Genomic DNA, 72,089 nt, shown 5'->3' with positions numbered 1-72,089 from the left:
GTCAACAAGAGCAAAACTCCAACTCAAAAAAAAAAAGAAAGAAAGAAAGATTATTCATCAAGACCAAGTGGAATTTATCCCTGGGATGCAAGGAGGGTGGTTCAACATGCTGAAATCAATCAATGTGATATATTATATCAAGAAAATGAAGGCTAAAAACCATGTGATGATTTCAATTGATGCTGAAAAGGCATTTGATAAAAATTCAACATCCCTTCCTGATAAAAACCCTCAAAAAACTGGGGATAGAAGAAACATACCTCAACATAATCAAAGCCGTATATGACAGACCTCACAGCTGGTATCATACTGAATGGGCAAAAACTGAAAGTCTCCTCTAAGATCTGGAGTGTGGCAAGGATGGCCACTGCCACCACTGTTAATCAACATAGTACTGATAGTCTGAGCTAGAGCAATCAGACAAGAGAAGGGCATCAAGGGCATCCAAACCGGAAAGGAAGAAGTAAAATGACCCATGTTTGTAGATGATATAATCCTCTATTTGGAAAAAACTAAAGACACCACAGAAAATCTATTAGAACTGTTAAACACATTTAGTAAAGTTGCAGGATACAAAGTCAACCTACAAAAATTCAGTAGCGTTTGTATATACCAGCAGTGAACAATGTGAAGAAGAAATTTAAAAAGTAATCCCATTTACAATAGCCACACATAAAAGTAAATACCTAGAGATTAACCAAAGTAAAAGGTCTCTGTAGTGAAAACCACACTGATGAAAGAATTGAAGAGGACACTAAAAACTGAAAAAAAAATTCCAAGTTAATGGATTGGAAGAATCAATAGACAAGATTTGAAAGCAACCTAAGTATTCATCAACAGATAGGTGGATAAACAAAACATGGTACATCTGCATAATAGTACATCTACTATTCAGCCATAAAAAGAATGAGATCTAGTCATGTGCAACAACATGGATGGAAATGGAGATCATTATATTAAGTGAAGTAAGCCAGGCACAGAAAAACAAACATTGTATGTTATTTATTTATTTGTGGGACCTAAAATCAAAACAACTGAACTCACGGACATGAAGAACAGAAGGATGGTTGTTACCAGAGGCTGGGAAGGGTAGTGCAAGGCTGGAGCAAGAGGTGGGGATGGTTAATGGGTGAAAAAAAAAAAAAGAAAAAAATAGTATTTGATGGTACAATAGGCTGACTATAGTCAATAATAATTTAATCGGTCAGGAACGGTTGCTCATACCTGTAATCCCAGCACTTTGGGAGACCAAGGCAGGCAGATCTCTTGAGCCTAGGAGTTCAAGACCAACCTGGCCAACATGGAGAAACCTCATCTCTTCAAAAACTACAAAAAGTAATAGGGTGTGGTTGCATGTGCCTGTGGTCTCAGCTCCATGAGAAGCTGAGGTGGGAGAATCACTTGAGCCTGGGTGAAAGAGGTTACAGTGAACCAAAATTTACCACTACCCTTCAGTTTGCATGACAGAGCAAAACCTTGCCTCATAATAATAAAATAATAACTTAATTGTATATTTTTTAAATAACTTAAAGAATTTAATTGAATTGTTTGTAACTCAAAGGATAAATGCTTGGAAGGATGCATACCCCATCTTCCATGATGTGCTTATTTCATTTTGCATGCCTGTATCAAAACATTTCATGTACCCATAAACATCTACTATGTACACACAAAAATTTTAAAAATAAAAAAATCAATTTTGGCAAGTTTTCAGTCATGACTCATTCAAATATGTCTTCTAACCCCTTCTCTATATTCTTTATTTTTGGACTTTCATTAATTTCATTCTAAATATATGTCAGCATATTTAATGTTCCATGTTCTCTGAGGCTCTGTTCATATTTTCTTTATTCTTGTTTTCTCTCATTAGATAATTTTTATTGATCTACTTTTAAGTTCACTGATCCTTTCTTCTGACATCTTGAATCTGCTGTTGAGCCCCTCCAATGAATTATTCATTTTATTTAGTACATTCAACATGAGAATTTTCATGTGGCTCTTTTTGGTAATTTCTATCCCATGATTGAGACTCCCTATTTGTGGATTCATTGATGTCATATTTTCCTTTAATTCTTTAAACATGGTCTCCTTTAGTTCTCTGAATGTATTTATAATGGCTTCTTTGAAATTTTTGTGTGCTAAAACTAACCTCTGGGAACATTGAGAGACAGTTTTCTATTAACTGTGTTTCCTTCCAAAAATATTTTCCTGTTTCTTCGCATGTCCCATATTTTGTTAAAAGGTGACCATTTTAGATAACAGGTGGTAACAACTCTGGATTCTGATTTTTCCCTCTCTGATGGAGTACAGTGGTGCAAGCTCAGCTCACTGCAACCTCTGCCTCCGAGGTTCAAACAATTCTCCTGCCTCAGCCTCCTAAGTATCTGGGAATACAGATGAGCACCAACATGCCCAGCTAAATTTTGTATTTTTTTTTTTTAGTAGAGACAGGGTTTCACCATGTTAACCAGATGGTCTCAACCTCCTAACCTCATGACCCACCCGCCTCAGCCTCCCAAAGTGCTGGGATTACAGGCATGAGCCACCTCACCCAGCCTATTGTTGCTGTTTGGTCTATTTTAGTTACTTAAAAACTTTCCTTGGATAAATCTGTGGATCTGTCTCCTGAGCGCAGTGTATAGTCACAGATGTCTTTGCTCAGGTTTCTGAGTTGCTCCTATATGAGCATAGCTTAGTAGTCAGCTAATAATTGGAAAGAGATTATGCTCAAATGTCTGAAACAATACATCTACTATCATCTGATTATGGTAGAGAGTAAGAGTCGACATTCAAAGTTTAGGCTATTCTCAAATCTGTTTCTACTTTTGCTTCCTGCTAGGCCTTTTTGAGTCTATGGATATGGGCAAAGTTTCAGGGTTGGCAAGGAGTCCATGAATAGCTTAGGCTCTCTCCTGTTTCTGCTGTGAATGTGCACAGCCTCAGCCATGAACTCTTACCCTGAATATGAATGAAAACTCAGGCTGGTAGAGCTATTGGCCCTCTCCCACTTGCTGCCCACCAAGTCGTCACTTTTACAAATAACGCCACTGCATCATTCAGTGTTCCACATCAAGCAGGCCTCTGTGATGGCCAGTTTTATGTGTCAATTTGACTTGGTCATGGGATGCCCAGATTTCTGGTAAAATATACTTCAAGGTATGTCTATGAGGGTCTTTCTGGGAAAGATTAGCATCTGAATTGGTGAAGTGAGTAGAGGAAATAACTCTCCCCAAAGTAGTGGGTGTCATCCAATCCACCAAGGGCCTGAATAGAACAAAAAGGCAAAAGAAGATTGAATTTTACTCTATCTGACAGCTTGAGCTGAGACATCATTATCTCCTGCCCACAGTGCTCCTGGTTCTCAGACCTTCAGATGCTAACCGGTATCTACATCATTCAGCCATGGCTCTCAGGACTTCAAGTTGTATCACTGACTTCCCTGGGTCTGGAGCTTGCAGATAGCAAATTATAAAACTTCCTAACCTCTATACTTGTGTAAGCCAGCTCCTTATCATAAATCTCATTCTAGATATATACTGATAACCAAATATACAAAAATAACCAATAGAATATGGCTGCGTGTGTGTGTGTGTGTGTCTGTTCCTCTGAAATGCTAACTTATACAGCCTCCCTTTGACTGTAGCAGCACATGCCAACCCAACTGAGCAGAGAAGGGGAACAACTCTAGTCCAGACCGGAACACCACAGACTTCCACTGTTCCTACCTGAATTTCTGCAGTTGTCTAAGCATGAATGCTTCTCAGATTGTTGTATTCCATTCATTAACTTCCAGAACACTGAAGAGGTTGTTTTTGTCAATTTTTCCTAGCTTTATAGATGTTTTTTGGAGGAAAGAATTAACTGACTTCCTGAAAGTCCTGCCAATAATTCAATTTTAAAATTGCACCATTATAATTTCCACACAGAGCACAGCAATGGAATATTTGCAAAGCCATGAATGCCTAGTGGGAGAGGTCTTGATAGAGTGATCCATCAACTAGGATGGAATGGGAGAGGTCAAAATGGCTGATCACATTTGCTTTACTATCAGTCCCACACATAATTTATAAGTCAAAAGAGTTGCTGTAAGTCATTTATATGTCTTGGCAGGTGACAACTGTTTTAAAGCACTGAACTGTAATTCTGCCTATAAATGTGTGTATGTGTTTATATCAAGGCATATACACATATATCATATTATATATGCACATATACACATTTCACATAATTGGAGTGTATACCTGTGTATATATATAGATTGATATACAAACACGCATGCTAAGACAGCTTTCCTCATCTTTTTATTCCCATCATTGTGATTGGTATAAAGTTACATAAATTCCAGATATACTGTTAATCTAATAGAGAGCAAATCCCAGGAACTCTGGGAACACTCTTTTTCAAAGGCAGGGAAAACACTCCAGGTACACGATCTTTTACTTACAGGCAGAACATTTCGATCACAAGAATCAAATGCTAATGTGAACCCAGTTTCATGAAAATTAAGCATAAAACCCTATTATGAAGTCTAAAGGTAATTTCCAAAATGGCGTCAATAGTACTTAATTAGCCAAAACAACTCGATTGGCTGTGATGACTGCCTTGGGGGTGAAAGAGGCTTAGCACATAGTTTAACAACATCCACAAAGTGGTTCAGAATCTTAAACTTGAGAAAGAAAGTAAAAAGTGCAAATTAATTTCAAAACGCAAAGTAGCTTCAGTACCAATTTTTCACACTAGATCGTGAATAGTGTCAGTTGGCTGAAACTCTCTGATGACGTGTGGCTCCAGGGAAATGTGTAAAGCACACGTCAATCTTCATCTTCTACCCAAGAGTTTTTCTTCACAGTCATTTGCCACCTGTCACCATCCTCCCCATGACAGGGTGAGCTTGGTCACTGCAGTTGCCATGAGCAAGAGCAAAAACGATGGTGGTGACAAGGAGGTGGATCTGAGTCTTGATGCCAATGTCCTTTGACAAGGCTACTCAAGATGGCAGTGGGGGCTGCTGTTCCTTTTCTATCACCCTGGGAAGCTGAGAACACACTTGCATTTTCCCTGGTGCCTCAGGTTAAGGCAAGCATAGAAGCATATTCATAAACCAATATGAATGCATATTATCATAGCAGCCACTATTTATTCTGTACTTACCCACTGCCTGGACTTGTATTATAGCTATCTGACATTAATTTGAGCTTTTTATTTACAGTATAACACATGCCACTGAAAAAGTCCATTGCTCTGAGGGTCATTTTTACAGTCACTTTTGTCTGTTTTATTAATGCTTCATTCAAATAGATAGCATTGATTCTTCACACCAACTCTTTGAAGTAGATACTATTAATATTCCCATTTTACAGATGAGGAACCAAGAATTCAAGTAAGTCGCTTGGCCAGTGGCTAGTTAGGATTTGAATAACTGTATTCTACTCTCAGTATTCCTACCTCAGCCACTGAATTAATTGGTTGGAGTCTTTCTATTAGAAAATGGCTCCTGCTGTACTATTTTTATTAGGCCAGTTGTAATGTAAAATAGGAAGAAAGATACCGCTGTAAAGGGACTGCCTTGAGCAAGGGAAATGATGTGAAACTCAAGCTAATATTTGATTTTTGATGTATCTTTAACAAGGGTGTGTCTTGGGTGAAGTTGAGGAAATATGGCAAGGGACTGGGGAAAATATTGACTTTTAATGATTTTGAATTCAAAATCGAGCCCATATGCTAACACTTGCTTTATTCATTTATCACTTCATTCATTTATTTAAACATTGCTGAACATTGATAAGGTATAGGGATTTTTCTAGACACAGAGGATACAGCTGTGAACATGCTGGCTTGCTCTCAACCTCAGTAGAGTGAAGGGCAAACTAACAAGAAATCAAGTGAATACTATCTGTCGCAACAAGTGCCCAGACGGAAGAATTACAGAGTCTTTTACAAGCATATGTACATGGAAGAGGCCCCAGTGTCATCTTGCATTTTCAGACAGAGCTTCCCAGAAGTTGTCCATCAACTTAGACCAGAAAGAGCAGTCCTGGTGAATTGGGGGTGGTGATCAAGTGTTTCAGGTAGAAGAGAATTTTCGGAAATAGCACCTCAGGAGCAATGAAGGGACAAGGGTAGGAATCAGGGTTATTCAAGAAACGAGCAGAAACAAAGACTATTCAAGAAACAAAAAGAACTTTGCTATAGTTTATGCTTAGCACGCCACTAAGCAGCAAGAGATAAGATTAGACTGGATAAAAGTGGAGCTGTTTTTAGAGAACGAAAGTAGAACTGCAAACTTGCATAACCAAAAAAGAGTCCTTGGCTTGGAGCAACAAGCAAGTGAGATGCAGTATGCTAAGAAAACCATCCCTCACTGGTCAAGGAGCATGAACACATGAACAGTGATTTTTTTTCTTGCAAAGCCAATAAACACATATATTAATACTCCCCATCATAATTCAGGCCTGGCTTCTGACACACTCTTCTCTACAAGGTACACTGTGGTAAACTATGGAGTAGACCCCTCTTTCAAAATGAGCCAAAAATATACTATAAAGGGAAATGCCATCTAATATAACAGTTAATCCGGTCTTACTGATCCCATCAAATAAGACTCTCAGGAGAAAAATAAAAACAGTAGTCACAGAACACAATTAATTCTCAGGTTAAGAACAAGGAAATGTCTTCAGGAAATGAGGAAAAGGTGAATAATAGGCCAGTGGCGATGGAGGAATTGAGGACTTGGAATCAAGGCTTATTTCTGGAAACACACATATCCACAAAACTCATAAGGCTGCCAGACAATTTGGAAAAGGAATGCCTCGGTTGTGATGTAAAACAGGAAGAAAGATCGCCACAGTAAAAAGGACTGCCTGAGACCTGGGGACAGATGAGGCGCTTTGGTGGATGCCAAAAACCAATCTTGCTTATGGGATGAGTTGATCTGCTCTGAGCATGGCGGTCAGTGCGAAATTCCTGAATAGAAGTCAGAGTAGGCTCATTGTCTAGAATATCATTTCTCCACTCCCCTCTTTACCTGGGAAACATCCAGACACTTTTCAGGTCTTAATTTAGACATTTCTTGATGGTGTTGTCCTAGGAAATCCTTTTGATTCTCCAGGAAATGTGAGGTCTGCTTATCAAAGCCACCCATAGTGCCAACCCTTCTCGCTACGCCGGCTGCTCACCACCCTGACACCAGGCATGTTTGTAAAATGTGTTTTGACTGTCTCTCAGCATCAAACCTTCATAAGCACAGGGTCCTGCCTGTCTTGTTCACCATGGATTACTTAGTCATTTGTTCATTTTTTAAAATGGTTCGTTCTTAATTCAATAAAATCTTGCACTTCCAACTTAAAAACAAACACTTGTTTTACACCAACTACTTGCCAGACAGCACACCAGGAATTTTCTCAAGTGTTTTCTCATTGCATCTGTACAGCTGCCAGTGTTTATCAGCACTTGGTGGGAGAGGAAACCAAGGTTCAGCAAGAAGACAGACTTGCCCAAGGCCGTGTGCACGAGAAGTAGCAAAGCCTGGATTCAAACAGGTCTGACTCTAATCCCCCATCCCGCCCCTTGGCCCCTTGTCCTTGTAAATGACCTCAGCCTACCTACCATAGTCTCTGCTGACACACACCTTAGCAGGACATCCAAGCCTTAGTCAGTGCCACGAGCTACATTATTTTTACCATATCTAGGCACCATTCACCCTGTATGTTTATGTTATATTACATGTAACATTTAAAAAAAAAAAAAAAAAAAAAAAAAAAGCTACTTAGATTTTAAAAAGAAACTAAATCAATTCCTATAAGTAGAAGATAACCTTAAAATATGATATTAAGCCGGGCGCGGTGGCTCAAGCCTGTAATCCCAGCACTTTGGGAGGCCGAGGCAGGTGGATCACGAGGTCAAGAGATCGAGACCATCCTGGTCAACATGGTGAAACCCCGTCTCTACTAAAAATACAAAAAATTAGCTGGGCATGGTGGCACGTGCCTGTAATCCCAGCTACTCAGGAGGCTGAGGCAGGAGAATTTCCTGAACCCAGGAGGCGGAGGTTGCAGTGAGCCGAGATCGTGCCATTGCACTCCAGCCTGGGTAACAAGAGCGAAACTCTGTCTCAAAAAAAAAAAAAAGATATTAAAATAAAACCAAAAAGTTCTATAGTTCTAGCTAAATGTCAAAGTTTCTGAGCCTATAGCCTGCTCACTGTGGATTAACAGAAGGAAATAATCAAGCCATGTCAGCACCTAGCTCAGATTTCTCTCCTTGATGCAATTAAGACTATCGATTTATAATTGGTGCTTAGAACAGAGTCTGGAACAACATAACAAGTAGCATAAAAATGCTTGTTAACATGAATATATATATCTGATGGGTGTCAGGTATTACCATCTGGTGAGTATGAAAGAGGGGAAGGAAGGAAGGGAGAGAGGGAGGGAGGGAAGGAGGGAAGGAAGGAAATGAATAATAGTGAAATAAGAAATGAAAGCAATTATAGACATGAGGATGGGCATGGTGGCTCACACACATAATCCCAGCACTTTGGGAGGCCGAGGCAGGTGGATCACTTGAAGCTAGGAGTTCAAGACCAGCCTGGGCAACATGGTGAAACCATATCTCTACTAAAAATACAAAAATTAGTCAGATACGTTGTCACATGCCTGTAATCCCAGCTATTTGGGAGGCTAGGGCATAAGAATTGCTTGAACCCAGGAGGCGGAGGTTGCAGTGAGCCAAAATCACACCACTGCACTTCAACCTGGGTGACAGAGTAAGACTCTGCCAAAATAAAAATTATAGACATGATATATATATATATAAAGAGAAGAAAATATCTACATTGCTAGGTGATGTGTTAGTTAATATTCTCCCAGGACCCACATAAACACGTCTTTGACACCCCCACATTGGACATCCCATACTTTGAAAAGGAAGAAAAAATCTTTGAGACAATGTTTCGGGAAGGAAAAACTGCAACTTAAAATACAAACCTATCCCAGGTGTTTTCCCATAGGGGAAGAATAGGCTATTCATACAAGAGGTGACAGTACTTTTTTAGGGAACTATCTTGATGGAGTCTTTGTGTAGTCAAGGTGAGAGTCCCAAACCTGGGACAGATCTGGAATGAGGCTGTCAAAACAAAAAGAGACTAAAGAAAGAATGAATGACTAAAGAGGGAGGGATTTGCAGTTTCCTAGGTGACTTAGGAAAAGAGGGAGGTATGCAGGAATAGGGGGAAGCAGGGAAGCCGTTAATCTTGCTCACGGTACCCGGTTCTCTACATCCTTGTCATTATTACCATATATCGCAGTGAGTACGTGTGCACACACGTGTGCTGCACCATGGACCTCTCCTCCCCTCTTCACTCCTCCACCGAAGACTGAAAGCTCCATGGCGTCAGGCTTATATCTGTTTTGCATTTACTGTGCTATATCCAAGCATTTTATCCAAAGTGGGAAGTGTTATCTTCCTTCCTCTTTATATTACAAGTAGCCTAATAAAAAATAGTACAGCAGGAGCTATGTTCTAATAAAAAGACTCCAAATGATTCATTCAGTGGCTGAGGTAGGCATATTGAGAGTAGAGTAAAATTATCCGAATCCTAAGTAGCCACTGGTCAAGTGACTTATTACCTCTTGAATTCTTGGTTCCTTATCTGTAAAACGGGAATATTAATAGTACCTATTTCACAGAGTTGGTGTGAAGAATCAATGCTAAATATTAGCCCAGCTCCTGGCACATAGTAGATAATCAATGTCTATTTGTTGAATGAATGAATAAGGAGAAGTGGGGGCCATGCAATGGCAGGAATCCAGAACCTGAGGAGCAAAGGCCACTAGCGAGGGCTCCCCATGGTAAGGGAAATCAAGGCACAGTTCAGAAAAGTGATGTCCAGTGTTCAGGTGTAACATGTTCTCTAGCTCTTCTCCCTCCCTTATTCTCAGATTTAGTCAAATGCTGTCCTACATTCCATTCGTGTGTTAGTGGGACTTCAGGAAGGGAGGTAAGCGAAAGGAATCAATTCCCACAGAAATGGTAAGAAGACAGTCATTACCAGACTTCTACCAGCCTTGCAAAAGTCAGCTGAAGTGTGGGGTGGCCAGAACACAGGCCCCTGTGACTTCTAAGAAGTCTAGGGAGGCAGCAGGGTGTGGGCTCCAGGAAATTTAGAAGGCTGGCAGGCGTGGACACACTCTTCACTCTGCTCCTCCCCTGCCAGCTGACTCTTGGAACAAACTAGAAGTTCAGCAAATCAAGTGGAAGAGCCACTGAAGTTCCAACCCCCCCACCAGGTTCCGGCAGACAGGAAGGGCATTGCATGGGTAAACGTCACACCCAACATAGATTCAAACAAAGGCAATCTAGAAAGCAGCCCTTAGCAACTTCTATAGAATAAAGCACAAGCTATAAATGCCTCTTTCCCTGTGGAACCATCCAGGAAGTGGATGGGCCTATATTCCAATATCAGCAAAAGCTATTGATTGGTACTTATTAAGTACCCACATGCTCCTGGTGCTGAACAAAAGATTCAGTTTCACTTATAAAAGCACTCACTCACTGAGAGTATCAACACTAATATAAATACCGAATGACAGTCCCAAGATGACCCTTAGAGGCCACGTCAGAGGAGACCCTGATGATTCAGAAAACAAGCTCTTGTTGGCATAATCCTCTCCCATATGACAGGCAAGAGCTTCAATATGCTGGTGACAAAGGATATTGAAAACAAATGCTGAGATACCTATTGAAATAAAATGTTAATTCTTTAAGATATATACAATAGTGAGCAGTGGTTTGTTTCTGTATTACAGTGTAAGGGTTACATCTCCATGGTTTATCCGAAAGGTGACAAGGAGATTTACAAATTTCAAATTCTCCTGTAAAGGATTTCCAAAAGGGAGAAGCATTCTTCCAAAAGGGAGTGATAATTTAGCATTTCTTTTTTTTTTTTTCCCACATCGTACGATTTTATTGTTTTAACCTACAGAAAAAAAGCTAAACAATTTATTTTAAATCTTAGCCAACTTGTTTATACCCACAGAATGTTTTTTTTTTTACCTATGCAACAATCTTGCATGTTCTTCACATGTACCCCAAAACCTAAAATGAGATAATTTAGCATTTCTAAAGCTATAAATGTTTGGTCACAGGAAGGGGGAATGTGGTGGGGGACAGGGATGGGTAAATGGAAAGCCTTTGCCATCTATGCTCCACTGCTTATCAAGACATCTGGAGGAAAAACAAACAATACCTCAATTCAAAGGTCGGTTCCTGAACTGTAAGTCATTTCTAGGAATAAGTTCCCATTAATCCCAGGAAACATTTATATCTGTGAAGTTTGAACAGCTCTTCCATCAATTTATTGGGGATTTATAATAAGGGAGCTGTCATTTTCCAACAAGGAGATGATAGGCCCGTTGATTCCATTTCTCTTTCTGGCACATGAGAAAATGGTGAGTAATGCTTCTCACCCCGTGGGGAATGAATCGAGGGTGGCATAAACACACCCAGAGCCTTACAATGGAGAACTCTGTGTTCTGCTTGTCATTCCTTCTCCGGCAGCTGATCAATGACAATATGGAAATGCGCATCCAAGACAACCAACCCCCCCCCACCCCGCCCCGCATTCCAAGAGCCCCTCCCTCCAGGGTTCCTTTGTGCATCTGTGACAGAGAGGGTTGATGAATGGTCTCCCTGATGCTGTCTGTCTCATTAGAGGACAATCCTTTGCTCGATTCTTAATGGACTTTACAAATTGGTCACCCTCCCTCTGGTGTGAGATTATTATAATTTTATTATTCATTCCGGGAATTAGTTGCCAAAAATGACAACGTGATCAGTACCACTGACAGATACAAGGAACATCTCCCATGGCATCTTAGGAAAAGGACCACCTGAAATCATGTTTGATCGTTAATTAGGAAGAAATGATTGGCTACCTTTCAGCAGGAGACGTGGGAAGCTGCAGCAGATGCACCCTCTGCTCTGAGAAGCCTGCAGGCTCCACGGCGCCAAAGGCAAAAATTAAGCAAACTAACACATGCTGAACAAAGCCCTCACTATGCCAGCTGTAATATACAAGTCAAATGTTAGTCAGCCTCAACCTCAGTTCTATGTCATGAGTCAAAAGATGTAGACATGTAGACTCAGGCTTTGGATTTGACACCAAGCTGTGTGGGCAGGTCATTGATTCTCTTCTGGTGCCAGTTTTTCATAAGTAAGACTACAGGGGAAAGCAGTGGCCATTAAGTTTTTTGAGTTCCAAAACTCTAGCTACGGCTGACACTGTTTGTTACCAACACAGGAGCCTGGCATTTCTCCCTTCTGCCCTAGAGACAGCATCTGCCTCCCACAGCAGAAATGGAAGATGCTAGATATTCACTCCCCCAATCTTCCTTGCAACTAGGGATGGCCGTTTGATTCAGTTCCACCAATGAAACAGGCGTGGACATGTGCAGTGGTGGGGAAGTATCTGGGATTTAAAAACGAGAGGGAGCAAGAGGCAGGGGGGAGACAGAGAGGAAAGAGATGGGGGGGGTGGGGCGGGGAGATGGGGGGGAGAGAGGGGGAGGAGGAGAAAGAGAGAGGGAGTGGGCAGGGGAGGGAGGGGGAGAGGGAAAGTTGGGGAGGGAGGGAGAGAGGGAGAGAAAAGGAGACGGAGAAGGAGGCAGAAGGAGAGAGACAGGGAGAGAGGAAGAGAGAGGGGAGAGAGAAGGAGAGAGGAAGAGAAAGAGGGGGAGAGGGGAGAGGAAGAGAAAGAGAGAGGAACAATGGAGGGGAGAGAGAGAGAGAAGGAGGAGAGAGAGAAAGGGGAGGGAGGGAGGGAGAGGGAGAGAGGGAAAGAGAAGGAGAGAAGGGGGGAGAAGGAAAAAGAGAGAGAGAAAGAGAGCGAGAGAGAGATGAACAAGCAGAGCACGTTTTTCCGCTCCTTCTTCCTTCCGACTTTGGACATTGCTGACTTAGGATATGAGCTTGGAGCTGCAGGAGCCATGTTTAAACCAGAGGTGAAGGGTGGAAAACTGCAAAGACAATGCCCCAGGACCATGGTGTTAAGGGCCTGCCGAACCAGCCCTGTAATTCCCTCCTTTCCTTCTTGTTAGAAGAAACAGAAATGCAAGCCAATGAAGCCACTTTCAGATGCTATTTTCTTTCTGGCAGTCAAAAGTATCCCAAAAAATTCATTGTCCAGAGTCATCTCTGCCCCTTTTTTTTTTTTTTTTTTCATATTTTATGTCACAGATGACAGCTGCCTATCCCATTATGATAGAAGTTAGACCAGCTCCAGTGGGAGGCCCACATAACCCCCAGGAAAGCCTTGAGGGAAATACCCAGTCGACAGCCACACTCCCGGCCTGAATTGGGGTCAGGACATGACTTTTCTTTCCCTCCCCTTTAATTACTTCACCTCTGTGGTCTCAGTCTCTCAGTAACTTAGAACCTTCAACTGCCAAGATGCTCCTGAAGTCTTTGCCCCTGGATTCTAGTTAAATGTTTGTGTTAAAATTTAACGAAAAGGAAAAAAAAAAAAAAACATCTTACGGCAATATCTTTAGAGATGATGCTGGATCTTAATATATACAAAAGTTTTGCAAAATAATATTACCATATTAGCAAATGTTACAAAAGATGAAAGTTTGAAGTCAACTTGAAGAAATGTTTTTAAATTGCTTTTTTAACCATCTCACAACATTTTAAAAAATAATTTTACCTTTTATTTTAGATTTGGGGTTGCTTGCACAGGCTTGTTACCTAGGTATATTGCACGAAGCTGGGGTTTGGGTTATAATTAATCCTGTCAAGTGGGTACTGAGCATAGTACCCAATAGGTTTTTAACCCCTACTCCCTTCTCCCCTCTAGCAGTCCCCAGTGTCTGTTGCTGCCCTCTTTACGTCCATGAGTACCCACTTTTAACTCCCACTTACAAGTAAGAACATGCAGTATTTGGCTTCCTGTTACTACATCAGTTCACTTAGGATAATGGCCTCCAGCTGTATCTATGTTGCTGCAAAGAACACAGTTTCATTACTTTTGTGGCTGCACAGTATACCATGGTGTGTATGTACCATATTTTCTTTATCCAATCTACGTTGTTAGGTACCTAGGTTGATTCCATGTCTTTGCTATTGTGAGTAGTACTGTAGTAGACATACGAGTGCATGTGTCTTTTTGGTAGAATGATTTGTTTTCTTTTGGATATATACATAGTAATGGGATTGCTGGGTTGAATGGCAGTTCTGTTTTAAGTTCTTTGCATCTCACAACTTTTAAGAATCTATTCTACACCCAAGACATTCAGAGATTTTTAGAAGGAATTAAATGTCCACTTTCCGGCTAGACCCCAGAAATCATGACGTTTACTGGCTAAGTTCTTACTGAAATGCCAAACTAATATACTTTTCTCCAAAAATAAACAATAGCATCCTGAGTAACTCAGACAAAGAGTCCATTTTTTTGCCTAATTTTGATGTAATTTCCACTCATTCAGGGATAGCGGAAGCAGCCCAAAGCTGACCTCATATCTGATTAGTTTTGGGGAGTGAAGGGGACAGTTAAGAACTGGATTTATGGTCAGTGGATACTCTGCAAGCTCTCTGCTCCGTACCAAAGCTAAGGAGGCTGGAAGGAAATGTCACTATGACAACCATTTATGTGGCTAAAATGGAAAAGCAAGATTTGATGGGAGGAAAGAAATGCATGCACCTATAACTCTAGAATATATGGCAAGTTTTATGTTTGTTTTTTTTTTTTTTTAAGACGAAATCCAGCACCTGCCCGCTCCCCTAGATGTGTGTGTGAATAAAAGGAACCATAATGAAACCATGAATAATAAGTAAAGGACTTCAGAAAGAATAGCACAGGGTCTCCAAATACTCGAATTCAACGTACACACAACATACGCACGTGCCCTAACTAGTGAGTGGTCAAAGCAAATTCATCTGCCCTTGCCCACTGTTTGTTATTTTCTTTCCCCCATTTGAAATATGTTCTGCCAAAACCCCCACAGTAAAGTATTCAAAGCGTCTCAATGCTGCCTTTTTAAAACAACAGGTAGAACAAGTAATGAGTTATTTCAACACATGCTTGGCCAAGTCTGCTAATGACAAACCCCAAACTGCCTTTGGGGGAGTTGACAGTCTCGGAAGCCCTTCACCAGTCAACGTCATTCTCCTGGAAACCTTGAAAAGGTGTCACTGAAGCAGACAGTTCTGCGTGTAAGTGAAAACCAGGGATTAACAGCCAGGCTTTGTGGTGGTGTTGCTATTTTGGTTGGCCTGAGTTTTAAATGTCTGAGCCTTCAGGAAGAGGAGAGACTTCCATAGGTGAATGATATGGAATAACTAAGCTGTTCCCATTAAAAAATAATAATAATAACAATTTTCAAACAAGTTGTTGGGCAGGTTTGAATGTAATCTGAGCAACCCCAAACCTCACCAGTGTAAAAAGTACAAGTGAAATTACATTTCTGTCTCAATTGCACTGGCTCTGCAGCCCCACTCCAAAAGCTTCCATTATTGAGGGGAGTTTCTTCAATGTGTCTTTCTTCTCTGGCATCCTGGCTGGCACCTGCTGGGTGGAACAGCCCCAACATCGTCTCCCTCCCCCATTGCCACTGCAGCCCAGCCCTGCAGAGAACACTGTCTCTCTGTCCAGAATGCAGTCTCCCTAGTGCTCCCAAAGAAGAAAACCCCGCATGGCACTGAGCTCGCCTCAGTCCTTGCTGCACTAAAGCCATGCTTGATCTCCATGCAGGAAAAAAAAAAAAAAAAAAAGTTTGCCCCTTTTTCAGACTCTGAGTCCTGCTCTGTTACCATGATGCAGGGCAGCCAAGCTTGTGTCTTGAATCTCAAAAGTCCCTCAGGAAAACAATTTCTCTAGATATCAGCCTCAGGCCCTCTGGGTTTAAAGGTCAGACTTTGTCCGAGAGACTGAGCTTGAGAATTCCTCTTGTCTCCTCCCAACCTCAAAATGACCAGACATTAGTCTTCCTCCTCTGGGCTGCTGTCTCTACTCCCACATGTACTGGGGAGACAACTGTGAGGATGTGGGCTCTGCCCCCATCTATGGGAAGTGGCTGCCCACGGCTGGCAGCCATGTTTCCACCGACTGGCATTTCCTGCCTGGCCATAGCTAATTGGACCAGGAAAGAGTTTTGAGCCAAGCTGAGTTTATTCAGATTTCCTCTCTCTCAAACCAGGGAGATTCTGTAATGATGATGGCAGCCATCTCCACCATCCTCATCACAGTCACCAACTGTGACTTTGGTAAGAAAGTTTTTTCTTTTTTTTTCCCCCAAGACAGAGTCTCACTCTGTCACCCAGGCTGGAGTGCAGTGGTATAATCTGTGCTCACTGCAACTTCCACTTTCGAAATTCAAGCCGTTCTCCTGCCTCAGCCTCCCGAGTAGCTGGGACTCCAGGCATGTGCCACCACGCCCAGCTAATTTTTATATTTTTAGGAGAGATAGGGTTTCACCATGTTGGCCAGGATGGTCTCAAACTCATGACCTTGTGATCCACTCGCCTCAGCCTCCCAGAGTGCTGGGATTACAGGTGTGAGCCACCGCACCCAGCCAACAAAGTATTTTAAGGTTACCAGAGAAGCTCTCTGGATCTCTGTGGACTCGAGCTGAGCATTGGAATGTCTGAGCTTATCCCTCCCTTTCGGTAACAGTGAGTACACTCAGGAGAACCTGCCTCACACCACAGGCCTAAGAGTCATCATTACTGCTGCAGTGGTCAAGGGCAGCAAGCAGCCACTTGGTCCCCCAAGTCCCTGGCGTCAGTAGGTACTTCCTCACAATCACCCAAATCTGACTGATCTTGATGCCATCGCATGCCGGATTACCAGCATTGCATTTCCCATGGGCAAGAGCTCAGTGCCATACTTGAGCCTAAAGAACCATAGGAAACAAAGCCCTAAATCTACCTGTTTCCTGGGATTGCCCCTGGTACCAACTTCCATATCATCCAGGGTTCAGATAGGAGATAGAAATCCCAAGTTTGGGGGCTTTTTTTTTTTTATAACAGAGAGAATGTAATCAAAAATAAGTGTCATTTAGGATAAGGATGTTAACTTTGTATAGGGCAAAAAGAGAACGTGAATGTACCACACAGACAGCAACTGCAAGAAGTCGCTCCCACTCTTAGGGATGCAGGAAACAGAGGAAGACGTTGGAATTCTCAGTTTAGAGAAGGTTCTCTCAAAGCAGACCTCTGAAGAAGGGGCACTGCCCAGATGATGCTATTAACCCTGAGGTTAGAGGAGGGGTTCCCATGGGGCTGGGACCGAAACCTCTAAAAGGGGGTCACTGACCAGCTGCCACTGGTATCGCTGGGCAGGCACACTGTGGCAGATCCTGGCAGCACTGGGAAAACTGCAGATGAATCCCCGTGTTGCTATAAGAAGGAGCTGCTGCTGCCAGGGTGAAGATGGATTATGGAGCAAACATTTCAGGAATAGAATATCTTCCCGTAGCCTCTAGTTCTCCATATGGGCAGAGCCTTACACGAAGCAGTTGGCAAATGCAGAAATGTGGTTTGTACAGTCCAGTCACAGCATCACAAAGCAGAGTATAGAAGGGTAGACTTGAAACTGAGAGACCATGGCTTAATAACTGTCACAGAAAGTGTGAGATGATAGTATTTATCCAAACAGCACAAGGGTTCTAAATGGTAGAGGCGAGAAAAGAAGAATGGTTCTGGCTGAGAGAATGGCATAAGCAAAAACAGAGACCCAGCAAATGGTGGTTGTTATGCACAGCTGAGAGATGGAATTCCTGAGAGCAGAGAGCAGAAGAGAGGGAAAGCAGCAAAGAGGTGGAAAAGTCAATTGCAGCCATATTGCAGAGCCTTGAGTGGCAAACCGTGAGGTTGAGACATTTTCCTGTAGTCATTTGGAACCCGCCAAATGTTTTTAATCAGGAAGGTAAAATGATCAAAGACAGATTTTACAGAGATGGCAGAATAGAGAAAGGAATTGTCACTGTTTTCACTATTTTCATTTTTTAAAACTGTCACTGAAACAGCCAAAAGATAGTTTTATTTTAGCCACATCAACCATTCTGCTTAAGTTTTCTAGGACAAACCATATTTTTCAAATGAATGCCTTTTAAATGGGGGTTGGGAAGAAGAGGAAAGTTTCTCCTTCTGGACAAAATTTTATTTCCCTCATTGCCATGCTACCAAGTTTAAAATCACAGATTAGGTTTTCAACTACAAAGGGAAATATAGTGACTTGAAAAGGAAGAAATTTGGCAACCAGCAACTTAGCCAAGTGATCAAGGAATACACCCCCTGTAGTAAGACATATTAACATCACATACCCTTCAGATGATTCACTGAGGACACTATATTTTTGTGGAATTCTTGCCAAAAATGCATAGCATCAGTCCAATTATGAAAAAAAAAAACATTGGATAAACCGAAACTAAGGACTATTCTATAAAATAACTGACCAGTACTCTTCACAAGTGTGAATGCAGGTCATGAAAGACAAGCAAAGATTGATATACAGTCCTAGATTGGAGGAAATTAAAGAGAAATGGCCACTAAATGCAACATGGGAGGCTGGATGAGGTTCTGGGGCAGAAAATGGGGCTCGGAAGAAAAATTGGTGAATTTTGAATAAGAGCTACAGTTCAGTTACTAGTACTGTGCCGATGTTAATTTCTTGTTCCTGATAATTATACCACGATTATAAAAGTTTTGTTTTTGTTTTCTTTTGAGACAGAGTCTTGCTCTGTCACCCAGGCTGGAGGGTAGTGGCACAATCTCGGCTCACTGCAATCTCGGCCTCCCGGGCTCAAGCGATTCTTGAGCTTCAGTCTCCCAAGGAACTGGGATTACAGGTGTGCGCCACCATGTCCAGCTAATTTTTGTATTTTTAGTAGAGATAGGGTTTCACCATGTTGGCCAGGCTGGTCTCAAACTCCTGTTCTCGTGATCTACCCACCTTGGCCTCCCAAAGTGCTGGGATTATAGGCATGAGCCACAGCACACAGCAAAATTTTGGGGGTTTGTTTTTATTTGAGACAGGATTTCAGTGTGTCACCTAGTTCAGAGTGCAGTGGAGTCATCTCAGCTCACTGCAACCTCAACCTTCCAGGCTCAAGGGATCCTCCCATCTCAGCCTCCTGAGTAGCTGGGACTACAGGCACACGCCACCGTGCCCAGCTCATTTTCATGGGTATTTTTATAGAGTTGGTGTCTCACTGCGTTTCCCAGGTTGGTCTCAAACTCTGAGGCTCAAGCAATCCTCCTGCCTTAGCCTCGTAAAGTGTTGGGATTATAGGCGTAAGCCACCAGGCCCAGCCTAAGATCTTACCATTAAGGGCTGAGCCTGGTGGCTCATGCCTATAATCCCAGCACTTTGGGATGCCAAGATGGGTAGATCACCAGAGGGCAGGAGTTCGAGACCAGCCTGGCCAACATGGCAAAAATCAGTCTCTATTAAAAGTAGAAAAATTAGTCAGGCATGGTGGTGGGTGCCTATAATCCCAGCTACTTGGGAGGCTAAGGCAGGAGAATCACTTGAACCTGGGAGATGGAGCTTGCAGTAAGCCAAGATCATGCCACTTCATTCCAGCCTGGGTGACAAAGCGAGATTCCATCTCAAAAAAAATTAAAAAAATAAAAAAATCTTATCATTAGGGATGTGAAATTAGATACATAAGAAAACTCCCTGTGCTCATTTTGTAAACCTAAAATGAAACTTTAGATTTATAGTAAATCTTTTCAGTAAATCTAAAATGAGTTCAAAATGTAAAGCTTTTTTAAAAATCACGTATTTCTTTACATGGATTGGAGCCCCATAAGATTTCCAGCCCTTATCATCCAATTTAACTTGGGTAAGTAAACAACTCCAAAGTGCTTTTTCCAGACAACAAAGACTTGAGGGCAATAGCCTTAGCACACCACACAGGTAGGATGTTACTTAGGACAGAGGCATAGGTGAGGAAGATTAGGCAATGGGGCCCAGTGAAGGAGAGATGAGAGGTGAGCAAAGACCAACATTGTCTGCTTCCGAATGGAGCCAGGGACCAGCCCAGTTTACAAGACAGAATAATAAGCCTACTTCAACCAAACCACACCTCGAAACCTGCTCCCAGGACCCACACCTCCGTCATCTTTGCCTCCATCCCCATAAATCAGTCATCAGGTTCTGCTGACTCCATCTCAATATTCTTCAACCCACCACTGCCTCTTCTTTTCATTCCCCCTTAACCACTGTCTGTTGCTTTCTTGTTGTAATATGACCAAAGCCAAATGGCCACGGCCAGGTTGTCAATCTCTTTTTGGTGAGTATGGGGGAACTCCAATATTTGGAGGTGATTGAGAGTTACAGGCTCCTCAACCCCTCCTCCTACCCCCTAGGTGGTATGTCACAATGCAAGCAAGCCTCAGATCAAATCCTACCATACCTTCAATCATTTATGGTTAACCGGGTCCCCAGAGAATCAAACCACCTGGGCCTAAGCAGGGCAAAGTCTCTGTTCTCAGAGTCTTGAGGTACTTTGTAAAGCACAATTAATAGTGTTCTAAGAACATATTCAATTCCCAGCTAATTAAATTAGGCAACAGAATTCACCCGTAATGGGGGACTTGGACCTTTCAGTGTTCCAGACCTTTTTTAGCCTGATTTTTGAACCCCATTGGTGTAAGAGCAAATTTCTAACCACATGGATATCTTGAACATTATTTATTTTTACCAATAAAACTATTTCTAACATCCTTTATGTTAATTAGCAGACCAGATAGTGCGTATTCAGACAGGAATATCAGATGGCAGACCTGGAATGTGAATTCCTGACTATATTAATCCAAATGTTAAACTACTTCTAAATTGTAATTTAAGTTAACTTATACCTACATGGAGAAATATATCAAACTGTCTATATTAATTGTTTAGTAATTTTTTACAGGAAATATAACAATTTCCATATTCTGGTAGGTGCTAAGGATAACTGCTGAACCGGAACTGACATGGACCCTGTCCACAAGGTGTCTATAGTCCAGCAGGAACACAGACACCACTCACACAACCCCACCAATCAGTATAGAATTAGCCAGGGGTGTTAATTAACCTCAGAAGAAACTGAACATTATTCTAGAAGAACCAATAACAAACAATATGGCCTTTCAGGAAGAATCAAGGAACATCACATCACAATTTTTATTTATTTATTTTTTTGAGACAGAGTCTTACTCTGTCACCCAGGCAGGAGTGTAGTGGCATGACCTCAGCTCACTGCAACCTCTACCTTCTGGGTTCAAGCAATTCTCCTGCCTTAGCTTCCTGAGTAGCTTGGATTATAGTTGCACACCACCATGCCCAACTAATTTTTGTATTTTTAGTAGAGACAAGGTTTCACCATGTTGGCCAGGCTGGTCTTGAAGTCCTGACCTCAAATGTTCTGCCCACTTTGGCCTCCCACAATGCTGGGATTACAGGTGTGAGCCACCATGCCCAGCCACAATTGAGCAGAAATCTTAATAATAAAAAAACTCGGTAAAGGGGAGTAGAAATGGGGACAAGAACTACAGGTGAAGAGGACAACTTGGCGGGACAGAAGGACAGAAGGAAGTCCAGTATGGCATGAACAGACAGAACCCTCTCCTAACCTGCTCCTGACTGGCTGCCCTATCCCTGTGGTCTGTCTCCATCGACTCCATTGCATGCACCAGACCACTAGCAATTTGCAGGCTGCATTTCAAAGTCATGACAGTATGCTATTCCACTATGTATTTAGAATTTTTTCTTTAAATAGACTCACTTTTCATATTTACACAAAAATGAGAAAGGAAGCTTTGTACCCTCTCTCTCTGTATAAAATGAGTATCACACACCATAAAAGCAGGTAATTTTAAATGCAATGGTGATGACATTATTAATTTCAGGCTATAAACAGTCTCAACAGAAAGCTCCGAGCCTTGGGTCTGTTCTCTTAGCTAATAAAGCGGAGCGTTAGAAAGTTGTTAGAGAAAAGAACTCTAAATTAAGACTGTGTCCTTGCATTACCAGAAGGATTCTAAGAAAAACAAAAGAAGACCATTTTATTTAATGGCTTGTCTGTAAAACTCCTAAAACCATCTAAACCTTCCAACAGTGGCATATGTGTCACATATTGAGAAACAATCCTGTAAGTAATATTTCTAGAGTCCCCAAATGATAAGCATGAGGAAGGAGGCATTCTACTTCCATGCTGCTGATAAGGAAGCTGAAGTTTAAAGAGTTTCACTGTCCTGCAAAAGGTGCACACTAATAGGACATGATAGAACCAGAATTGATACAGGAAGTCCAACTTTAGAATGTGCTTTTTGTAACTATGAACTCTGTCATGTTGTACTATTTGGCAGAGAAGGGGGAAGTATAAAGATACAAGGAGGAGGCGGGGGAAAGAAAGAGACAAAGAGAAGATGGAAGGGAAGAAAGGAAAAAAGGTAGGTAGGAAGAGAGAGAGCAGGGAGGGAAGGAAGGAAGAAAGTAGGAAGGAAAAGAAAGGGAGGGAGGGGGAAAGAAAGGGAAGGGAAGAAGAAAAGGAAAAAAGGAAGGAAGGAAGGAAAGATGGGTGGGTGGGTGGGTGTGAGGGAAGGAGAGGAAGGGGAGGAGGGAGTCAGCCTTAATTAAAGTCCATCAGATATGCTTAATCACTATGTTTTCTGGCCTCAATCATATGAAAGTACTCAATTATATGATTGAGGCCAGAAAACATAGTGATTTCCAAAATCTGGTTCCAATATTAGTCTACAAATTCAGAGCTGCTCCTCCTACCTGGGCTCTCAACAGATAACTAATTGCCTATGGCATTCTTCCCACCAAGCCCAACTGTAACTTCAGAATTCTTCTCAACATTGCACTCCAAGAAACCTCGAAGAAGAATGAGGGTAGGTGCTTAAGATAAAGCCTTTTGCCAGTCCCTCTCCTAGCTTATCCTCCATCCTAATCCACCTATAGTTCTTGACTTTCATCTGCTTAGTTAAAAGAGGAAAGAAAGTAATAAACAGGTGATGAAAGGCTTTTTTATATTTTTCAATATTAATAGTCTGATATTAAGTTTCTAACATTCAACCTACAAAAATTATTCAAATCCCCCATATAATCTTCCTAAGTAGCCGCTCTCCCTCCTTAGGTCTGTATTATAGAAGAACAATGTCAGGTACAATGCCTTCCCAATTAAGAACAAAACAATTAATTTGCTGCTCCTTCCAGCCAGGACTTTCAAAGAGAAGATAAGAGGAGGGGATCACAATGAAACAAATAAGGGCCAGGTTTTGTCCTGAGATCATCAGAAATGCCACCTGCTGGCTTATACTTTCTGCATCTGTGGTCCAGTGGGTTAAAGACCCACAAAGAAGCTCCTGGACTTTCCACATCATACTTAGTTACACTGGCAAGGCATGCTTTGCAGATTTTCCACAAGTGAGTTAATGAATTTTTGAACACCTTGGTACTTTTGTTGAAAATCTTCCTGTCATCCATGCTCTCCTTCCAGATGTCCAAACCCTTACTTGGCTTTATTTTTATTGCACTTTGCACAACCTGAAATTACATTACACTTATTTGCTTCCTTGTTTATTGTATGTGTCCTCCCGGAGACTCTCTGCTCCTTTAAGACAAGCATCCTATCTGCCGTAAACACGCCTGCTCCTGAGTGCCTATGGCAGAGCACAGCATGCGGGGTGTCTACATGAGCACCTGAGGGAAAGAGGGAGTGAATCCATGTGATTTTCAATGCACTAGAAGGACAGACAGAAGGTGGTGAAAACAAGGAGAGTGATGAAGAATGTGGACTCTCTAGGTTGGCTGCCAAGATCTTACTCCCAGCTCTATCACTGGCCCCTGTTTTGCCTTCTATAAATGGAGATAATGTGGTCTACTTTAAATGAGTTTCAAAAGAAAGAAAATGAACTCATGGATGTAAGACATTCAATGCCTGGGACAGAGTAAGAATTCAATAATAATTAAGTTATTAAGCAAGGCCTTTCCAAGCCTCTTTTTTCAAATAAAAAAAAAAATCTAATCCAGGGAGAATCATAACAAGATCTCAGCAAACAATGAATTTGTTCTTCCTCCTACAGACATCTAGAAAAACAGTGTCTAACTAAGCTGATGCCACTGATGTCGGTTTATAAGCTTGGAAGCCTTCTTGTGATTCTAATGCCTTCTTAAAAGAATTCCTGGGAATATGAGGTAGTGTGGGAAGTAAAATCCATTTGGATGCCTGGGAATTTTTGTCTTCCAGTCCTCTATTGAAAGTGTTCATTTCTCATCCACAGAGATTTGCTCTGGATCTTCTTCAACATGCATCGAGTCACGTTAAATGTTCTCATCAGTTAGGTGTTTATAAATCACACCTCAGTTTGCTGATTTGGAATCTATTTGATTTTATCACCTTTTCTATAATTATATACTCCCCCTGCTATGAGTGGATCTCATTCCACTTGTAACAACAAGTTCAAGGGCAGGTATTACCCTTCAGACTCTCTGTAACAAAATTTCAATAGCAATGGCAATGAGCAGCTCGGACGTTCATTTCTAATTTTTTAAATTTTAGCAACTGTTATAAATTATGAGCATCAGAAGAAATAAGTGCCCAAGAAGAAAAATAATAAACTGGTACACTGCCTATGATGCTTAGATTTGCAAAGAAGGAAGCAAAAATATTCTGATGTACAAAATAATAGATAATAAAGCCTTTTTATAAAACCTGGTATAAAATTTGATTTCAATAACCTTCTTGGCAAAGAGATTTCCTGTTGCTATTTAAATGTAAATGAGTCATGAAGGTTGTGTCAGAAATATTTAACTCAAAACCAGATGCAATACAGCAAAAGAAGCAGAGAACGAAGCCCAACCAACCAAGTGGAAATAAAATGTTTGAGTTTCCAGATTTTGATAACTTCATATATCTAGAAACAGAGGGAAGTGATAAATGGGTACAATTAAGATACTCTACATGTCATTTATTAAATATTGTGTGACATGCAACTGTATAGATTTCTAGCCTAACCAATCACAAATCTAATCAGAACATTTAACACTTTGTCTTGATGGTGCTTTGGAGAATTCAACTATTGATTAAAACATATTTATGTATCTTTTCACAACAATCCATTTTAAGCATCTTCGATTTTTTCAAAGAGGAAAAAAAAAAAAAGACTTTTAATTGTGGCCTTAATGTCCTAACAAGAAACATAAGCTTGAAGTCATATCTCTGTTTCAATCCAGTGAAGCAGACATGCCATTTAAAAGAATTTAAAAGAATTAATCACAGCTGCAAAAATGTGGTCTACAGAGACATTTGCTTAACCAACTATTAATGCGATTCACCCAGCTAATTCTCCTTCTTTGGAGGGAAAATATCCATGTAGACTTTCAATAGAAGATAAACACAGGAATTCGTTCAAGAATAAGAACAACAATAATAACAGCAACAATTTATCAAACATTGACCACATGCCAGACACTCTGCTAAAATTTTATATGCAAAATCTAATTTACTGACGACAACCTTGTGATGTGTAGATATTGTGGTCAGTTGAATACTGTCACCCTCTCCTATTTCCACATGATTTTCAATGCCTCCCATTACAGTAGATAGTGTATGTTTCTGCCTATCAGACTTGGCCAGGTGACTTGCTTTGGTCAATGAAATCCAGCAGACATAATGCCATAAGAAACTTCGAGTGGGTTCGCAGCATTTTCTTGACCTCTTGTTCTTCTGCCTATTCCATGAGAAGAAAATACCCCAGGTAGCTGCCAAGTACCAGAATGATAAAGGCAAAAGGAGTAGATCTGAATCCAATTGGCCTGGAGTCTACAAACCACAGCCAACTCACAGGCCATGAGCAGGCAAAATAAATGTTTTCTGCTGTAAGTCACTGAGATGTTTAGATTAATACATAGCATCATTATATATGAAGTTGGCTCATTCAGGAGATTTGTTTGCTAGGGCTGCCATAATAAAGCACCACAAACTGGGTGGCTTACACAAGAGAAATGTATTATCTCACAGTTCTGGAGCCTAGAACCCCAAAGTCAAAGTGTCAGCAGGGTTGGTTTCGTCTGAGAGCTGTGGGGGAATGATCTGTTCTGGGCCTCTCTCCTTGGTTTGTAGACACTTGTCTTCTCCCTGCATCTCTTCCACCGTCTTCCTTTCATACATGTCTCTGTGTCCGAATTTCCCCTTTTTATAAGGGCACCATTGTTGGATCAGGGCCCACCCTAATGAGCTCCCTTTAACTTGATTGTTTCTGTAAAGACTTCATTTTCAAATAAGGTCATATTCTGAAGTACTAAGAGTTGGGACTTCAACATATATATTTTGAAGGGACATACTTCAGCCCATAGCATTCGGGTACTATTTTTAATATCCAGTTTACAGCTGTAGAAATTGAGTTTCAGATAAAGTCACTTTTTCAAGCTAACAGAGCAGACATGTGAAGCACTGAGCTTGAAGTCAGACATCTGACAGAGTCTTTGTTCTTAAAACATCCGCTATCCTGTCTACTCACTACTTTGCACAAAATACCCACAGTGAATTTTTGGAAGCTGATGGGTTTATCTGTTATCTATTATTCTCATCAGACATATATAGACACTGCTTATGAACATGGCATTCTATTTTACTATTTTATCAGAAATAGGGATTCTCACTAAAGCCTTAAAACGTAAGGACTGGTATTGTGTTAAGACTTAATTTATTAAATATTTCTGGAGCAGCAACTGTGAATTGGGTCCCCCAGAGGGCAATGATGAGCAAAAACATTCTCATTGCCTGCCCATACTGAGCCCACAGTCAAATGAGGGTGACAGATGGATCAGACCATCACACAGCTTCCTCTGAAATCACAGCTGTGATCCATATTACAAAAGGAAGTTATATGGTTTTATCAGAGAGTAAAAGACTCAACAGTTGTAACCTAGTCAGAGATGCCAAGGGCAGCTAAGAAATCAAGACACTAGCTAAGATCTTAAATGTGAGGAAGAAACAAGCAGGCAAAGGCATAGGAGAAGAACATTCTGGAAAGTAGGGAAACAGCATATGCAGAGACTTAATAGCAGAAGAGAGCTGATATGGTTTGGCTGTGTCTCCACCCACATCTCTTGAATTATAGTTCCCATAATCCCCATGTGTCATGGGAGGGACCTGATGACAGGTGATTGAATCATGGGGTGGTTACCTCTGCAGTGTTCACATGATAGTGAGTTCTCAAGAGATCTGATGGTTTTATAGGAGGATTTTTTTTCCTTTTCCTCAGTACTTCTCCTACTTGCCACCATGTGGAAGAAGGACATGTTTGCTTCCCCTTCTGCCATAATTGCAAGTTTTCTGAGGCCTCCCCAGCCATTCTAAACTGTGAGTCAGTTAAACCTATTTCCTTTAGAAATTACCCAGTCTTGGGTATGTCTTTATTAGCAGCATGAGAATGGACTAATACAGGAGCCCACCGTACCCAATGAAGTGAAAAGAAGTCCGGAAATGAAACAAACAAAAACAGAAGAAGTCCAGATTATGTAGAGCATGAAAAGTCCAAGGGGACATGGAGGGAGACACATCTGGCAAGGGAGGTGTTATTAAATGTGATCTGCTCAGTGATCCTAGGCAGTAAGTACTATCACTAGTCTCACTTTCTGCTGAAAAAACAAGCTTAAAACCTTTCCCTAGGCCAACCAGCTGGTACACAGGACAGCAGGGCTCAAACTCAAGCACGACAGGCTAGGGAGCCAGGCACTAGCCACCAAAATGTGTTGTCACACAAAGCAAAAGAAAAAAAAGGACCACTACTTAGTGGAATAACTGTTAGAATCACCACACACACTGTGGGTGGCAACATCATCATGATGCCTCTTTTGGGCCAGTATATGTGTGTGTGTGTGTGTGTGTGTGTGTGTGTGTGTGTGTGTGTACATATACATATATAGACATATATATAGGCATACACATATATATATCTATATATATGTATATGTCTGTATATGTATATACATATATAGATATGTATATATGTATGTATATATATACATATCTATGCATAGATAGATAGATATCTTTTGACCACTGATATATTTGATGGTATTTTCACAACCTTTCTTATCATTTCCTGTGTAAAATATATCATACTAAATTCTACACAACTGCCATTTTTATATGTTGAAAATGGCCCACTATTAGCAATTTCATGTTTTAACCTAATTAATATAGCAATGTAAATATGACAAGTGAACTGTTGAACAAATCATCATGAAATGAACACGTGTGGCACTCCCATCTGGATAAACAGGCAGAATGTCAACAGTGCCCCAGGAGACCTCCGCGTCCCCTTCCCAAGGACATGTATCCAGGGATCTGCCAAGGGCCGAGGAGACAGCAGTGTCCACTCTTAGAGCAGATAAGAAGGAAGAAGGATCTTTCCATGAAAACCGATCCCCTTTTGATGTCAGATATTCCAGGCATGTGTCTGCTCTGGTATCTTGATTCTCAACCCAAAGGCAAGAGGAGAGCCAGACGGAACGTTTCTTCAGCGACTGCAACAGTGCTTAGCGTCCAGGTCATTTAGAGCAATTCATCACAGCTCTTCCACAGACAATTCTGAGTCTTAATGAACTGCTTCTGTCCAGCAGCACTGCCTTCTTGAAGAAAACCCAACTTCCAGCCCCCATAGTAGAATGAATCACCTCATTGACCATTGTCTGGGAGACAAAGACAGTCAAAAAGCAAGGCCCTGAGTTGGCCTCTTCCATAGTCACCAGTCTTTCGCGGACTGCACATCCTCTGTGTCAGGTAAATCCTCTGCCCTGGGCCCAGCCTGACAGCCGGGGCACCAGCATATTTAACTTGGCTCTCAGCAAAGGCACACTGGAGGCTGGTTTCCAACGCAGCTTAAACACAATTAACTTTTCATTTGAGGCAGCCTGCCTCTCTCTGCTCCTAATGTTCCCTCAGGACCCGGGATCCAATAAAGTCCAGCATGTGACTGAGAAAGCCAGGCAGAGAAACTGACCAAATATTGTTCAACGTGATATTACAAACCTATGGGAAAGGAGTTTAATTAAAGACCACAACAATTCTTTTGGGAAATGTTTCTTTTATTAACCATTCCTGCCAAACAAAGCGACTTTAAACAAACCCTGACTGCTTGGAAATTGTGTATGCCCGAGATTTATTTTTTCTTCTTAATCTGTTCTGCTTTTTGGTTATTTGGTCATTAGAAAAATCAGAAGTGTCTTGGACCCAAGAAATCCAATTTAAGTAAGCTCATTCTACATTTATAAATATGAGCAGATGACATTTAAAACAGACAAACCAACAGGGACAGTTCTAAGTGTGAAATTGTAGTTCAGCATAAAGTATTACCATAAATACATAGAGGAGCTATTTGTGAATCAACTAACAAGTTCAGGGCATTTCCGTGAAATGTATGCACAGCCTGAATGTAGATAAGACATTTAAAAATGTAGAGAAAATGCAATTCTTTTACACTGTAGTATAATAAAACCACTACTTAGTGTCACTGATGTGATAGCGCCAATTGCAAAAAAGTGAAAAAGCAGAAATCAAGATGGAAGACCCACATCTGATAGAGCAAAGAAATTGGATTTTTCGGTATTGTTGGAAAAGAGGAAATACCACTGAAGAGCTAAGACAAGAGTGTATGAATTTTTAAAAACTCAAGAAAAGTCAGAGAATATATAAATCTAAAATTGACTCATGAGTACATGCAAACATTCCAAGGCTATGCAATAAGTTGGAGGCACTGATTATTGAAGTCTCATTCATGAAGAAAGTGTATAGGACAAATGAAACAATGTAAAAATGTGCATGTGATATGAGTTTGCTTTCCTCAAAGATGACAAGAAAATATGCAAAGAAACAGAGTTAACTCTTGTAAAGATGGAAATGCTATACTATTCTAACACCCACATTTTCATTACTAATAAATGTATTTGTTTCTAAATGGCACATATGACCCTCATATGTAGGTATACATAGGATACTGCTTCTCTGCCTAATCTTGAGTGAGTGACATGTGGCAGATTGTATTTTCCAAAGATGATTTGACAATATCCCCCATCCCACATACTCTTTTTGAAATGAGACCTTACAACACATCATCAAGTGGTGGAGTGTATTTCTATGGCCCTTTGAATATAAGAAGGCACAATGACTCCTTTGACAAATGTCATACAGCAGAAGTAACATCATCCCAGTTATACATGTCACCCTTAACTGGCCTGGCAGCTTCCAGGTCCTGCTTCTTGAAAGTCAGTCACCATGCAAAAAGTACCACTGCCCTGAAACTATCTTGCTCTGAGAAGCTGAGCCACATGGACAAGCTTTAGAGAAAATTCAATAGATGATGGATGGATGGATGGATGGATGGATGGATGGATGGATGGATGGATGGACAGATAGAGAAATAGATAGATAATGTCAAGAAACTGTGGTGCCAGGCATGTGACTGCAAAGGCTATCATGGAAGTGGATTATCCTGCCCCATATGCCCAGCTGATGGCCTGCAGATCAGACTCAAACTGCCTCACCAAGCTCTTCCCAAATTCCTGACCCACAAAATCCAAAGCAAAACAAAATGGTTATCTTAAGCTACAAACTAGGAGTTAGCTATGTAGCAACAGGTAACTGCAACATTGTCTTCCATATTGGACTTCACTAGAATACATGTGCATTCTACCCAAGTTGGAAATTCTAAGGTTTTTACCCTTTCTTGAAATTTTGAGCCATGTAACCTTTTAACACTTCTTTAGAAATCTCAATGCTACCAACAACTCTAACGTTTGGTTTTCTTTGGTTAATGAATTAAGAAGAAATATCAGGGTTTTGTAAACTTCTTTCTGAGGACCCCCTTCATCTGCACACCTGGGGCTGTTTGTGAAATATGCAGATTCCTGGGCCTCATCTCAACCCACTGAATACTCTTTGAGGTTAGAGCTTAGAAATCTGTAATCTTTTTTTTTTTTTTTTTTTTTTTTGAGACAGAGTCTCGCTCTGTCGCCAGGTGCCAGGCTAGATAGAGTGCAGTGGCGTGATCTCGGCTCTGTGTAACCGCCGCCTCCCAGGTTCAAGCAATGCTCCTGCCTCAGCCTCCCAAGTAGCTGGGACTACAGGTGCACACCACCATGCCCAGCTAATTTTTTTTCTTTTTTAGTAAAGACAGGGTTTCACCATGTTGGCCAGGATGGTCTCGATCTCTTGACAGCGTGAGCTGCCCGCCTCAGCCTCCCAAAGTGCTGGGATTATAGGCGTGAGCCACCGCGTCCGGCCAGAAACCTGTATTTTTTTAAACATTTCCCTCATACCCAACACACATGCATTCTGCTTTCATTACCCTTCTAAATTCTGAGCTTGCTTATTTTCAAGGCAATTTCCAAAATAATCCTAGGCATTTTGGCAGCTGCAGTAGTTAAGACATTTGGACCTGTCAATACCATGATTTCACCCACTTCAACATACTATTTGGTACAATTGTACATGGCATAAGATGAGTCTGTTGTACTCACTCTCTCTTTACTTAAGCAACCAATTTATCTGCAAAATAAACCTGGTATGTGAATACCAACAGCTCATCACAAATCTACCAGCCACTTTTTCTGGTGAAGGCAAATTAGTAGTAAAATTCAATTCAAACAAGCTTTCCTAGGTAATTACAATATAATACCGTGCAAGGTGGCATTGATAATGGTATAAAGAAAAGAGGGGCCCCTGACCTCTGGCAACTCAATTTGGTAGGGAAAGCAGTCAGTTACATAAATAACACTTCCCATTATGCAGATGGCAACAGACAGTTACAAAAGAAGCATTCTGCTGTACTTGGCACCTAAGACCTACTGATCTTGAGCAAGAGACAGGGCTATGTTTGCAAAGCAGATCTGAGAGGAGCTTTTTATTTTCAATAAGGGGAACTTCTTCCTCCAGGATAGAACTGCCATAGAGCACAGTCAAACCCTTTCACAACAGATGAGGGTGAAACAATGGTTAATTGAGAAGCCCAACGCCACATAGGAACAAAGCAATGAGTTTGGTAACAAACTATTAATGACACAGATTAATCATTCACTGAATTCTGTCAACATGATGACACCCCAAACTCTTCATGTAGGAGAAGTAAAATTCCATTGAGGAAAGAGATAGTCCCAGGTCACAAGAAACTAATAAGCAAATAAATGACTTCAGTGTCCATGCAGTGATATCATGGCTCTGTTTGTGGATAAGAACTGGAAGAGGTGAAGAATATGATCACCCAAGGACTGAACCAAGTAAAGGCAGACCAGAGCAATGAGAAGAGTTATGTTATCTGTGTGGTGCCTATAACTCACTAAAGGCTTCTAGTATTTTTATCTCATTCTAACCATCTGAGTGAGGTTGGTCAAGCCAGTGTTTTAGATTTTAATAGTTGGAGATCAAAGGAGCTCAAGTGATTTGGCCAAGGTCACACAACCATGGCAGCATGAAAGCTCGAATTCCACGTTTTCTGATACTAGTTCCACAGCTCTGAACAGAGGGCATTCTGAAGTGCATCCTGTGTATGGTGAATCAAGTTGGCTTCTACTGATGGAGAGGTACACAGACAGGCTGGGCTTTATGTGGGAGAGCCTAGGCCTCACCCAGCCTCCAGCATTGTACTTTTGCCCAAATCCCTTCCTCTCCACAGGCCTCAGTTTTCTCATCTGTAAAATCAGCATAGTGCACCAGACTCAGAGAAATAAGAGGAAAAGGCAGAAGCAGGCTGATGACACCCCCTGCCCTGTGTTTTTTAAGAGTCTAAGGCCATGAAAGCCGTAATGCAAGAAGAGCTGAGGAAGAAGAGAAGAGAGAAAGACAGTTTTGGGAAAAGAGCAGAGAAGGGAGGAGGAATTCCTTCAGACTAGGAAGAGGACAGAGGTCTCTGTGTCCTTGGAATGGCTGCAACACAGAACCTGCCTACTGCCTAATCCCTGGCAGGTGGCCAGATCTCAGGAAGCATGGCTGTGTAGAGTAGGGGAAGGAAGACAAGAGGCCCAGGTCTCAGGTTTCCTAGCTTGGCCAAAGAACCCCATCTCCTCACATGTGCAGAGCCACCAGAACCAAGGGTTCTATGCAATGGACACTTGCAAATAGCAAGTAATCAGTGTGGACCCATGCCTTAACACCCGAGATGTTTTATGCTTACTGCAGATGTGGTGGGAGGGGACGCAACCTAAGAACAATTGAGGTATCACATTGCTACTAAACTGTCTCGCTCATTAATTCCTCTGCAACTAGTTTTTCCTCCAGCATATAACACATCACTCTGTCTTCTACTGAGCCCCAGAAGAACTAGCTCACTTGCCTTAAGGGACAATGTTTTATGAAACGAAAAAAGCAAAATATTAGACTCACTGAGGGAAAAGTGGATCTGCGACTCTCATCTCCTGCTCGCTTGAGGGCATCTGCTTGTTGACTGAAATGACAAAGCCAGCGAAGACCACCATTAAAACACTTCTCTGCTGTTTCTTCAATTCCTAAAGATAACTGAATTGAGTTGCATTGATCTGGTTGCCTTTTGGATTTCAAACTGCAGTCAGTGTTAGCCACCAAAAATTCTAATGCAGCTTCCCTGCTTGCCTAACAAGGAGGGTGAACAGGGCATACAGGGCTGTTTCGCTAGGACCACCAAATAATTTTTATTAGCTGCTCCATCACATTTAACTAGCTCCTTTAGCAACATTAAAGAAAATCTATGTCAGAGGTTTGTCAGCCTTTGATGGATGTTTTCATTCTTGGAGCATTGTTATTGCTCTCCTTATGTGGCCAGGCTGCGCTGATTAGACGCTGTACCGCATCTGCCACCATGCCCTGGGGCTGGGATGTTGTCGCAGGAGCCCAACACCAATCTTGACAATTACATAATCCTGCTGAACAGATAGGACAGACAATTGTTTCATGGAGGTTTCTCTACTTCTTTCACCTAGAAAATCCTCAGCCTTTCACTGGTGCTGGTCTGAACTATCAAGGCAAATTGAGAAGGAATCAGTTTGTAATTTGGCCAATCAGGCTACCAATGGATTGTTCTCTGTTGGGTAGGCTTAATGCAGTCATAATCAGTGTTCAGAGTGGCTAGATTAGAGCAAAACCACACACTGTATACTGGCCAGGGCTTTGTTCTAAGATCCTATACCAAGCATTGTTGTTGCTGTTTTAATCAAAGTCTCTTTATTGTAATTTTTCTGGTTTTTAAAGAAATATGCTCTCTTTGCAAATCAGAAAGTTATATATTTTTAAAAGGTTATAAATGTCATCTTTAGTGTTTGTGGCAGTTTGTATTTTCTCAAAGATGGCTACATACATATATCCCTACCCCAATCCTCAAGTTCTTATAGTAGGATATTAACACTTCTCTACACCGAGTCTATGTTTCTTCCCTTGAAACTATGTGGGTCTTTGTAACTTCACTGACCAATTAAAATTCAGTGGAGATAATGCTATGTAACTTCCATGGTTAGGTCACAAAAGGTGATGTGGCTTCAGCTGGACACTGGCCCACTCTCTTTTTTCCTCCTCCTCCTCCTGTTCATCCTTCCCTCTCTCTCTCACTCTCTCACTTTCTCAATATGCCTTGGGGAGCCTTGAGCTGACATGTATGCAGCCTCCATTCTGGAGAGATGACATGGAGAGCTTAGATAGAGAAAGATGCCCAAGAGCCCTAGCCATTCCAGCCTCCAGCTGTTTCAGCCTCCCCAGCTCAGGCATCAGACACATGTGTGAGCCTTCAGATGATTCCAGCCTTCTACCTATCCCAAATGACGCCAAGGAAAACAGAGATAAGCGGCCCTGCCAACTCCTAGACTGCACTCAGACTGCATACTCAAGAATCAATTAAGTTTTGGAGGGTGGTTTGTCATACAGCATTAAATAACTAGAACAACCTCATCAACTGCAGATAGACCACTGTTACCACATTGGTGTCTATTACTATCAAATGATAAATGAATTTCTTGTTCATTCCAAAGCAAAGAAAATCTTGCTCAACCAAGCAGTTTTTGTTCCAGATGACTGTTTTTATAAATTATCAGTTTGAAATGTAGAACCAGTTCTCTCTGACAAAGCAAGTTATCTTTGTGGGCCAGACCACAGAAGCCTGCTCAAACCCTACTCCAACAGGATGGTCCTCCAACATGAAAAATAACGTTTCTTCCTTTATTTTAGCTTTCTAAGGATGTATTTAACCTCAAGGATGCTTTCATGCCTGGATATGTTACCACCATAAACAGTTGACCAATTTCATACAGTAAATGTTAAGAAGTTCAATGAGGGATACATTACTATGGATTGTAGCTACTGGGGGAAGTTTCATGGAAAATTTAGAAGCTGTGTTCACGGAGACAAAGAGGTGAAAAAATGGGCTGACAGAATGGAAGCATAGTGGCCAACTGTGTTTTTTCCCTCCCCCAGCATCATCATACTTTACAGTAACTACACTAAAATGTTTCTTAAGACCTGTTTGCTCAACTGGGCATGGTGGCTCACGTCTGTAATCCCAGCACTTTGGGAGGCCATGGAGGGCAGATGGATTGAGGCCAGGAGTTCAAGACCAGCCTGGCCAACATGGCAAAACCCCATCTCAACTAAAATATAAAAATTAGCTTGGTATGGTAGCACAAACCTGTAATCCCAGCTACTCAGGAGGCTGAGGCAGGAGAATCGCTTGAACCCGGGAAGCAGAGCCTGCAGTGACCTGAGATTGAGCCACTGCATTCCAGCCTCGGCAACAGAATGAGACTCTATCTCGAAAAGAAAGAAAGAAAGAGAGAAAGAGAGAAAGAGAGAAAGAGAGAAAGAGAGAGAGAGAGAGAGAGAGAAAGAAAGAAAGAAAGAAAGAAAAAGAAAGAGAAAGAAAGAAAATATCCAATTGGCAGACAAATTGTTTGACTCAGTTGTCCTTGCTGTAATATAAAGGAGACATAAAAAAGAAAATAATCCATCATGAGCTATGTATTTCAACCTATAAACGTGTGAGCATTATTACAGTAGGCCAGCAATCAGCAAGCTTTTTCTGTAAAGGACGAGAAGGTAAATATTTTAGGCTTTGTGGGCCACATAGGATCTTTGTCGTATATTCTTTTCTTTTCTTTTTTACAACCCTTTAAAAATGCAAAGACTATCCTTAGTTCAATGGGTTGTGCAAAAGCAGGTCACAGGATGGATTTGGGCCACAGGCCCTAGTTTGCTGATTCCTGCCCTAGGCTAGATCATATAACAAGATGTCAGGGGCTGGCACCTTCTTATAATGAGTGGGTTTGCAGTTGACACGTTGAAATAAGGGCTAAATAAGTACACTTGTGTATAACTGTGCATCAAACCACCCTGGATGCCATAGTCGGTGCGGATTCATACAGGCATGCTGTATCCAGTGTTCAGTGTCACTAGCGATGTTGCCATCCGTGACAAAATTTCAAAGACAGCAAATAGTTTTTGAATTGGTTCCAGATGAAACAAACTATAATCTCCCTTCTAATTGGACTGTACTTGCATTTTTGGATGATGCTGTGTATATTAAAAGCATGCAAAAAGTATATTGTACTAATATGGAAAATGTCATCAAGTTCCTGGCTTCTCTAAATGAAACCAATATTCACCTACAAGGCTGATTGGGTAATTTGAATGTCATGTCAGACATCATATAGGGACACAGGAAAATCCTGATATGTGGGACCATAGTGTACATTGTGGCAGTCTAGCCTCCCTTACCTCTGCCCACTAAGGGCCAGCATTGCCCCCTTCCAATTATCATGACAACAAAAACCATCCCATTAACTTCCAGAAAGTACTCCCTAAGAGCACAGGTAGAGCCAAAGGTTAGACAATTTTGCATTCAAATAATTTTTAAATTTCTAGAGTTCCACGCAAAGCCTTGGGAGATAACCTGCAAAGGAGAAGCCCTGAGACTTCAAAGTCATTGGTTTCTCAGTCCGTCTACCTCTGTCTTACAGGTGAAAGCATCAGTGGCAAAAACCTCTATCCTGGACTAGAATTAGGTGAGGCCAGAGGATGATCCAGGACCTCGAATTGCACCTGCCTGAAGCAGGGGCCCAGTAACAAAATATCTATGCAAACCAACCATGGGCCTGCAATCAGGACTGGCTACATAATTTGGGAGATCCAATGTAAGATGAAAATGCAGAGACCATTATTCAAAAATTATTCAGAATTTCAGGACAGTGACAGCAGAGCATTAAACCAATACAGTCTGAGCATGGTCCCCTGTGACTGAAGAGGATGCATGACCAGGAAGCCAGCCCTGCCATGAATCAAGTTTATGTTAACTGGTGTTTTTATATCCATCCATTGGTTTTGTTTCACAACCTTGGACTTATCCTGACTTCCAACATGAGAAAAGTGAAGCTTGTGGAGTATTAATACATATGGAGATTACAGGCACAGTGGCTCATGCCTGTAATCCTAGCACTTTGGGAGACCGAAGTGGGCAGATCACTTGAGGCCAGGAGTTCGAGACCAGTCTGACCAACATGGTGAAACCCTGCCTCTACTAAAAAATATAAAAATTAGCTGGGCATGGTAGTGCACACTTGTAGTCCCAGCTACTAGGGAGGCTGAGGCAGGAGAATCACTTGAAGCCTGGAGGCGGAGGTTGCAGTGATCTAAGATTGCACCACTGGACTCCAGCCTGGGCAGCAGAGTGAGACTCCATCTCAAAAACAAATGAATTAATTAAATACATAGGGAGACATCTAGGACAGAGGGGAGGGAAAAGTAGAACCCGAGATCCTGACTTGTTCTCCTATCCCTGGCTGCCATTCTGCAGCTGGGAAGCCTTCTTGCCCCTTGTCCTGCTTTCCAGACTCAGTAGTAGCAGATGGGGATTTAAACAAAAGCAGATAGTTTGGGCTTGTGCCCCAGTAGAGAGATTGTTGACTTAAAATAACCATGAACATCCCACACCTTGATGCTGGCTTTGCTGAGTCCCTTTTCATTGGAATGCCTGCATTTAATTTCAGGAGACCTCCAGTTCTTTCAGGAAACCTCCAGTTATAACAACGGTACCTATGATTTGCCATGAGTTTTAAAACCATGGCCTGGCTAAAAAGGGAGATTTAACTAATTCTTATCGAAAGCTCTTTTGAAATTACTGGGGAAGTGTTAGGACTAAGGCCAAGACAATGGCTGTCTGGCATGAGAGTGGAGACCCTTGTGATTATATTACTCCTAAAAAGACTTTGCCAAATCCCACCCCTACTGTTGTGTTGAAAGATAGAGCATGTCCACCTTCTAAATGTGCTACAAAACAAACAGGAGGAAATAGGTGGAGGAAAAGACTTTGGGAACTGTCCTCATGGAATGAAAAACTGTTGAAAAATGTCCTTTAAGATTCTTGGATCTCCAGAAACTGAATTTTTAGACATTGGCCAGTCTGATGGTGGGGACACTGTTCTCTATTCCTGATGATCTTTAGCTTTCTAAATATGTTGCAATCTATACGTATCAATAAATTGCAGTATTCACAACAAAAAAATGCTGATGGAAATCTCAAAGTAATACACACTATGATAGCCAGTTCCCACCCCACAAAAGCAACTAAGTTTTATTTAAAGTTTCTATACCTTAGAGAGAGAGAGAGAGAGAGAGAGAGAGAGAGAGAATAAGGAGCAAACAAGTTTATTCCAAGATGAAAACAATAGCATAAAGCAAACAAAGCAAAGACGGAAAGCAAGAAAAGTCAGGCTGGAGGGAATGCGGAGGGACAGAGAGGGGCAAGAATAGTTACCAAGCTGTCAGCAAAAGCCCAGCATGAGTTACAGCTTATGGAACAAAGAGAATACAATTGAAGCACCAGAGATATTTCATCATAATCTACATAGACCACTGAGTTTATTTGGTAGTTAAGGAGGTAATGGCTTTCTTTCAAACTCATTTTAAAAGTTCTTTTTTTTTAAATGGTGGCAATAAATGTTTTTTAGTGCTGGGACTATATTCACTAGAGTGGCCACATGGCCACATTCAACCCTTGCTAAGGATGCTTAATGAGGTGACACTGGTTTAGCTAAAATATTCTGTGCTGTTTCAACAATTTCATAGTTAAGAGAACTAACTCTCAAGGTATGAAGACAATACAAGGGAGAAAGGAGTTATTTTATCCAGTGTGTGAGGCACCCCAGGGTTTTTTTAAGTATGATGCCAACTCATTCTTTCCCACGAAGTACTAAGTGGCATGGAACTTTAACTGGGGCATAAAAACAAATTAACAGAAGTAATGTATGAAATAAGCTTTTGCCAGTATCCAATTATAGCATCAAGTTATGCTTAAAACTTGATTGATGTGTTTTAACATCAAATAGCGTGGAATTTCAGGACTACGTGTGCTACAGTGTCTCATCCATCCATCAACCCTAAAATTTAAGACCAACCGCTAAGAAAATAAGGAAATTGCTGCTGTCTCTCTTGCTTGAGAAGACCACGTTGCCACTCAAGAAGTGCAAAGCCAGATTCGGTGTTCTCTATTAACCAATTATCTTATGAAGAAATGCCATTTTTGAAAGTTCTTTCTCATCGAATGCCTACACCACCAAGTCAAGCAGCATTGTTAAAGTCATTATAATTGTGTGCGAAACACCTCATGTTTCCGAGTTGCCACATGCTCCTGGGAGCATTTAGCAGTTGGGTTTTGAAGAAAAAGAGAAGGAGGTATGGGGGGAGAGGGGCAGAAAGGTGAAAATTCCATTAAATAAACTATTATTTGGATAGCAGTTGATCACATAAATACACACACACATACATAATGTATATGTGTGTGTGCTTATATGGAATATTTTAGGTTTTTACTACAACTAAGTCTCCACATTGTTACTATAATGCAATAGATTAAAAACAAAGATAATGCGTTGAAGTTGAAAAACAAAGATAATGCATTGAGGTTAAAAAATAAAGCCAAATCTTGAAAATCAAATTGCATCCAAAATTAAACAAATATGTCTAATATTGAAGAGGTAAAAGTATTGCAGGTTGATGAATAATTAAACAACTCAAAATCAAACCAATGGGGGAAAAGGCCACTTTAAAAAAAAAAATCAGAGATTTAAGGGCATAAATCATGATTTGTAACCTATCCCAACTTTGACCTCATAGAAAGCAGGAAAGATCAAAGGTGATGCTTCATTATGTATTTATTGCTTGGCCAAACCATTTTTCGTTGACCTTCATTTTGAAAGATCTATATGGAGTATGTGCAAATTCTCTTACAACAATTGCAGGGAAATTTTTATGTACAGAATTTACCATGAAATCTGCAGCTAATAGTACAATATGCCTAATTTGTAATTTCCCTGTCTCTTTCTAGATTTATAGCATTGCAGCTTTATAGCAAAAAGGTGCAAGCTGCAATGTATCATGGGAAGATGGCTGACAGTTCAAATACAGTCACTGTAATTCTGCAGAGACCTTATTCTTTAAAGCTCTAACGAGGATATCACTAAATGACAACCACTGCCACCACCATTAACGCATATATCCACACATATGCAAGCTAGAAAATCCCATTTAGAAAGATTGCTATGTTATATCTAAAATGAGGTCAGGTATGAAAGATTTGAGGTGTGATTGCTTTTTTAATTGGGAACATTTCAGTCAGATTAGAGAATCTGCTTTTCTATGCCTTTCTGTGGGGAAAAGACTAGATGACATCACTATTTTGCCTCTTAACTCCAGAATATGATAATCTGGTAACTAAGCGCTGAAACCAGTACTGACCCCAAAGGTAGTTTTGAAATACTAAAAGACCCCTAGTTATCTTGACTGGTGTTATAACAGTCTCAAAGTTGATTTTAATTAATTTTAACATTTTTAGAAGATGGTACACCAAGGTAGCATGCCTGTGTATTTGAGGAAGAAAGGAAAGAGAAAGTCACTTGGAAAAAATAAGCTATCTCTTGCAATGCAGGCAGGTCTAAAGAGGATCTGGAAATTCTGACATAGCACCAAAAGGGCATGGCCTAGAGCACCCCTCCCAGCAGTGTGGCACAGCATCCCCAAATTACCAAATTACCCCCATGCCTCCAAGTAGCCACAGCTACCGGTTATGAACATCCTCTGGTTATGAACATCCTCATCAGTTTACCCAGTAGGAAAATGTTATTACAGTAAAATCTTCCTAAATGAGGCTCATTGGAAGAGATGTTAATGAGTTTTGTGTGTTCCAAGGTCCAATTAGGTTAGTAAATTCCAAGTTAAACAAAGCTCAACAGGGTTTATCATCTTAGGGCTTTTCAGATCCTATAATACACTCTATGCTGTGAGTCCCTGGAGGGAGGTAATCTCCTGTAGCTTTCTCCAGGTGGATGCAACCACAGGTATTTTTGTTTGCTTCTTTGCAGAATGTCTCATAAGATGGGAGTTCTCAGGAAAACACCCTGGAGAGTGACAGAATAAAGGAAAGTCATTGGATCTACAAAGACTAGTATACAGCACCCAACACTTTCCTGCCATGTGCACCCTTGAGCAAGTGGCTCTCCCAGAACCCGAATCAACCCAGGTGTGAAATGGGATATCTGGGGAGGGTGAGCGATGACCATAACCAGCTCTTCTGGAAGCAGGTTTTGTTGATATTGAACCAGGTTCCTTCTGCCACATGCAGCAAGCCAATCACTATGACAACGGATTTTACAAAAGGGAAAGAGTTGATTCGCGAGGCAGCCAAGAGAGGAGGTGGGAAAACAGGTGTTAAATCTGCCTCCCTGAAGATGGGGTTTTAGGGATATTTATGGGATAGAGGCACAGGGCAGTCTGCAGTGTGGGAAAAGATGATTGGACATAAGGAAGAATGAGGTACTGGGTGATCTCCACAAGGGTAGTCAAGACTCATGGTTCTTCAGAGAACACATGGTCAACAGACAGTGGCAGTAGCATGATCTTAGGGAGGAGTTTTCAGCTTCCAGAAGTCAAAAAATCACCTCGCAGTCAACTGTACGGGGCCTAGTTGAAGGACTGTGGTTTCAACCAGCTTGAACTGGGCAAGACTTGTCCCCTAGTTCCTGAAACAACTTTAAGCAACTGTTACCATAGTAACATACCAGAGATATTCTCTATAAGGAGCTAGTGGATTCCTTAGTGACCTGACATTTAACTATATAGGTTTCAAGATCAACTAGAGGTGTGCAAATAAAAACAAGCAAGGCAGGTTCCATTTGGCAGCTTCATCAGGTTAGCCCTCAGCTGCATGATGCACAGTGGTTGCTATCTCAAGCCTTGGGGTATCTCTGACCCACCTGAATTAAAACCTAGCTGTCTTGAGCCCAGGAGGTAGAGGTTGCAGGGAGCCGAGATTCCACCACTGCACTCCAGCCTGTGGGGGGGGGGGGGGGGGGACAGAGTGAGACTCCTTCAAAAAAAAAAAAAAAATACTCAGCTGTGCTACTTTTCCAGCTGTGTGAACTTGGCGTTGTAGCTCCTTGGGCCGCAGATGAGTCAGCTCATCATAAACCAACTTAAGTGAGAGGATGTTCTTAGCCAAGTGTCAATAAACAGCAGTTACTCTCAGACCCTCCCCAGAGAGAACAGAATAATAACTAACAAGGAGCCATTTTTCATGGAGCATGTGGCGAATATTTGTCCCCCTATGGCTGCTCAGCTTCCATGTCCCCTTCCCAACAGCAGCACTGTTCCCTCCAGGGAATCGCCTCTTCGTGTGTAGTCTTAGTGGGATGGTTGTTACAGAGACTTGTGCCCATTATGGAAGCCAAAGCACAAAGCTCCTTCTTCCCATATCCATGTCCACTGGTACAGATAGAGGGGCCATGTGACTCAAGCTCAGCCTCTGGGATTCTCTCTGCTGAGACTCTGAGTCTTGGGGGTCACCATGCTGGAAGATGAGGTTAGAGTCAGCCACGGGAATGTAGCAAGAGCACCCCTATTCTCAGGGGGCTGCCAGGCTTTCTACCTACCCCCAAGTCTGCAACTCCAGTATCCAGTTTATTTACTAAGCCTCCTAAATCCATCCAATCAATTAACCTTAGAAGCTTGAACAATATTTGTTATCAATAGTACCCAGAGCAGCAGAGACATAAGTCTAGGATAATTTAGGTTTAGTCCTTGATGGAATCCAAGGAGGAGGATGAGAAGAAGCTTCTAGAAATGAAGAATAAACAGAACAGCTGCCTCATGTATGGTTCTCATTGGGGTATGTCCTTTATGATCCTACCTGAAAACCAGAAACTTCTCTATATTTGAAACAGAAAATTTAAAGCACGGAATTGGCCATCCCCCGGAGAAAAGAGTTGAGAGGCCACCAGGGGCTGGTGGGGCAGTCCAGAGATTGGCAACAGCAGGACACCGTCACAGCCTGGAGGTTAAACAGGTGGGAGCTAAAGGATGACAACACATGGACACACGGAGGGAAACAGCACACACTGGGGCCTTTCATAGGGTGAAGAGTGGGAGGAGGAAGAGAACGAAGAAAAATAGCTAATGGGTACTAGGCTTAACGCCTGAATCAGGAAACAATCTGTACAAAAGCCACCATGACACAGTTCACCTGTGTCACAAACGTGTACTTGTAGCCCTGAACTTAAAAGTTAAAAAATAAAATAAAATCCCAAGAAAGCTAGTCGCAGTTCTTTGTCAACCAGCTTAACTATAAGTTAGTATAAATAATCTACTTTTATGGGAATAGTACACAGTGCAGACTACTGGGAGGGGAAGGAGGAAGAGAGGAGTGGGTTGAGAAGCTACCTCTTTGGTACTATGCTCACAACCTGGGTGCAATATTCCCATATAATAAAACTGCACATGTACCCTCTCTATCGAAAATAAAAGCTAAAAATTTTTTTTTGGCCGGGCGCAATGGCTAACACCTGCAATCCCAGCACTTTGGGAGGCTGAGGCGGGTGGATTACAAGGTCAAGAGATCAAGACCATCTTGACCAACATGGTAAAACCCCGTCTCTACTAAAAATGCAAAAATTAGCTGGGCATGGTGGTGCATACCTGTAGTCCCGGCTACTCAGAAGGCTGAGGCAGGAGAATGGCTTGAACTCAGGAGGCGGAGGTTGCAGTGAGCCAAGATCACACCACTGCACTCCAGCCTGGCAACAGAGCGAGACTGCGTTAAAAAATAAATAAATAAATAAAAATTAAATTTTCTTAAAAAAGAAATGGAAGGAGTGTGATATGATCTGAATGGCTGCCCTCTTCAAATCTCCTGTCATAGTGCGACTCCCAATGCTGTAGGTGGGGTCTGGTGGAAGGTGTTTGGGTCATGGGGGCAGATCCCTCATGAATGGCTTGGTGCCCTCCCCACAGTAAAGAATTCACATGAAATCTGGTTGTTAGAAAAGAACCTGGGATATCCCCTCTCTTGCTCTGTCTCTCACCATGTGATGCACCAGCTCCCCCTTCACCTCCTGTCATCACTGGAAGCTTCCCTAGGCCCCCACCAGAAGCAGATGCCAGCATCATGCTTCTTGTATAGCCTGCAGAATGGTGAGTCAAATAAACCTTTTCCTTTATAAAAATTTCCCAGTCTCAGGTGTTCTTTTATAGCAATACAATTTTATAGCAATACAAAATGAATTAACACAGGGTGGCTTTATCTAAGCCCAGGGTCTGGGGCCACCAGCATAAGCTACAACCACCACATGCCTTCAGGCATGCAATGGAGACAGAGTTGCTGTCAGAAACACTGCCCAAGGCAAGAAGGTAGAAACAGCAGGGAAGAGTCCCTTGTTTATTTCTGCCTCTGTCCTCTAACCTCTGACCCCTGCTTCCCATTGGCCCAACCCAGACATGTGATAAAGAAACCCGAGAAATGCAACCTGTGAAGGTCATTCCCCTCTTTCTTGAGCAGAGTAGTACAGTGACAAAGAATGGATCAGCGGCAAATAGGCCCAAGACTGGCAAACAATCCCTCACATGAAGTATACGATGCCTAATAGGCTTTGGTTTGCATTATTCAGAGTTCCTTGGGAACCTCCTGGTCTAATCATGCTTCATCTTTCATGTGAAACAAAGCACTTTCAGTCACCTACCTCCTACTCCCCAAGTCCCATTTGTTTCTCCGTAAAAAACCTGCAAGAAACATTTTATTTGCCTCTCTTCCAGATGTTCTGTGGACTTATTCGTCTCAGAGGCTCCCACAGCTCCTAATTTCAGTAAGGATTCTATCCCACACTGAAAATGGAAGACACTTGCTGTATTTATTGTTTCTATGGTAAAAATAAAAATGTCTAAGAAGTGAGCACTAGAAAAATAAGGATGAATGCCTGGGTCTTTTTAGTCTCATCAGACAAGGGGTATATTTTATAGGGGCTGTCTTTGTATGTAATTAGGATTCCCTCAACCAAATTTAATACTAATTTTTCCTCCAGGGAAATTTCTGATGAGATTGTCCAGCAAAGGAGCCATCTCCTAATGGGATTAGCTGATCAAGATTGTCTCCTGATACGTGGTGCCATTCAGCAGCCATTTTAGAAAAAAAAATGCAACTGGGAGGGGGGATAAGCACAGCTGATGAACAAAAAACAAAAACGACTAGCTGGCATGGCTCGGAGAGCTGGGTTGGCACTATTTCTGCCTCAGGTAGCAAGGGGCAGGGCTGGTATATTTAAGCACCTTGGTAAAGAGATTTAATCTGGATACAGACAATTTACCTTTGCTCTGTACGAGAGTCATAAGGCATTCTGACCACAGTGAGACACTTGAGGACTGGGAGTTAGCATGACAGTGATGGAGATAAATTTACCCCCTCTGGTGGACAATTTAGAGCTCCTATTTTCATGGGGGTAGAGCAATGGGCTCATACACTCAGACTGGGCCACGTCCTCCGATAGGCTGCATTTCCAAAGAATCCTAACCCTGGCCCAGATTCTGTTCTTGAGGACCTCTCACTGGAGACAAGTGGTTGGAAAAGAGAGTCTTGAAATGAGCTAGAAATAGCTCAAAACACCTGAAGCCAAAGCAATCCTTTCAATAGAGATTACCGAGCACCAGGCAGGGGGTATGATCCTGGAAATAAGAAACAACAATCAGACTACAGTACCTAGAAGTTGGTCTCCTTTTCATAATCACTATGCACTGGCAAGTCTAAAGAATGTCAATGAAAAAAGTATCTACAAAACAAATACACCAAAACACTTTCATTGATCTAAGTCTAAACAATTGTGGTTACTCTGTTCAGTTTCAATAATACATACGTGTAAGCTTCAAATTAGCATGATTTTCCTATGTATCCTTTAATAAAAATCATATTTACATGAAAATAAATTCTGAGAATGTATTATAGTCATCTCTGAACACACAGGGACTCAACAGCTGATGTTGATATCAAAAGTTCCCAGGCCAGGTACAATGGCTCATGCCTGTATTCCCAACACTTCGGGAGGCCAAGGCGGGCAGATCATTTGAGGTCAGGAGTTCAAGACCAGCCTGGCCAATATGGCAAGATGCAATCTCTACTAAAAATAAAAAAATTAGCTGGGCATGGTGGCACACTCCTGTATTCCAGCTCTTCGGGAGGCTGAAGCATGAGAATCACTTGAACCTGGGAGGTGGAGGTTGCAGTGAGCCAAGATGGCCCTGCTGTGTTTCAGCTAGGTGACAGAGCAACATTCTGTCTCAGGAAAAAAAAAAAAGTTCTCAATAGTTTGAGCTTGCTGTGGTCTCAGTTCCTATTTCCAATCCCCAGAAGACAACATATTTCTGTGTTTACACAGAAGCTCCAGAATAAAGACAAAGGCAACACAGTGGTTCTAAAGACCAAGAAACAGAATTCGAGTTCATTAAGTGTGTCATTCAGTATGGCCACTTGGGGTGTTTGTGTTTAAATTTTTTCTAGTGCAAAGACATTTGAAAGCCCCGAAAATCCATCCTGAATAAACAAAGACATGAGCAATGTTGTGAATTCTAGAATGTGTGGTGAAACAATATTTTTATGAATCACTGTCAAATTTAGACTTATATTTAAGACTTTACCCAAGTATTTGTATATCTGTTGCTACGTGTGAAAGAAATGTTTTAAAATTAAAATTAATAACTGTTCTGTGACCAATCATGAGCAAAGGTAGCTTGACAAAATTGGCTATACCGTCTATGAAACTTGCATATGTGAAGATCCACTTTATTGAAGTAACTGACAGATTTGCAGAAGCTTTAAAAAGAAAACTTGTATTTATTACTACAAAAGAGTATCCATATGAAGAGTCTCCCCATTAAAAAAAAACATTAATATAATCAAGTTTTAGTTCATTACTTTTTTCCATTTTGGTGTGGTAACATTTATTTTTATTTTTCAATAGCATGACCATACATAAAGTCGATAAAAAAAAAATTTGGACTGAATGTCCTTTTTGTCCATTACTGTCCTCTGTTTTATTTTATAATTTTTCCTGAAAATAATTCTGTTGTTTAGAGAAGGGAGGTGTCAAATACAGGAGGTCTCTCCTGCAGGTAAATCTTTATTGGAGAGGAAAATCATCTTGTTTCTTTCCCTTCATCATCAGCCTCCAAACAACCTAAACAAGGGTTGAGATTCTTGATTTTATTTTCCTCAGGAAATTCTCTCCTAAATTTGACTAAAATTGAAGTCGGGTCTGACAGGTTTTGCGGGTCATTTAATGGAGCTTACACTGAGATGCCATTGGTGTCCCCTTCCTCTCTTCTAGGATGGACTTCCCAGACTGCAAGCCAGATTTCCACCTTCCCTTTGCCTGAAGATTTATTCTCTTTCTATATGAGAAATACAGCAGATCCCATTTCACCAGCTTTCATCACATGACCAGTCTCACCACAGACAAATGGAGTATTTCTACAACCTACACCATCTTGTCGGCTTCCTGGCTCAGTCACACAACAGTCCCTGAGTAAGGTTTCCTGTGGTTGTAACAGGAAGCCCTTCACTGTCTGAGTCCTCCAAAGGCTTTGTTCAAGATGCCAGATTAGAGCCTTAGGCATCACTGTACACAGACAAAGCCTCCAAGGTGGACGTAAAGTCTGGGGTGCCTTGACTGTGAGAGAGTGGGTTGGTAGGACCTTGAGAATAACTCCATTAGAACTTGGACCTCTTGAGATTTCTTGGGAGTCTGTTCATTGCACTGAAACTCCTGGCAGAATAAAGCTATTCTGTTCTACAAGGTCACTCATCTGGCAGACATCTTAATGCCATTTTCTAAAGCTCCTTCAATTCTGGGGAGGACATTTTGTTAATTCACTGACTTTAACATCCGGGAGACCAGGGGTGGAATCCCGGCTCTGCCACAGTAAGGCAGATTCCTTAACCCTCTGAGCCTCAGTGTCTCACTTGTCAAATCATGATGCTTCCATTGACCTCAAAAAGACATGCAAAGATTATCTGAGTAAATATATTTACTCACCCCAGCACCTGGCACGCTGGAAGTGTTCAATAACCAGTGGATATATACCAGTGCTATTATTTGAACACATATTGCCGCCAAAAGAAGATAGATGGACTGCATAAGATAAAGATTACTCATGTGACAAAGGATGTCAAATAAACGTCATTTAACTAAAAGAAAACATGTGGCGGCTATTGGCATGGCAAATATCAAATTACGGCAGTCACAACGGAGAGAAAAATCCACATCACTAGTATGTCACATGAGTATTGATGGATGAGATTCCCATGGGAAGGTTTGTTTTCATCAGACAGAGCCAGCTGAGAAAAGATGTGAGGGAGAGAAGCAGCAGGAGGAGGAGGAGGAAAGAGAAGGAAAAAGAAGAGGAGGGAGGGGAGGAGGAAGAAGGAGGGGGAGAAAAAAAGAGGAAGGAGAAGGAGGGGGGATGAAAGAGAAGAAAAATGCGGGTGGGGGGAAGAGAGAGCAAGAGAGAGAAGCGGGGAGGAGATGATTTCTTATACTAGTCCCAAATTAGATCTCATAAAACTTCCAAGAAGATGAGGAGAGAGAACCAAATTGGAAAGGAGTCAGCAATAGAATTATTATAAGGCTTTGGGGGCATCTCTAAGAACCTCACAGTTCTGTCTCCCCTTAAGAGCTGCTCCAAAAGAAAGGCAAAGTGTGGCTCTGTAGATCAGATGCTGTCAACAATGTTCTAAGAGGGAGTGCTATAAAATGTAAGCTCTTGAACAAAATCTAAGTTCAGAAGATTAACAGTCAACTGTGCCAATATATTAACTGAATTATCTGTGGGAAGTAGAACTAAGCAATGTTCATTTTCTCCCTTGTACTTTCCTAATCTTATAAGAATTAAAAATGTGTTACTTTTTAATCTAAACGAAAACCTTAATTTTTGACCTCATAAGTAAAATATAGAAATTATATATGATCTTAGTGTCCCCTTGGGTTAGATACGGTGGGAAAAATGGGACAACTTCATAGGTTCTGGAATTGAAATAGAAAAACAAAGTGTTCTGGTTCGGCAATCAGTTCATTTGAAAATAAATAAGGCACCATAGAACACTGAGAATTTTTAAATGGGGGTAGGTCACAGAGGCGAGCAAAGTACAAGGCAAAGGAAATGCATTATGCTATTGGAAACAGATGCTAAATGCCAATTAAATTTTTAATCTTTATCTTTTTTTTTTTTTTTTTTTTTTTTTTTCAGATGGAGTCTCAGTCTATCGCCAGGCTGGAGTGCAGTGGCAGGTTCTTGGCTCACTGAAACCTCCACCTCCCAGGTTCAAGCAATTCTCCTGTCTCAGCCTTCTCAGTAACTGGGACTACAGGCGTGTGCCACCACACCCAGCTAATTTTAGTGTTTTTCAGTATGGATGGGGCTTCACCATGTTGGCCAATATGGTCTCGATCTCTTGGTCTCATGATTCACCTGCCTCAGCCTCCCAAAGTGCTGGGATTACAGGGGTGAGCCACCGTGCCCGGCCAAATCTTTATCTTTAATCAAATATCACCGTAAATACAGGCCCCAAATCTTATAAGAAGTAGCCTACAAATTATGTTTTTGGAGCTGGGAACACAACCTTTGTTCAAACCTAGGCCTTACAGTCTTCAGGCCCCTACCTCAATTCAAACCAGAGCTATGAAAAAGATGGAGATACAGTGAGGTACTCAGTGTTTGCAAACTGCTGTCGTTCCATTTCTAGAATGATCTCTGGGATGCTATATTATAAAGACTCTGAACACACTGGATGGCCAACAAGAGGAAAAAACATGCTTCTACACATAAGCAGACTTTAATATTTCAAATTTGAAATATTGAATTAAGCAGACATCTTAATGCTTTTACAGATATTTTCTTAATGCTTTTACAGATATTTTCTTAATGCTTTTACAGATATTTTCTCCATCTTTTTTGGGCCATGACAAGCAAAATATAAATTCATGCAGGGAATGAAATAGTTGTTCATTCAGTGTAGCAGTAAAACTGTATTACCTCTCTGAGACTGTTTTCTGACTGGCATCATAGAACAGGTTTATTCTGCCAGGAGTTTCAGTGCAATGAAAAGACTCCCAAGAAATCTCAAGAGGTCCAAGTTCTAATGGAGTTATTCTCAAGGTCCTACCAACCCACTCCCTCACAGTCAAGGCACCCCAGACTTTAGGTCCACCAGGGAAGCTATGTCTATGTTCAGTGATGCCTAAGGCTCTAATTTGGCATTTTGAAAAAAGCCCTTGGAGGACTCAGGCAGTGTAGGGTCCACCTGATTAGGAAGTAAGAAAAATTAAATACTTTTATATAGCAAAAAAACAATAAATCTAAAAGAAGAGGAGCAATGTCAAGGGAAATATATAATCTACCAAAAGAAACCAGTGTTTTCAAAATGTGTTTCCTTGTGTGTGGTAGCTATCAGTCAAACATCCCTGAACCCTACCCAAAACTACTGAATCACTTTCACGAAGCAAAGCTCCCAAATCTGCATTTTGCCTCATTTTCAGGACGTTTTGGGGAACACTCTAGTTTGAAAAATATCTGCTTAGGAAATTATTGAGAGTGAGATATTTCAGTAAATGGTTTAAGATCTACTAAACAGCTCTTCATTTTCTTATGTGAAGTAGTGAAACTACTACCTCTCTGCGACTGTTTTCTGACTGGCCTTTTGGTAACCAGACATAGGCCAATATGAATGCGCAAGAAGTGAGTTTCTAAAACTAAGTGAGTTCCTTAAAGCCATTCACACATCTTAAGAATCTTCAATACTCCTGGTATACTATGGCTCCTTGCCTAGAGCCATATATTCCTCTCTGGGCATTTTCCTAAATTCAAGAACCTTTTATGATGAGGAATTAAATGTCTCCAGTGTACAGAGAGAAATTAATTAGCACCCACCAAATGAACAACGATTTCATTCCCTGCATGAATTTATATTTTGCTTTTGTCACAGCCCGAAAAACACGGAGAAAATCGCTGTAAGAATTAGTTATGCTCTATGGTTTCTGGTGGAGCTACAGAGGCTCCCCCTTGGGCTGTTATTCGCAGTATTTACTTTTTTTTTTTTTTAACTGAATTATCAAGTGAAAATCCAATTGTTCCTAATGGTGCTCACTCTGTGTGTTTCCCATTCTCATATATGAGAAAGGGTTTATTATCCATTTGTAGTAATTAAGACACTGATGTTATATAGATCCATAAAAATTCTTCATTAAGCCAGTAAAGAGCTTTTCATCAAAATCACGGTAGCTAAATATTTATTTAAAAATAAAAACCAAATTAAAAAGATGGGCTCCCCACAAAAACCAAACAAATGCTAAGAGACTGTTTTGAAAGTTGTTGTGGGTGTCCTGAGCAGTTTCAAAGCATGTAACTGTATTTCCTTACAAAGTAGGAAACAACCATAACTGGCAATCCATCATGGCTGGCTATAAAGAAATGAAGTAATTAACCATAAGGAAATAATTCAGCAAGATGCTTACAGTTTAACATTTAAGTATTTGCATTTAAGTATTATTGTTTTTAAATGGTTTCATAATTGTTTTAGATTTGCAAAAAGGTGCTAACATATGAACAAAATAAAAAGCAACACAAGATTTTGTGATTGATATGGTCAGTTGAATGTGTTATTAGATACAGGAATAAGGTTTGCATTGTCCTCATGGAATTTGGAATACAGCCCTTGGCAAAGCAGGTCTGTACAGAGAAAACTCCTCAGCTTTTAGAAGCTTACACACCTCCCCAGTCAGGGTAAAAAGGAGGAAACTAAACAAATCTTTATCATGCAGAGAAAAACCTCATGTTGCTATCTACCTTCCTATTACAAGAGAAGTTCATCTAGAGAGCCATAGCTAAGAAAGGAAAACATGTTGATTGGAATACATGAGAACTCCCTGCTGTGTACTGCTTGGGGATAAAGATTTTATTAGAAAGACCTTTCTTATCTTTTAGGCATTAAAAAAAAATTACAGCCAAGAAGAAAGCTGTTATTTGTCCATTATCAAAACCTTCTGTCCACAGGGGAAGCTTTCTGCATTTCCGTCACCAACCATGGGGAGAAACTAGGGGCTATTCCCACTTTCCACCAAACTGTTAGATAGAACCTTTAGAATCTATCCTTGGAGTTCTGTGAGAGAAACACTGTTCTGGTGTTTCTCTCACAGAGCTCCAAGGATAGATTCTAAAGGTTCTATGAGTCTTCTGCATTTTGTTTAAATATCCTGCCTTAATTTCTATGATATCTTTAAAAATATCTGAAGGACTAAATATTGCCATAGGGTCATAGGGCCCTCCCTCCTTTGCAATTGCACTTATGAACATATTGGCACCAGTGAACATAGCTTCAATTGATGTGGGTTAATGAAAAAAAAAATGGTAGACTTTAGATGAAAAATATATTAGTGCAAAGTAAAAGACAACAAAATCCTGATGCGTGCTCCAAGAACAACCATTTCTTAATTTTCTGGTAGCTTGTGTAGAGAGACATACTAAGAGAAGTGAGTTATCCTCCAGTTTATGGAGTTTAGATACAACAAACTGAAAAACTAGCACCAAAGCAGTCAGGACCACGCTTGTATTGTGAGCAGGAATTTAATTTCAGCAAAATAACTCCATCCTTAACTTTCAGTTAACATGGTAACTTTGAATTTCAGTGTTTTTTATTGTTTTATTTATATGCAGTTTGTAAACTTGTGATGATTTTACAGTTGTGATCTAATAGCAGATGTGAGTGAAGATTTAAAGTGGGGTTTCTCAACCTCAGCACTACTGATACTTGGGCTGGATAACTATCTGTTGTAGGAGACTGTTTTGTGCATTGCAGGATTTAGTAGCAACCCTACCCTCTACTAGATGCAAACATTCCCAAACCACCTCCAGTTGTGACCACCAACAGTGTCCTGCATGAACAGATGCTTCTCAAAAGATGACATACATGTGAGCAACAAGCATGCTCAACATCACTAATCACTAGACAAATGCAAATCAAAACCACAATGAGATACCGTCTCACTCCAGTCAGAATGGTTCTTAACAAAAAGTCAAAAAATAATAGATGCTGGCAAGGTTTTAGAGAAGAAAGGAATGCTTATGCACTGCTGGTGGGAATGTAACTTAGTTTCGCCACTGTGGAAAGCAGTTTGGTGATTTCTCAAAGAACTCAAAGCAGAATTACCATTTGACCTGGCAATCCCACTATTGGTTATATACCAAAAGGAATATAAATTGTTCTACCATAAAGACAATTGCACTCATAGGATCATTGCAGCACTGTTCACAATAGAAAAGATATGAAATTAACTTAGGTGCTCATCAATATCTAGCAGACTAGATAAAGAAAATGTGGTACATGTACACCATGGAACACCATGTAGCCGTAAAAAAGAACCAGATTATGCCCTTTGCAGCAACATAGGTGAAGCTGAAAGTCATTATCCTAAGTAAACTAACAAGAATAGAAAACAAAATACCTAACATGTTATCACTTATAAGTGGAAGCTAAATATTGAGCATATATGGACACAAAGAAGGGAATAGCAGATACCAGGGCCTACTTGAGGGTGGAGGGTGGAGGGTGGAAGGATGGATAGGACCAAAAAACTACCTATTGGATAATATTTTTATTACCTGAGTGACAAAATGATCTGTATACCAAACCCCTGCAACATCCAGTTTACCTATATAACCAACCTTCCCATGTACCCCTAAACCTAAAATAAATGTTAAAACAAGCAAAACAAAACAGTATCTCTAGACATGACCAAATGTTTCCCAGGGGATAAAATTGTCCCTGGTTTAAAACCACTGACCTAAATATGGGTTGGGGTCCAGGGAGGAAAGAAGAACACTCAGGTTGAGTAATTTAAGGAGAATTTAAAATAGATACTAGTTATGAAAGTGTAGAGAGGGTGTAAGGAAAGACCATTACCGAAGTCCTAAAGGAGCAAAATCAGGGTGAAGCATGTTGGAGGTTGAGACAGAGAGGGAAGGAGCAGAAGGGTGTGCAGAGATAGAGATGGGGAACAGATCCTACAGAGAGGACATCCTATTAGAAGCTGGGACCTGCAGGTAAAGGGTAAAGTGAAAAATTCATGCCCTGACTTCACAGTCTGGGCTCCCATGGGCTGAATCCAATCAGGTGCCAAAAGACAAGGGAGCCCACTGATAAGGTTCAGACAGGTCAACCTCCCAGGACATAGAGCAGAGTGGAAGGAGGGAACATAGTGGAGGTCAGAGGGGCAAACAGAAAACATCCACCACACCTACTTCTCCAATTCTAAGAATTTAAGAAACAATAAAAATGATAAATCAACCCTAGAAGTCTACAAGTCAGCTTTCATTTGAAAGGTGCTTGCACCAGGCACAGTGGCTCACGCCTGTAATCCCAGCAGTTTGGGAGGCTGAGGTGGGCGAATCATGAGGTCAGGAGAACGAGACCATCCTGGCCAACATGGTGAAACCCCCTCTCTACTAAAAATACAAAAATTAGCTGGGTGTAGTGGTGTGTGCCTATAATCCCAGCTACTCAGGAGGATGAGGCAAGGAGAATTGCTTGAACCAGGGAGGTGGAGGTTGCAGTGAGCCAAGATCGCACCACTGCAATCCAGCCTAGTGACAGAGCTAGAGTCCATCTCAAAAAACAGAGGTTGCAGCTAGGTGCTGTGGCTCACACCTGCAATCCCAGAACTTTGGGAGGCCGAGGCAGGCACATCACAAGTTCACCAGTTCAAGACCAGACTGGCCAACGTGGTGAAACCCTGTCTCTACTAAAAAATACAAAAATTAGCTGGTCATGGTGGCTTGTGCCTGGAATGGTGGCTTGTGCCAGCTACTTGGAAGGCTGAGGTAGGAGAATTGCTTGAACTGGGCCAGGAGGCAGAGGTTGCAGTTAGCTGAAATCGCACCACTGCACTCCAGCCAAGGCTACAGAGTGAGACTCCAAAAAGAAAAAGAGGTTGCTTCTCTATACATCATTCAAGTTTGTAAAATTGCATCCCAAGAACCTTCCTAATGTTCATATCAGAATATCAGACACACTGCCTGCCCTGGTCTCTTATTGCTGGGCTCATTAACTCAACAAATACTTATTTCGGTCCCACCATGGTCAGAGAACTGTACGATGCAAAGTGGCTGAAGAAAGGGCAATTCGTAAGAAATGTCAGACCTGAGCCTCATGTCTCCATCAGGAAACAACTAATGCCTGTGGATAAAATAGGGCTCTCCCCAGCCATCACCAGTGTAAGGACAGTGTCACAAAGCCTCAATGTCAGTGACTCCTGTCCACACTGCCCCTGCAGGATTCCATCACTGTCTCTGCAGCTGTATCTAAAATTAGCAGCAAGAGTCTTAGATACCTCGGCTGGGGTATCCCTTCCTCTGTCCTCTTATTTCCAAGAGGAGGCTTCTTCCCTGTTCCCTGTAAGGGAACAGCAGTAGAGTAACCTCCTTCAACTCTTCCCTGCTCCTCCCCTTGGAAGGAGGAGTAATGAATACGATTGGCGAGATGGACCCAGCTGACATCCCTTGGGCCACCTTTGTCGTGGGCCACCTGTGCACTAAGCAAGGACAACAGGAGCCACCTACTCTTGCCAAGCATGGTGGTTGCTTGTGCCCCTTGCTCCTTCCAGTAATCAGATGAAGTAGGGCCTACTGCAGGCCAACCTAGCCAGGCTTCCAATTTCCCAGTTTCAGTTTTTCAGCCTGCAACTAAATATGCAAATCAAAGTGACGTGAATCCCAAGGTCTATGTAAGAGAGAAAATCTCCTGTTGTAAACTGACATAAGCCCATAGGGCTGTTTATTATCAGATTTGGAGCAAGGAGGCAATATTGGTCATAGTCAACCTTTAGAGGTAGCTGGGAGCTAAGGGGCTCCTCCCCCACAGCTCACTGCTATGTAGCATATTAGAACAAAAACAAGTCTTAGACTAAATTTTCTGTTTGTACAATCATTTCTTAGAGCATGTGGGCTCAAAATAATCATGCAACCTGTTCTGTAAACTCAGAGACATCTTGTTTTCTATACTTGGGCTCTCCAATAAGAAAATTTCAAGAGAATTTCATTCATTTGTAATCAACTCCCTTCTGGGTTGGATCAAACAACAGGTCCTTCTGAGAAATGGAGGAGACAGAACTAAGTGACCTTCTAGAACTTCAACTTGTGCTGTCATATGAGGCTGGCTGGGATCTTAAACCTCCTTGACTCAAAGGTGGTGATGCCTGCAGTCTTCCTGGCCAGCAAATATTTTTAACCACTCACTCATCCAGTGAAAATTATTATTTCTACACATCCCTTAAGCAAACAAAAAACCGTCATTGAAGATTTCAGATCAAGATATTTGAAGCCATAGGGCCGGGCGCGGTGGCTCAAGCCTGTAATCCCAGCACTTTGGGAGGCCGAGGCGGGTGGATCACGAGGTCGAGAGATCGAGACCATCCTGGTCAACATGCTGAAACTCCGTCTCTACTAAAAATACAAAAAATTAGCTGGGCATGGTGGCGCGTGCCTATAATCCCAGCTACTCAGGAGGCTGAGGCAGGAGAATTGCCTGAACCCAGGAGGCGGAGGTTGCGGTGAGCCGAGATCGCGCCATTGCACTCCAGGCTGGGTAACAAGAGCGAAACTCCGTCTCAAAAAAAAAAAAAAAAAGATATTGGAAGATGGCTTCCTCATTAGGCTCTTTCAAATCCCAGCTAATTACCCAGAGAGTGGAGATTTCAGATGAGAATTGTGATGGATTAGAGATGGCTGAACACTTTTTTTTTTTTATGCTCCTCTGTTTGGAACTCTAATTCCCCTCCCTCTGAAACTAGGCCAACAGGGGAGGGAGAGGAGGGAAGGAGAGAGGAGGGGACGGGAGAGAGGAGAGAGAGGAGAGAGATGAGAGAAAGACAGGGAGCGATTTTAAGGAATTGGCTCATGAAATTGGGGAGGCTGACAAGTCAAATCTATGGGGCAGACCAGCAGGCTGGAGACTCAGGGGAGAAATGCTTCAGTTAAAGTTAAAAGGCATCAGTGGGCAGAATTCCCTCTTCCTCAAGGGAGAACGGTCTTTTTTCTCTTAAGGCCTTCAACTAACTGCATGAGACCCACCCTCACTAGAGACGGCTGGCTGCTTTACTCTAAAAGTCTGATGTAAATGTTAATCTCATCCTTAAAAGATACCTTCACAGAAACATCTAGAATAATGCTTGAACAAATATCTGGGGACTGCAGCCTAGCCAATTGGACACATAAAGTCCACTTTCATAGTCAGCATTGGTGGCAGGAGATGTGATATCACACGACTTCCAGGGCTAAGCAATAGGAAGCCTTGAAGCTCTGGTATGGGTCTCCAGGAATGGTGTCTTGGAAGTCTGGCTCCCTGAGATCACTATAATGTGAGGAAGCCCAAGCTAAGCATGTGGGGAGACCACATGGAGAAAGAGATGCCCAGCTCCCCTCATAGTCCCAGCCATCCCAGCCCACGCACTGGACACACAAGGAAAGAAATCATCTTGGATATCCAGGCAGATGAGACTTCAGATGCCCCCAGCCCTGCTGCCATCAGGCTGCAGAACATGAAAGACTGAGAACTGCCTAGCTGAGCGCATCCAACCGCAGAACCATGAGAGAGCCATATATTGTTTTCTTTCTTTTTTTTTTTTTTTTTGAGACAGAGTTTCGCTCTTGTTACCCAGGCTGGAGTGCAATGGCACAATCTCGGCTCACTGCAACCTCTGCCTCCCGGGTTCAGGCAATTCTCCTACCTCAGCCTCCTGAATAGCTGGGATTACAGGCACGCGCCACCATGCCCAGCTAATTTTTTGTATTTTTAGTAGAGATGGGGTTTCACCATGTTGACCAGGATGGTCTCGATCTCTTGACCTCGTGATCCACCCGCCTCGGCCTCCCAAAGTGCTGAGATTAGAGGCTTGAGCCACCATGCCTGGCCCTCATATATTGCTTTCTAATGCACGAAATTTTAGGCTGGATTTCTATGTAGTAATAGGTAAACAGACTAAGAATACTTGAAATGTTAACCTACACTCCCAGGGTACGTATTAAACTTAACTTCATACATATGCACATCATCTACACCAAAATATTTTTTTAAAATTATAGGCAATATAACCGTCCTGCCACATGAACTATTTAATGTGCCTCCTGTGTCTGTTTGCAACAGGTTAAGGACATAGAAGGGTGTGAGGGGGATTAGATAGGACCTAAAACCACCAACAGGGGCCCACACATCTTCTCCAATAGCACTGAAGTGCCTGCCGGGCCCTGCCAATAACATAACAGGTGTGTTAATAGTGTGTAGAATAAAACACGGGTGGGTTGCCTGTGGTGTAATGAGGGAAGAATGTTTCTTTATCTCTTTTATGTCCAGCTCTGTCAGAGAGACACCCTAGAGTTTGTAGAGAAAAACTCTTCCTTCCCTACCTGTTGCTCTGTGCTCTAAGGTTACAGAGAAACCAATAGGAGCTGGGAGAAATCAGGTGTCAGGCACCATGCCATTATCTCACGACAGCTTTCTCTAACAGGGCCAGGCTCTCCATACCTAGTTGTCTCATTTCATCAGGATGAATTGTCCCCCAGGAGGGGCCTTAGCCCTCATGCAAATTGGCTTTCCAGGGCGGTCACTCCATCAGCACAGACATAGCCAGACTTTCTGAATTCCTCTTAGACTCAATCTAGAAGCTCTGCTTCCCATAAATGAAATGGTGGCAAATACTGACAATCTAACAGATTAATCAGTGTACCAGAGTGACCCTGGAGTCAGAATTTAAATTTATTTTTTAGCAAGAAGCTGACAGCTGCTTCTTTGTGGAGGGAGGTTAGCAACTCATATGGCTCCAAGCAGAGGAGATATTCAAAATATTTAACAAGTGGAACCACCTGGGCCCGGTGGGCTCAGAGCAGGCCCTGTCAGCCATAGATATCAGCCCTGCTCACACAAACCAGGCAGGTGAACCGGAGGAACGGACACATGGGGACCGTGGAAGAGGACAGCTCATGCTTCATGGAAAGGGGAAGCTGCTGTCCAGCTCCAGGCAATGTAGGGTGTGGGAATGGAAGCCTAATGTTATCAGAAAAAAAAACTTTTTTTTTTTTTTTTTTTTTTTCTCAAAAAGGCTGCCATGAAATTTGTGAAATTTCCTGATTTAAATGTTAGCAAGTAGTTTGAATATTTACAAAAATATCTTTGCAAGCTGCTATGGTCTGAATGTTTATGTCATTCTCCTGAAATTCATATTCTGAATTTCTCCCCTGACTCTTAAGGTGATAATATTAAGAGGTACGGCCTTTGGAGAGGTGGGTTAGGTCCTGAGGGTAGAACCCTCACACATGGGATTAGTGCCTTATCAAGGAGACAGGGGACAGGGTGGCAGGTGTGGCCTCTATTCCTTTCACCAGGCGTCCCCAAACTTTTTACACAGGGGGCCAGTTCACTGTCCCTAAGACCGTTGGAGGGCCGCCACATACTGTGCTCCTCTCACTGACCACCAATGAAAGAGGTGCCCCTTCCTGAAGTGCGGGGGTTGGGGGGGCGGAAAAAATGGCCTCAGGGGGCCGCATGCGGCCCGCAGGCCGTAGTTTGGGGACGCCTGCCTTTCACCATGCAAGGAACCAGAAGGCAGCCATTTGCTACCAAGAAAAGGGTCCTCATTGTTCAACACCCGCCTATGAGTGAGAATATGCGGTGTTTGATTTTCTGCTCTTGTGTCAGTTTGCTGAGAATGATGGTTTCCAGGTTCATCCAAACAATCTTGCATGTTCTTCACATGAACCCCAAAACCTAAAATGCAATTATATATATATATATATATATATATATATATTAAAAAAAAAAAAAAGGAAAATGGTCCTTACCAGAACCTGACCATCCTAATCTTGAACTTCCCAGTCTCCAGAAAGGTAAAAAAAAAAATGTCTTTTGTTTAGAAGCCACCCTATTCATGTATTTTATTATAGCCAGAGTGGAATAAGATATAAGCCAAACCTCACATATAACCTTCACGATATCATCGTTACTGCTTTTCAAAGGCACACCCAGAAAATTGTCATTATTCTATGTAGGGTCATATAAGTAGCCTGTGCATTATGCAAACAAGGTTAATAGGCATTCACACTTTGAGGGGATGAGCCTACTGGTCCTCTGAGTTAGCAGAGCTGTCCACCTTGCTACATAGACCTCTAGAACGAGAAAAGTCAGATTAACATCAAGCTCTAGGAAATTCCTGGGTAAAAATATTGGGGATCCCAACTTTTATTCTCTTAAAATTAGAGTTGGAGCAACTCATCAGGATGAATTTGGATGGACTAGGTGAGTTCTGCCACCCAAGTTGCCTGAAAGAAGCTTCAAAACTGTGATGGACATTGGGTGAGCATTCTGTGCTCTACCAATAGCTGGCCCTTTCATAGTGTTTGTGACTTGTGGAGAAGTCACCGGTCATGTGGTGGGAGCTCCAGGAATAGGAGCAGGGCAACCTGGATGGGGCCTGAACAAGCAAGGGCACCACTGCACTGTGGCTAAGTAGCATCTATCGAAATGTGCAGCCTTCACCTTCAACTACATAATTGGCCACCAGAAGCAACAGTTGTGTGGGCATAGCCGATTCTCCCTTCTCTCCCAGCCTGGGGCTTAGACGTAGTCTCTCAGACTGACTAACCCCATAGTTCAGGGCTGTTTTTGTAAGCATGTGACATGTGGAACCACAGAGGGTCAACAGGCTTGGTTTAATGCTCATCTTGAAAGTCTTCATTTTTATTATTTTATTTTATTTTTTGAGACAGAGTCTCACTCTGTTGCCCAGGCTGGAATGCAGTGGTGCAATCTCAGCTCACAGCAACCTCCGCCTCCAGAGTTCAAGTGATTCTCTTGCCGCAGCCTCCCAAGTAGCTGGGATTACAGGTGTCTACCACCACACCCAGCTAACTTTTTTATTTTTAGTAGAGATGGGGTTTCATCATGTTGGACCAGACTGGTCTCAAAATCTTGACCTTAGGTAATCTGCCCACCTCAGCCTCCCAAAGTGCTGAAATTACAGGTGTGAGCCACGGTGCCCAGCAAAAGTCAATTTTTCAACAAGGGGTTTTGCATTTTCACTTGGCACTAAGCCCCCAAAATTATGTAGCCTGTCCTGCCCCTGAGGTTCTTGAACAATTGCAGAAGGACAGGATCAAAAAGAAGGCCTTAAGAAGAAACTCAGTTTTGATTTTCCTTATTCACGATAGTTACGTTCTATAAAGCCATCACAAACACTGAATTAGTGAATACTGAACCATTGCTCCTAGGGAAAACACAGGGTTAGGTTTATGCAAGCTTCTGTTCATAACATTTTCATCAACCAATCAAAACAAAACATTTTTTCAATGTGGTTTCTGTTTCAAGACACATTATTTAATACATACAGTTGATTAATTGTCATCGAACTCATAGCCAAGAGCACTAAAATTCATGCCAGAATGAAGCTTACCTAACACACATATTTTCTGCATATGACACATTGTAACCTTCCTGTAGTTAGAAACACTGGACAGCATTTCAGCACTATGCTTGGGGACCATTATAAATAGTGAAGTCACCAAGGAAAAACACAAAAATGTGAAAAACAGCTCGAAATCGACCATGAGAAGGACGTTGTTGACAGTATGAGACCTAAAACGAGAAGGCACAGTGTCAGGTTGTTCCAGCTGGGAACGTGCATATCAGGTGACTCAAATGTCACCACTCTTTGCAATGTCAAAACAAATGCCTGTGAAAGCCCCTTGAGTATTGATTTGGGGGTTATGAATAAAATCTAGCAAGGAGATGAGTTCACAAATGCACAATCCATAAATAATGAAGATCAATCACACCAACTTCCTTTTGGAATGCTATATGGGAGCCCAGATATTTGGTGGGAAAAACAACATGACCATATAAAACCACAAGCTCTTAAGCTAGATCAAAGTACTTACAATAATAATGATACCACATACTTACACAGCACTTACAATTAGATGATATTATGAACACTTTCCATAAAGTAACTCACAGGAACATCATAACAGCCCAGAGAGGTACTGGTACAAGGTCTCGAATTTAGTTTTAAATGCTTTTATATATACAATGTGAGGGTAAGCATGTGCTGGCTAGTCCAAGCTTTAACTGTAAGGCCAATTGTTTGCTTTCATAAAAAGAATACTCAAGAGTGGTTTAATGGCATATCAGAAGGGCTATTGCCCCAGAGATGTCTGCGACGAGGTTTCTGTTACCTATATTTCCATCAACACTCAAGGTTGGGCTAGTTAGCACAGTAAATGTCAGAACAGGTTCTTACTGGTGAAATGGCTGGCAAAACCCCGTCTCTACTAAAAATACAAAATTAGCCAGGCATGGTGGTACACACCTGTAATCCCAGGTGTGTACTTACTCAGGAGGCTGAGGCAGGAGAATCGCTTGAACCCGGGAGGCAGAGGTTGCAGTGAGCTGAGATCGTGCCTTTGCACTCCAGCCTGAGCAACAAGAGTGAAACTCCGTCTCAAAAAAAAAAAAAAATTAAATGGCATAATGAATGTTCAAGAAGTACTCTCAGCAGACAACATTAAAGTAAAATATTTGGGAGATATCCTCCTCTCTTCAACAAGGTCTAAGAATCTATCAAGACCTATGGTCTGCATCCTCTGGAATGGCACCCAAAGCTTAATCCTTAAATTCTGTGTCTGTCTACTGTGGTAGACAGTAGGATTTCTGGCTGCCTGATACTAACCTCAAGTCAGCCTTGCATGAAAGGTCCTAACCAAAATGGCTAAAAATCAGAGTGCTGAGAGCATCTCACACTTGCAGAAAAAAAGGGTATGAACTATTATCTGTCGCTTGTGACTATTTGGTTAATGAATATCTGTACGAGCGGTGGGATTTTTTCTGAGGCCATTGTGTCGTACAGTATACCCTGGTAGGGACATTACAGGTAAGTAGCTAACCCTCACTCTCCTCCAACTTCTTCAGTGGGTTTTATTATCCACTGATGGGGACAATGGTCCCCAAGTCACACAGCTACTAAGAAGTAGAGCCAGGATGTCCACCCAGGCCATGCAGCTGCAGTGCCTCTACTCTTAACCATATGCCATACTGCCTATCCACCTAAAAGTAACATGCAACCTAAATCCATCACAGCTTAGATTAATTTGGCATAAGTATGCAACATATACAGCCCCAAAAATACACATATTTGCAGAAAAGAGGGGAAAAAAAGAGTCTGAAATTTTTTAAAAAGATGAAGACAATGAACAAGCCTAAACTATCAGGAACTTTAAAATAACACAAACTCCACATCACATCTATCCCTAATTCTAACACCATTCTTTAAGGTGGTATGTGAATTTTCTGTCACAGCATGTAAACCTGCATATCACTTACAAAACACACCTGTAAAATTATTGAAATATGAAGAAATGACCCTCTTGGAGTTGATGAATTAGGGTTTTATTGTCACTGTCCTTTCAGCCATGGTAGCAAACCCACACCTCCCTGGGCAAGCATGGGCCCTGCTGGCTCGTGGCTCTCCTTATAAAAAAAAAAACCATGAGCTCTTTACCATATTGAAATGAAATTCATAGATAATATCTACCTATGTGTGTACTTTTAAAAAATTAATCTAATAGCCTAACTGTAATATATACAATAAACAAAAGGACAGGAATTGAAAATATTCCTTTAATATGTAGATATGGAGACAAGACACACTGAAAAACATAATGATGCAGACACATGCTTGCACCTATATGTACAATCATAATAAATGTCACTCTTAAAAGTGCAGATGGAGGCAGGCATGTAGAATTGACAATCCAAACACAAGTAGCTTCCAAGAGCCAGGGGACTTCCTAAAATGCTAACTCTTAGTTGTTGCATTATTAGAAAGTTCAGCATATATGCAAATGGTAAAAAAAAAAAGAAAGAAAGGTTTTATTACATAAAAAGAATTAATGTCTAGATAATTATACAGGTTTTTCTCCCACACGCACACCCAGCAGGGCATCTCAGAGTTATACAAGGTTTCTGGCAATCACCATTGTGTAGAACTATACTGCACATTGCAAGACATATCAAATCCCTGGTCTCCACACATCACATGCCATTAGAGACCCACAATCCTTGTGAGGACCCCAGCAATTCCCAAAGCACCTCCCAGAAGGCAGCACTACCCCACTGAGAACCTCTCTGCTGTAAGGTTTTTTCCTGAAGCTTTGCACATCTCTGGGTCTATGGTCCGGGAAGTAGCTGATGTTAGGAAGGAAACAGCCTGCCTATGGCCTCAGGAAAAAGGAAATTCCTCCAGCCCTCCGCAACCTGGGCTCTATGTGGGGGGCTCAGGAGCAAGTTGGTCTGGAAGCAGACTGGGAATCAATGATGTTATTAAGCTCTGAACTCAGTTCCACTAGTGGTTGCTGCAACTGTGTGAATGTAGCAGAACGCATTCCTTCGCCCGCTGCAGGTCAAAGTAGCAGCCAATATCCAAATCTCTCCAGATTCAAAGAGGTGCAGCTTAGTTCTCCCCCATTATCAAGAAATCAGAGGTTTCTTGATATCAAATCAAGATTGACTATTTGGACATAAGAAGAGTTCAGCATAAACTGCTAGGCAGCAGAGCCCCGGTTTGAACCTAGGATGTCTCAATGGCTTGGGCTCCTACTCATTGCACCGAATCAAGGTTCTAATAGAATAAGGAGTGATCAGAGCCACAGGATCCTCACAGAGGCTACTGCAAGAAGGCAAGTCATGATTAATAAGCAGAGAGACCAGAAGCAGAACTTTATTCATGGGAATCATTGGCCAAGTCTATGCTGTATTGCAAAAGAACGTCACAATTCACACATGAGTCAAGGAGTCTTTGCTGCAGGGAGAGACTGGTAACCACCAATAATGATGGAGAAACTGGAAAAAGCCACCAGCTTTGCAGGGAAGAAAAGCTTCATTTTCACCAGGATCCAGGAATAGACTGGACAATTAAAATGAGACTGAAAGAAGGGGAGAAAGAAAGGAAGAGAATAAACATCTGAGAGTCACCGTACAGGGGCTGCCATCAAAGGGGCCTTGAAGAGAGGGAGAGGGCATAGACACTGTGAATGTAGATAGAAAAAAGAAACAGACAAGAAAGAGAAGGTGATGAAAAGGCAAGAAAAGTAAAGTCAGAGAGGTGATTAAGAGGGTCCAATATCACTAAGTTGAGAAAAATGCGAGTTTCCAGGAGGAGGGACAGCCGACAGTGTCAGAATATATGAGAAACTGTGAAATCATCATATTTCAGAACGTGAGGTCAGGTATTCTGAGCATAAAAGTAACAGCTACAATGGAATGTAAGATGAGGCACATGGGCAAGTGCAGAGGGAGCTATAAAAGATGCAAAAAGCGGTGGCTCAAGCCTGTAATCCCAGCACTTTGGGAGGCCGAGGCGGGTGGATCACGAGGTCAAGAGATCGAGACCATCCTGGTCAACATGGTGAAACCCCGTCTCTACTAAAAATACAAAAAATTAGCTGGGCATGGTGGCGCGTGCCTGTAATCCCAGCTACTCAGGAGGCTGAGGCAGGAGAATTGCCTGAACCCAGGAGGTGGAGGTTGCGGTGAGCCGAGATCGCGCCATTGCACTCCAGCCTGGGTAACAAGAGCGAAACTCCGTCTCAAAAAAAAAAAAAAAAAGATGCAAAAAAAAGAAGACAGTAGGGTAAAGAGGTTTCTTCCCACAAAAAAAAAAAAAAAAAAAAAAAACTAGCATCCATAGTAATGGAGACGTCCGCAAAGGAGAAAACTTCGGCTGCAGAACGGCGGGTGGCAGGGCTCTATGTGAGTTCCTGTAGGGAAGGACAAGGGATTGGCTTTTGAAGATCGGACAACCCCTCCCTCCAAACTTCCTGAAAAGTGGGGAGATAATGAAAAGCCAAGTGTGTGGGTCTAGCTATCCCCCTTCCTTATCCAACGTGGGTGTCCTCACCTGAATTTGTGTGCCACCTCTGATCTCCAAATAACCCATTTCCACTCTGACAAGCTGAGAGAAACAGCCATGGACCAAGAGGAATTTGAGCTGTGGCTCAGCAAGTGTTTTGTGATGGGAAGGCTGTGGCTAGGGAGCTTCAGCAAAGGGGAAACTTAATTCTCCCTAACAAAACTAGAGGTTCATAATAGTGCCCTGGAATTGAAGAATTAAACATGTTTAAAGGGATCCACTTTAACAAACCTAGAAGCTCAGGCATCTCAGAAAGGACAACTTTTAGCACTGAAGGCCAGGCTGGGCTGATACAATGCAGCTGACGGAATCACTACCCAGAATCTGAAACCAGCTTAAGGCTGACAGCCCAACCTGACTAAGAGGATCGGCCAGGGCTTTGTCCCAAATGCCACAGATGAGGAAAATAATCTCTGCAGTAACAAGTTGGTGATGATGGAATCCCAAATGTCACTGCCAACTTGGGAAAAAATCCCTCTAATAACAAAGTAAAGATGATTTTGTCAATCTGTGCAAAGGATAAAATGTTAAATTACATTCTATTTCCTAGGACAATTTTTGGGGCCTAACTTACAAGGTTGGTGAGACTTAGCTCTTTGCTATTTTAAGCACCTTAGGCACACGCAAAAAAATGTCTGGTACTCATTATACATAATTCATTCTCTGGAGCTGAGAATAAGAAACTAAGAGATGAAGTTTGAAATAAAGGTTAATTGAGGGGGAAAAAAACTAGGACTTACTAGAGTTAAAAAGGATAACAGCTGAGGCACTTCTCACCAAACCGAATAAAAAGAGCTGATATTTCCTTCCGGAGTATTTGCGGAGGACCCATGATGTTCGTGTGGGGTGATTTTAAAGTATGGCCACAATTTTTTGTTGTTGCTTTTTCACATTTCTCCTTTCAGAAGGTAGACCCGAATCCTCCTCATCTCGGACGTGTGCTGGACTCCGTGAATCATGCCTAAGAAATGAAACACGGCATGATGGCAGTGTGTCACTTCTAAAGCTGAGTCATAAAAGACAGCATCACTTCCATCATATCTCTCTTGGATCACCTGCTACAGGGGCAGCCAGCTGCCATGTTATAAGGACACTCAAGCAGCCCGTGGAGAGTCCCACGCAGGGAATAACGGAGGTATCTTACCAACGAATGGCACCAACTTGCCAGCCAAGTGAGTCATCAACCTCTTTTAGCAAACACCTTTTCGTGCATCTTTTATGGCTCAGTATCTCCAGGAGGCTCTGCGTTTGTTTCTTCATAGCAAAGCCCCTTTTTTATCCCAATACACTTGCCTGTGTGCCTCATCTTGCATTCCATTGCAGCTGTTACTTCTGATTTTTTTAACAGAGTCTCCCTGTCACCCAGGCTAGAGTGTAGTAACATGATCTCAGTTCAGTGCAACCTCTGCCTCCTGGGTTCAAGTGATTCTTCTGCCTCAGCCTCCCAAGTACCTGGGACTACAGGCACGTGCAGTCACACCCTGCTAATTTTTGTATTTTTAGTAGAGACAGGGTTTCACCGTGTTAGCCAGGATGGTCTCAATCTCCTGACCTCGTGATCCACTTGCCTCGTCCTCCCAAAGTGCTGGGATTATAGGTGTGAGCCAGCACACCTGGCAGTGACTGATACTTTTATGCACAATTACTGACCTCATGTTCTGAAATACAAAGACTTCACAGCTTTTCAGTCCCTCATGTATTCTGACACTGTTGGCTGCCCCTCCTCCTCCAGCCCCAGTCAAGCCTTCAGATGACTACATCCCCACCCAACATCTTTAATGCAACCTCATGAGAGACACCAAGGCACAGCTATCCTGACAAGCTTCTCCCACATTCCTGACCAACAGAAACCATGAGGATAATAAATGCTTACAGTTTTTCTAAGCCACTAAGTTCTGGGCTAATTTGTTAAACATTAACAGATAACTAATACAGCTTGTCACTGTGCAAAATTTTGGCAAAACAGGAGCAAAAAACTCATAGTCCCAACCATCAAGAAGCTTACTGTCTGCTGTGGATATAGTCTGGTAAAGCCAACAATAACAAAACCATATGGCTAGGTACAGTGGCTCATGCCTGTAATCTCAGCACTTTGGAAGGCTGAGGTGGGTGGATTACTTGAACCCAGCAGTTTGACACCAGCCTGAGCAACATGGTGAAACTCCACCTCTACCAAAAGTACAAAAATTAGCCAGGCATGGTGGCACACACCGGTAATCCCAGCTACTCAGGAGGCTGAGGCAGGAGGATCACTTGAACCCAGGAGACGGAGGCTGCAGTGGGCCAAGATAGTGCCACTGGACTCCAGCCTGGGAGACAGAGTGGGACCCTGTCTCAAAAAAAAAAAAAAAAAAAAAATATATATATATATATATATATACACACACATACATACACACACACACATATGTGTGTATATATACATATATATACACACATATGTGTGTATATCTATATACGTGTATATATACATATATATGTGGATATGTATATTTATACATATATATGTATATATATATATATGTGTATATGTGTATATATATATATAAAACTACTACAATAGAGGTATATCCATCAGGATGAGCATGATTATACTATACTAACAAGCAACCTACAAATCTCAGGGCGTGATGGCTCATGCCTATAAACCCAGCACTTTGGGAGGCCAAGGAGGGTAGATCACTTGAGGTCAGAAATTCAAGACCAGCCTGGCCAACATGTTGGCCAGATGGCCAACATTACCCATCTCTACTAAAAATACAAAAATCATCTGAGCATGATGGTGAGCACATGTAATCCCAGCTACTGGGGAGGCTGAGGCAAGAGAATCGCTGGAGCCCAGGAGGCAGAGGTTGCAGTGATCTGAGATTGTACCACTGCACTCCAGCCTGGGTGATAAAGCGAGACTCCGTCTCAAAAAAATAAATAAATAAATAAAAATAAAAATCTCAGTGGCTTAAAATAACGCAGCTCATCTCTTGTTCATGTTATACATCAATTGTGCATTGGCAGGGAGCTCCACTTACTCCAGGACCTGGTGTCACAGAGCAGTCATCATCTGGCTTGCCATAGCAGAAATAAAGAGAAAATGGCAAATTGTGACTGCCTATTGAAGTTTTCATCTGGAGGTTAAACGCATGTCAATTCCACTCATATTTCATTGCCCAAAGCAAGTCATGTGATAGTGCTGAAGTTTAAGGAAAGCAGGGAAATATGACTCTACCATGTTTCCAGAGAAGGAAATAAGAGGTTTGTGAACATCCCAGTGGCAACCAGATATATGCTGGGTGCTCCGAGAATGCAGAAGAAAGACAAACTCTCCCCAGAGAGGTGTCAGAGATGACTTCCAGAGGAATACAAAGAAAGAAGAGTTTATTAACCAGTCAAGGATGGAAGAGCATTCCAGATAGAGGAAACAGCACACAAAAGGCTCATTTGCACAAGAAAAAATTCACATTCTGGAGAGCAGCAGGGAGCAGAAGTACAGGGTATTATGCTAGGCGGAAAACATAGTCAGGGACCAGGTGTAATGAGGTTCTACGTGCCTTGCAAAAGTTTGTGCTTTGATGACTAGCAATGCTTCCCAATGAGGACACCTGCAGTGGGACAATTCTTTATGTGTGGAACTGTCTCATGAATTGCAGGATATTTAACACCATGGGCTCCAGACCACCCATTGCACCCACAGTCATTATGACATTCCCAACCCCCATATCCATTCTAAGTACCCTCAGAGCTGGGGAGAATGCTGCTCCCTGTTGAGAACCATTGGTAAGTAGGATGATCTGTTTTTCTCCTAAGACACATGAAGCATAATCAAATTTTGACAAAATTCAAGAAATACCAACAAGACATAAATCATTGCAATGCATGATATTGCCACAAAGCAAACCCTGCAACAGTAACAGTTGGTTACTATGGTACAGAGACACTAGACTACAGATTATCTGTAATTTATATCACACTCCTCTAACTCTGCCTCTCAAGAAGGGATTGTTTTTGCTCACTCCAAGAAGAATGCAAGTGATTGAGAGTAAAGGATTGGGAATGCCTTTGATTCTGCTCTGTTGTATGCTTTTCTAAGTATTAAGTATTTCTAAGATAGCATTAGGTCTAGTACTTGAATAACATTTTCTAACACAGCTCTCAAAGTTTGTGACACAACCACTCCTAACTGCTAATAAGGAATTTAAATAGAGGCATTATCAAATTTACATATTTAGAAGATCATTCTGGTAGTTTGTAGTGAAGCAAGACTGGTTCATACTTTTGTAGAAGTTCAAGTAACCAAGACTGAGGACTGGGAAACAGTAAAAGGGATGGATTTAAGATCTCTTTGGGGATGAAAAAAGTCAACCAGATTTGCTGGCCACTAACAGAGGTGAGAAAAGGAAGAAAGGAGACCCAGAGAAAGTTGCCAGCCATAATAAGTAAACAGAGGACACAAACAGAAAACGTAATTGAGCCATAGGTAAAAAAGGAAATTTACAGCAGCCAACTTAGTGAATAAAGGACAGTATGCTTCAGATCCTGGCCTGCAAAACTCTAGACCTGCAAAACGTTATACTGAAAAGGCATTCTGTGGTCAAGTAAGTTTGAGAAATATTTTATACTCTTCCATGTTAGAGATCTACTATATGTCTTTAGTGTGTAGTCACTAAGATCCTACCGAACCAGTGTTACATAGAGCACACTTTGGGAAACAGAATTTTAAAATGTATGTGGGAGAACTCCTACAAATCAGTAACAAAAAGACAAACAACTGAATTTTGAAATGGACAAAGGACTTGAAAAGGCAGTTCTTCAAAGTAGACATACAAATGGCCAAAAAGCATATGAAAAGACACTCAACATCACTAGTCATTAGGGAGGGAAACACAAACCAAAACCACCATGAGGTATCTGTCTTTTTTTTTTTTTTTTTTTTGGAGATAGACTTTCGCTCTTGTTACCCAGGCTGGAGTGCAATGGCACGATCTCGGCTCACCGCAACCTCCGCCTCCTGGGTTCAGGAAATTCTCCTGCCTCAGCCTCCTGAGGAGCTGGGATTACAGGCACACGCCACCATGCCCAGCTAATTTTTTTGTATTTTTAGTAGAGACGGGGTTTCACCATGTTGACCAGTATGGTCTCGATCTCTTGACCTCGTGATCCACCCGCCTTGGCCTCCCAAAGTGCTGGGACTACAGGCTTGAGCCACCGCACCCGGCCTACCTTTTTTTCCTTTTTTTAAGACAAGGTCTCACTCTATTGCCTCAGCTGTAGTGCAGTGATGAGATCTCAGCTCACTGTAGCCTCAACCTCCCAGGCTCAAGCAATCCTCCCACCTCAGCCTCCTGAGTAGCTGGTACCACAGGCACATACCACCATGCCCAGCTAATTGAGTTTATATTTTCATAGAATACAAACACAGTTTTGCTACACTGATATACTGCATTGTGGTTAAGTCAGGACATTCAGTGCATCCATCTCTGGAGCAATGCACATTATACTCACCAAGCAACCTCCCATCATCTACTCCAATCCGACAGTTCCTCAGAGAGTTAAACACAGAATTACCAGGTGATCCAGCAATTCTACCTCTGGGTATATACCCAAAAGAATTAGAAGCAGAGATTCAAAGAGATATTTGTACACCTGTATTCAACAGCAGCATTATTTACATCAGCCGAAAGGTGGAAATAATCCAAATGACCATTGACAGATGAATGGATAAACAAAATGTGGTCTGTACACACAGTGGGATATTATTTAACTTTAAAACAAAAGGATATTCTGGCAC

Source organism: Saimiri boliviensis, chromosome 8 (genome assembly GCF_048565385.1).
Source record: "Saimiri boliviensis isolate mSaiBol1 chromosome 8, mSaiBol1.pri, whole genome shotgun sequence".
In the NCBI taxonomy this organism is placed as follows: domain Eukaryota; kingdom Metazoa; phylum Chordata; class Mammalia; order Primates; family Cebidae; genus Saimiri; species Saimiri boliviensis.
This window is presented reverse-complemented; position numbering follows the sequence as displayed.